At 56.9% G+C, this 60948-nt stretch overlaps 2 protein-coding genes across 9 annotated transcripts; one reads left to right on the forward strand and one right to left on the reverse strand.

The window, feature by feature from the left end:
• The first annotated feature begins 10757 nt into the window (after window positions 1-10757).
• On the forward strand, window positions 10758-31124 carry RGS19 (regulator of G protein signaling 19). 3 transcript variants are annotated; one of them, XM_068912064.1, is made up of 6 exons: window positions 10758-10812; window positions 23519-23661; window positions 23907-24043; window positions 26633-26707; window positions 28194-28428; window positions 29486-31124. In XM_068912064.1, exons 1-6 carry the CDS (start codon window positions 10773-10775, stop codon window positions 29672-29674), a joined length of 819 nt encoding a protein of 272 aa, XP_068768165.1. In that variant the 5' UTR covers window positions 10758-10772; the 3' UTR covers window positions 29675-31124. The 3 variants fall into 3 exon arrangements, with proteins under 3 accessions (XP_068768165.1, XP_068768167.1, XP_068768166.1); XM_068912066.1 differs by lacking the exon at window positions 10758-10812 and adding an exon at window positions 20833-20972; XM_068912065.1 differs by lacking the exon at window positions 10758-10812 and adding an exon at window positions 21093-21213.
• Window positions 31125-33833: 2709 nt separating this feature from the next.
• Window positions 33834-56110, reverse strand: TCEA2 (transcription elongation factor A2). 6 transcript variants are annotated; one of them, XM_068912073.1, is made up of 11 exons: window positions 55878-56110; window positions 49297-49390; window positions 49122-49184; window positions 48356-48461; window positions 46782-46869; window positions 40433-40566; window positions 38849-38905; window positions 37888-38042; window positions 37395-37541; window positions 34774-34845; window positions 33834-34150 (listed from the first exon to the last, which is right to left on the reverse strand). In XM_068912073.1, exons 3-11 carry the CDS (start codon window positions 49173-49175, stop codon window positions 34142-34144), a joined length of 822 nt encoding a protein of 273 aa, XP_068768174.1. In that variant the 5' UTR covers window positions 49176-49184; window positions 49297-49390; window positions 55878-56110; the 3' UTR covers window positions 33834-34141. The 6 variants fall into 6 exon arrangements, with proteins under 6 accessions (XP_068768174.1, XP_068768175.1, XP_068768170.1 ...); XM_068912074.1 differs by having other exon boundaries at window positions 55902-56070; XM_068912069.1 differs by lacking the exon at window positions 49297-49390 and having other exon boundaries at window positions 55902-56094.
• Between the last annotated feature and the right edge of the window lie 4838 nt (window positions 56111-60948).

A 60948-nucleotide genomic window follows, 5' to 3' on the forward strand; every position in this document is an offset into this window, starting at 1 on the left:
CTACCAACCGGCATTTCTGTGTACTCTTTGGGAGAAAACCCCTTCTGGAAAAGTTGCTTATTTTAGAACCTCCAGCCTCAAGGAAGATATTTTGCCCTAATCCCAAACTACATGATATCATACTTGGCTATTGCTGTAACCATGGTACTGAAGTTATTTATGACTCCGAAATTAACGCTATAGTTAGCAACACTGGAACAGGGTTTCTACTATGCTACTGCCCAACTGCCTCCCTCCCCCGGGCCGAGGCTACTCCGCAAAGCAAGACAGAGTGTCTCCAGAGGGTCTTTAATCTGCAGCAAACAATGTCAGCCTTTGCCGATTCCCAAAACCTGGCAACACACAAGTGGATATGCACAAAGACACATCTTCTAAAGAAAACAATGCTCTTGGCTGGGTTTTTATTGATCTTATTTTGTTAGGAGATTTATTTGTTTTTGTTTATTTTGGTTCTTAACACAAATGTTAATTTCCGTGAAAAGACCTGGAACTCCAGTGTGCAGAGCCAGGTTTGGCGGCAGCAGCAGGGAGAGTCTGGCTGAATACGGCTCATCAGCTCTAACCTCGGGGACTCACCACGAGGGCAAAGAGGAGAGGTCAGTTTTTATGCCCGGGACACGCTGCAAAAGTCACCTCATAGACATGAATAGCCTGCGTGTACAGGATATCTGGGAACCAAGCCAACATTATTCCAGCCTGATCCCTCTGGAAGTATTCCAGAGAAGGTGGGAGGAATCCAGTACAGAAGAAACAGAAAACCACACGATGCTGAATCCCTCCTCAAGGAGCAGGCAGCTCCCTGCTCCCACAGCACAGGTCCCCGAGCAGCTCACAGCCACATCTCGATCCAGACACCAGTGTATGGCCCAGGCGCTGCTGGGCTCCTGGAAGGCGCTCACACCAGCGCCAGTAGCTTCTGCATTCCTGACATAGCAGCTCACTTTTTTTAGTCAGGGAACGAAGAGATTCCTGAAACAGGAGTGCAATAAAGAACACTGCAAATAGAAACAAAAGCATGAAACAAAAAAGGGAGGAAAGGCAGAGTTGTGGAGTAGCATGAAGATGGGATGCAAGGGCGCAACCGCAGCCTACCTGCTGATCCATGGTGAAGGGCAGTTTGAGTTTAGAGGTCACACGTAACAAAGGAGGCAAGCCTGTCTCCATCCTCAAAGCTCACTTTTGGATAGCAGTTAGACTGGCTGATACAGCATATCATTTTTCATTACCCATGCCACCCCCATGCTTCCATTCCATGTAATGCTCTAATTTTGTGTCAATTCGGCTGCCTGGATTAACCTTTCAGTGCCTTTTCTTGAAAGCCAGTTGGAACAGCAGTCTAATTCTGTACATCCCAAGAAAAATGAGTCAAATCCCTACTCCATGTTTTAGGGCCTTTCAGATACTCTGGCTTTGGGCCCAATCCTATTTTCAACTGAAACTGGTGGAAGAAATGCAGGGGCTTCACTAAGTAGATAAGGCACTCTGGGAAAATTTAATGAGGGAGAATGCAGCATTTACTTGGGGTTTAAATTTTATTGTACAGCCTAAACTTCTAATTCACAGAGCTACAATTCTCCCATTGCCTTCATGGGATTTGCACAGGATTCGTTTGACCTGTTTTTGCCCTGTCTGGCATGACTGCCTTTTTTGCCATTCTATTTTTTACGTTTTCTTCCTTTTGACCACAGGCAAAGGAAATAAATCATCTGATATCCTGCCAGCAGTCAGTCTTAGGTGGTTTGAGACTGGAGACGTTTCTCACACCCCCGAAGAGCATTAAAAAAAACTAGCTGATAATTTGGACAGGGGTCAGCTATGTTTTGTGGACATACCAGCAGTTAAACTGATTTCTTCCACTATCTTATCTGTCCATTTCTGGCTTTAAAGGGGAGGAAGCTTAGCAGGCAAGTTACTCTTGGAACACGCTCAGTAAGCCACAGGCAGGAGAACTGAAGAGCATAAATAGAAATGACCATAGGTGTAGCAACTGGGAGTCTGACATCTGGCTGCTATTCCTAGCTTCACCCGTGACTCACTTGGTGACCTTGGTAAGCCATTCCACCTTTCCCCACTTCAGTTCTCACAAGCCAAAAAAAAAATCACCCATTCTCCAGGTCAAGGGACTGAGGTCCCCCAACTGGACATCTTTCAGGGAAAACCAGCCTGGTCCTGCTCCCTCTGCCAGCCCTGACACCCCCCCCCCCCCCCGACCATTTCACCATGCAGACCCAGGGCATTGCAGAGGTGGCACCTCTCCGCCTGAGGGAACCCAGCTACTTAATGGGTGAATCTTGAAGCTTTTTAGGATCCTTCAAGGAAAGGAAAAGCACTCTAGCAAAACGTTACTAATTATAGCATGACAGCATACAACGCATTCCTGCTCTGGCCCAAACTCTGCTATCAGCCAACTTCACTATACATTATCTTTGCCCAATTCCCTCCTTATTAATTGCAGCCAAAGCACTGAGCAAAGCCAATTTGCTGCTTGCTCTCCATTTCTCCTCATTCAGGAGCAGTTCCTTGACAGCGACTGCTAGGCTGCTACGCGGGGCTGCGCCTGCTTCCCTGCCTGCGCTCCCCTCCTCCAGCGGTCATAAACACATCTCCACTTCACTCCTGCCTGGAGCAGATTCCTGGGATGCTAATGCCGGATACAGCCACAGCCTTGGGCAGGCAGTCCCACCGCTGGAGCGGGATGGATCTGCGTTACCGCACGCGGAGCCTGCAAACAGTGGAAGAGGCCACTAGAGGAGCAGACATCATTTTCCCAGGCACCAGCGATCCCAAGCAGTGCTTTGCAGCCTTTCCCTGCAGTCAGGGGGGTGGTTTGCAACACGCAGGAGCGCAGGCCTCCCCAACCCTCAGCTCTCTGTGCATTTCAACCCCGAGGCCTTAGCCCTGGTGCACTGCAGTGAGGTTCAAAGCCTTGGCTTTAGCAGCGAGACAGGAAGCCTGCAATGAAAGCCACAGAGCCTACGTACACTGTTAGCCCCTACATGCACATCAGGGACCAGCAGCATGAAAGCATCCTGGATCAATCTAATTTCTGTATAAAAACAGGAAATTGCCCCTCCCTTTGCCAAAACAGAGGAAGAGCCGCGTGGCTTATATCTGTGTCACCAAGAAAAGGGGCAGGGGAAAGAGCAACCAACTCATTTCACCTTATCCAGAAGCATGTCAGAAAAGACACCCCAGTGAATCTGTTCTAGGGATACTTTTAAATCTGTCTGCAGCACAAAGGAAAAGAGAAGGATCTCTGCTCCAACAGGGCACATGGCCTCAAACCTCTCCTGACTTCCACTTCCAGCAGAAGTGAATGGGGGTTTTGCCACAACCAGCAGTGCAAGGGGCCTCACCAAGATGCTCTGTCCTCCAGGCACTTCCTATCAGCCTCTGGTCTGAATTCACCTGGGGCTGGGGCAGCTGGCCCTCAGTGCTATCTGACAGTCAGGCAGCAACCAGGGGAAACGAGTTCTCAGTCTGCCAGCTCTCCTCCCCACAGCAGGGAAAGCCAAGACAAAAAATAGACTCTTCCCCTTCAGAAACAGGGCCCCAGCACTGGGCTGAGCTTTTGCAGGGGGGTCTTGCGTGCAACCTTTTACTTCTGTAATAAAAACCTCTTTAGAGCATGGTATTGTTAAATAATGCCTCCCCTATGCCGCATCATTACAAAGCAAGAGGAAGAAAAAGGGAGGAAAAAACCTCAATATTTCTGCTTTTCTTTATTCCTCTGGCCTGGAGTGAATCTGAGATTTAATTTGGGACACAGCATCTGAACTAGTGTTTCCTCAGGGCACAGCCCCCAGCTCTCCTTTCCTGTCCCCTCACACTGCATTTATTGTACAGAGGAGCTGCATAGAATCACAGAATCGTTTAGGTTGGAAGGGACCTCTGGAGATCATCTAGTCCAACCTCCCTGTTCAAGCAGGGTCACCTAGAGCATATTGCCCAGGATCACATCATAGCATCATTGCATAGGGGCAATACAAGACGACAAAAAGGTGAAATATTCATTAGAAGACCTTGAAACTTTGAGGAGCACTGTAGAATAATGCAAGACAGCAAATGCATTGGCACTGGGGACCAGCAATGACCTGGAGGTGTTTTAACTTCAAGGCTTTTGGTAAATTAAGCACTGTTACCAAATCTATGCAACAGCTTCATGTTCAGGCATTCAGTGCTTTCAGTATGGAAGAGCTAGAGGGCTGGACAGTGCGGGCACACAAGCCAGCCCACGATCCATCTTCTGCTAATATAAATCCTGTGGCTTGGTTGTGTTTGCTCTGGAATTACATGCAGAGAAATCAGATAATGAAAACTTTCCCCATTTGAGTATCACCTGATCAATTAGAAATAGGGACTGTAGAGTGTTAAGTCAAAACTGCATACAAAACTTGTTCTTAGCTTAGCATGAGTGAGAAACCTCAAAACCATGAGCAGTTTCTTTACAATGAGCCCTGGACCTTGCTATGTCAAAACAAACAAAGCGATACTTGTTCATGCAGTCATAGCAATGGTTTTCTTTTTATCTGCTGTCTTTGTGGTCAGGAGGTTATTCACATATGTGTTTAGATGTGTCCACATAGAAATCCAACTTGCAAATAAAAAGCTGCAGCAGATGAGTTGTGGTTTTTTTTTTTTACTGCTCAAGACTGAGATCCCATGAGAAAAACAGTTTTCAGGAGTCTCATTTTCCGGTCAAATGGAGGAAATGAAAAGCAAAGATTCATTACATTTGTTATTCAGCTGTGTAGATTTCTAATGAAATGTTACTATCTCATCTTTAAATTAGTTGGTAGACTTTTTTTCATTCAAGTGAAAAAAAAGTATATCATTCTTGGGCTAGCTTAAGCAACCAAGAATATCTTCACCCTTCCATCTTGGGCCAAATATTTTCTTCTTATTAGGGACACCTGACCTTGACTCCTCAGACCTTCACCTCAAATACACCCTTCCTATCTCTAATCATCTACCTCTGCTTCCTCCTCCAGCCAAAGAGGAGACTTTCCACCAGTCCTCCTCAGTTCTCCCATATATATGCAGGAGCCATGCCACCTGTCTGTGGACTCTTCCTTACAGAGATCAGGCCAAACAACCCTCATTTTTACAGATGGAAGATTTCCAGGGTTTCTTTCAACTCCTTCAGTGCTTGAAAGTCAGAGATGCTTCTGCACTCTTGCAAGAGACATAGGTTGAAGTAAGTGAATTTGGTCCAACTTTTTTCTGTACCCCTTGTAGGCTAGGAAAGGGCATAGATATCTAAGTCTCCTCTGCCTGCTTTAATTTCAACCAGAAAAGTAAATAGAGAAGTCTGGCCACCCCAGTTCTGTCTTTATTGCCACCACTTCCAACTTCTGATGTATTGCATCATCTTATGCAAGGCACGTAACATCTGTGTTTTGTTCAGCCATCTCTCAATTAGCAGAAGACTTGTAAGTCACTGAGAGGCCAAGATGAAGGCCATAACAGCAAGATGGAGCATTATTTGTTAATAATGCAACTAGCAGTAAAATCAACACCTACAAACAAACACTGATCTGCAAGAAGGCTTTTGTCCACTTTAAGACATTCACAGCCCCATGTTTCTTCCACAATTTCATTTTACAAACAGATCTATGGCTTGGTTAAATCCCCTAGTTCTCAGGCCAGTCACAGTATAGAAATACTTCTTGCAGGCTCATGCAGGTGAGGAGTGAGGGCCAGCTGCTCCCTAAGGCAAAGGGAGCCAAGGGGAGATAACATAACCAACATGGCAGGGCCCCATCCCATGGTACCCAAGCAAGGCAAGCCCAGAGAGCAGGACCAGGTTCAACCAAGAGCCACAACTTACCTGAGAACACCAAAAACTTGCGTGGTGATGACATAGATCCAAGGTCAAGCTAGGAAATGAATCCATGGGTCAGATCCTTGGTGACAAAGCTGGGCTGAGATCAGCCCACAGGCCAGAGTCCAGAACAACAGTGCCCAGGCACAAGCATGGCTGCAACTCAGCTAGAAACCTGTGGTCCATGGCTGAGCTTAAATAGGACTCCTGGGCCCATTGTTGTGGGGGGATGGATGGGGTGGAGGCCCAGGTGAGGCTGGTTAAGGCTGTTAAGGCCTATTATTGCACTCAGACCCCGACAGCTCGTGCCACTGGTCAGCAGAGCTGATAATCTTCAGTGCGTCCTTCAAGGACGCCTGTGCGATGCCGAAGGCAGCCTTTGGGGCTGCAGCCCCATATGCTGCTCTTAATTCCAGCCTAAAACAGCAGCGTTAGCCCTTTTGGCGAAGGCTTCTGCTAAGCTCTGGTTTTTGTTTGTTTTTTTTTCTCCCCCCCCCGCCCCCCACCAAGCTTGGCACTAAAAGGCAAACAAACAGCTCTGTGAGCTCCAGAATTTGTGCAGCCTGGTTTTCAACAGGCTCTTGTCTCTTGGGGGACTGACCTGGGTGCCTGAGAGGGCACAAACTCTGTCTGAAGTTTTTCCCACGGTTTAGACATCAATCAAGTGTCAGGTCCATGTGGATTCTCTGATGTCTAATAAGGCATGACAGACTATGTTAGTCTCTCTCACAGTTGCAGCTTTTGCAGGGTCATTCTCCTCCACCCAGCTGTTTGTAATTGTAGGACCTGAATTACATTGGAGAACTCTGTACTTCTGTCAGTTTTGACTAAAACTGGCCAAAGGGTTATGAAGTTTTCAGAGAGTGGAATCTAGAAGAATGTGAGTACGCTGATACACGAGATGATTGCATAAGCCCTGTTATATTAGGAAATCAAAATAACGAACCCTCTTTCCACTAAACATGATAGAATTTATAGTCGCATTGCCCCTGGTGATGCAAAAACCCTTTTTTAAACTTTGCTCTACAACCTATGGAGAGCCGCACTGCAGAACTCCAAGCTATTGCTTTATCTGGGAGTTTGAGCACAGGGGAGATGCTCTTTGCACTTCAGGTCGGCTTATTTACTGCCCCCGTGGGAAGGAGGTGGACTGATCAGATCCCTTCGTCTGTGCCTTTAATGAAAGGAAGTAGAAAGTGGAACTCAGAGCTGCTTTGAAGTGGCTGCAGAGCTCATGGAGCCAATATGTAGTTGGTTCCTGTTATTGGGGAGAAAAAGCCGAGAGGAACGCGCAGAGTGAAAATAAACGTCGACCCTACCTAGAAGGATTCTTCTTTTCAGTCAGTGTGCGAGCAATCACAGGAAGCCGTGGAGTTAGCACATGAGCTAGGGGTCTGCGTGTGAAACGGGGCACTTAGTAACCTCTGTGTGGCTCTGATATCTACTGGGAAGCTCCAGGGCCTTAAAAAAGCAAAACGGTTATAAAGGATGTCCAACTATTTCTCAAAAGGGAATAAATTGGCAGGGATCAAACTGCACAGCCCAAACCAGGTATTCTGCAAAGACACCCAGGGTGGATTTCTGCCCTGGAGAAGGAGCGGTCTCCGGGGCAGCTGTCCTGCCTGCTGCCACCGCACCACCTCGGGCAGCCTGCGTGGCCGCGCAGAAGCCCAACGTGGCCTGCGAGGCGTGCCGCAGGGCGTCCGCGGGCTGCCCTCAGCAGACAGCAGAGAGAGGATGAGCATGACCTCTACGGTCTCGGCTCCGAAAAGCACTTCCTGCAGAGTGGCAGCTCAGCAGCGCTGCTCTTGTAACTCCCGCATTGGCCGTCTTAGCGCAGGTGCTGCTGTACCTCAGAGCTCCAGGCCCAGATTCATTTTTTCGGTCGCTCCAGCCGAATTTCCCTCTGTTTGCTGAGGAGTCTTAGCAGTCCCACGTAACTGGTGAGAGCAAGAGGCCCTTCTGAAGCAATGCGTCCCTGACTAGACGCCAGGTATCCTGTCCCATTACCTGCCAGTCTCCGGGAGAGTGCACGGGCTGGAAACAGACTGGGAGAGCTCAGCCCACTCGGCTGCTCCAGCAGGGCTGATAGTTTCAGAGCGCCTTTGGAGATGGCTATTGAGCAACCGTTGACAGGCTTTCTCTCTCAGGTGGTGGTGTGCAGAGCCATAGGGAGCCACGCTGTATCTCAGTCCTGACACAGGCTGGCTCTCCTCAGATGTCCACTGAAGGATGCTTCCTGCTCCCAAGCATCCTGCCTGGAGTTATTGGAGTCCTTCTTCTTGAGAAGGAAAACAAGCTTTGCAAGTGCTTTCTTTGTGTAACACTTGTTAAAGCACACTGCTACCCATACTCTCCAAGCAGAGAGCACCTCAGCTTACTCAGCACCGTCCTAGGGGGATCTCCATCAGCACCGCTGGGCAGGAGGAGTCCATTGAAGGCACTGCTGTACCCTGTCAGGGCACACACTTTCCCTTCAGAAAGGGCTACAGGGCACCAAAAGGGTGCAACATTAGCAGATCTTAGGATCATGTCCCCACTGTCCAAATACCAGTGCTGGGCTAAGAAGCTACAGCTGCTCTCCAACATCCAGCAAAACTGCAGTCTCGATTGTCTCTCCGAGAGAGTCCGGAAATTTTTCCTTCTCCCCGCCGGGCAGTGGGTTTCGGTGGGCTGATGCCGAGCCATCGCCAACCGAGCGGAAAAGGCGAGCAGGCGGCGGGGGGCAGGGGCCGGGCCGGGCTGCGGGGCGCCCGCCGCGCTCCCGGCGGAGTCGGGCGGCACCTGCGGGCTGGCCCCGCTACTGCACCGGGCGCCGGGAGCCCGGAGCCGGGAGCCGGGAGCCCGGAGCCGGCCCGACCTCCGCGCCGCCCCGCTCCCCCAGCGCCGCGCACCGCCAGCCCCGGCGAGAGCCGCTGCCCCCCGGGGGCGGCATCGCCCGCCCTCTCGGGGAGTTAGAAACACGCTCTTGCCTTTCTGTGGGACGGAGATTGCAGAGCTTGCAGAAGAGGGAGCTGGTTGGGGTGGAAAGGGTTGGGGAAGTTTTTGCCACGTTTGTGCAAAGTCGGTGATAAGTAACAGAGAGGCTACAGGACCCTGCAAGAGCTGATTGCATGCAAGTAATCTCCACCTGAGTCATGAAACATCTCAGCTCCTCTGCCATGAGCAATTACCACTTATGACAGAAACAGCTCAAGTAAGACTGCCCCTTCCTTCCTAGGTTCCCTTTCAAAGTGCTGGGGGGGGGGGGTGGCTGGCTTTCCCAGAAGTTACTGCCAGCCCTTGGAGTGGGGGCCAGCACATCCACGCACCGAAAGTTTTCATCCACTTCTTTAGGGTGGACGGTGGGCCTGGGAGAAAAGCAGCTTTCCAAACTCAAAGCTGAATTAAAGCAGGGTTCCTGCTTATTTAACGGAGCATTTGCAATTTCTAGAAAAGATGCATTTTCTTCTCCAGGTTGTGTGTGTGTGTGTGTGTGTGTGTGTGTGTGTGTGTGTGTGTGTGTGTTTAAAAAGGAGGTATTAAGGACAAGCTGTGACATTGTGAGCGGAAGATTGCAGTCTAGTTTGGCCATTTGTTGATAACACTACTTTGCAGGCAATTTGCGAGCGGCTGCAGATTTTCTCCCCATCCACACTTCCTTTTTTAAAAGGTGACTTTTTTTCAATGAAACATTCATGGTCTTTTTAGTATCTGAAGGGATGGTAACTCAAAAGCCACAGAGAATCACCAACCAAGTGTTCATGGGGATTTATAAAAAACCCAAAACATGGAACATAAAACAGTGCTTGAGGATGTGGGAGCCTTTACAGACATTTGTGAGCTTTCAGCTAAATTACACGCTAAAGCAAAGGTGAGGGCTGGCATCCTGGTTGCGTTGTGGGGGAAGGGGACAGCCTGACATCCGCAGCATTTCACTGAAGTTGCTCTAAGAGTTGGGAAAGCTGATAGTGGAGGGACCTGAGGAAGGCCCCTGCTTCATCCACCGAGATCCTGGCGCAGAACCAGGTCCTATATGACCAAATGTTCTCTAGCTCCTGCTGGAGCGAGCTGAATGGGTAAAAAGAGGAAAATCTAGACTATTGAAAACAGCAGGTTGAAATGCGGGGAGGCGCAGGGTCTGGAACATAATCTAGCCGTGCGTAGGGGCAGAGACCTGGGGTAAGCCAGGAGGTCTGTTACTCACATGGGAGGGGAGGGTGGTCAGGTTTGGGTTTTCAGCTGAGCAGTCACAAGTAAAGGCCTCTTTTAACTGCTTTCCCCACGTCACAGAGCGCATGTCTCAGGGACTGAAGTAGAGGGTGGTTTGATCATTGTCTTTTCCAGGGAAATGGGTTTTAATGAGGTTTTGAATAATAAAGTGGGATAATTTCCCTGGCTGGCAAGATCATGAAATTTTTATGTCTCCTTTCTCTCCCAAAGTTTTATCACCCTTTATTTTTAGAGACACATAATCCCCCTTAAAAAAAAAAAAAAAAAGGCAGAGAAACTACTGATTTAGGGAAAGCCACTCCTCACCAGGGACTCTTGGGTCAGGGAAAGCAATCCTTCAAGCAGCTTCTCTCCCAGTTGTTCCTTGCCACATGTGCTGGGGACAGGCAAGGGCCCGGAGGGGGCAAGGCAGAGGAGCAGGGTCCCTCCAGCCCCTTCCCTTGGCTGAGCCTTTGCCCAGTGCCTGCACACTGGGGGCAGGTGACGTCCCCGCTCCGGCGGGAGTGTGTTGGGGCGGGAATGGTTCCCTCCCAGTGCTGGCGTAGAGGGCAGGAAGCACGGTGCCTGGGGGAGGCTGGGTGCTGGTGCAGGGCGCTGGTGGGGTGGAGGGTGCTGGTGGAGGGTGTTGCGGTAGATGCTGGGTGCAAGGAGCTGGATGCTGGTGCAGGGTGCTGGTGCCGAGTGCTGGCACCGGGTGCTGTGCATGGCGCCAGTACCGGGTGCTGATGCTGGGGGCATGTCCTGGATGCGGGTGCTGCTACTGGGCGCCGGTGCAGGTGCTGGTAGCGGGTGCGTGCACTGGGTGCTGGTGCGGGGCGGTGTGTGTGTGTGTGTTTTGACGTGAGGAAGTGCCAAAGCTGCAATTGCTTTAGGAAGTCAATCGCAGGGGCCGGGGGACGCGTGCGCAGTGCAGCCGCGCCGCTCCGCGCCGCTCCGCGCCCGCTGCCTCTGCCTCTCCCTGCGGTGCCGAGCCCGGCGGCAGCGCAGAGGCGGCGGCCGCGGGGAGCGGGCGGCGGCGGCGGAGGGCGCTGCGCGGCGGCGGCGGCGGATGCCCGGCCCGTGAGTACCCCGCGGCCCGGCCGGCGCTGCCCGCGGGATGCCGCGGCCGGGGGCCGGGCCCGCCGCCCCTCGCTCGCCCTCGCCGCTGCCTCCCCGCGGCGGGCTGCGGGCAGATCCCCGCTTCCCCCCCCCCCCCCGCACCGCATGCTCCCGCTTTGCTTGCGCCCCTCCGCATGCATGCATGCTTGCATGCTCCCCCCGCGGCGCGCAGCGAGCGCCGGGGTTGATGGGCAGCTCGGGCTGTGTGTGTGTCCGTCCGTCCGTCCGTCTGTCTATCCGTGCCCGGCTGCTGCCTGTCACCAGCCCCGTGTGCCAGGGGGGCTGCCGCCGCGCTGGGCGGGGGGGGGGGGGGGGGGGGAACCGCGATGGCTCCGCGGGGACCGGCGGGCAGGGCGAGGGACCCCCCCCCCCCCCCCCGCGGCGCGCTGCATCACCCCGGCGAGAGGGCAGGGCCCCTGCGAGGAGGAGGAGGAGGAAGGAGGAAGAGGGAGGGGGGCACCCTCCAGGCGCAGGGCTGCCTGCAGCGGGGCTTACCCGGCCCCGGGGGAGGGTGGGGGGGGGGAAGCGTGCCAGGAGGGGGTGTCCGCCGAGGCCTCGGCCAGCCCAGGGCTGCCCTGGCCCTCCTGCTCCCACAGGTGTGTGCGAGGGCAGCCCTGGAGCAGCCAGCCCCACGCCGCCTCGGCCAGGCAGGACGCCTGGGCCCCTCTGTGGCTTCCCGTCTCGCCATGTGTAGACGGGTGTCGTCCCCGGCAGCAGAGCGCGGTAGCTGCAGGGAGCCCTGACCTCGCCGGTGGGGTAGCGGCGAGCGCCGGCCCCTCGGGGAGGTTGGCTGAGGTCAGGCGGTGGCGGTGGCGGGGGGGGTCCGGTCTCTTTGTTGGGGGACGCCCAGCAGGTCACCTGGCCTCTAGCAATGGCAAGGCTGGAGGGTTGGGCAGAGGGGACCTCAGTCGGACGTGTCCCGGCCACGGCTCCCCCCGCCACCCGCCGTCCCGCTGGAAGGCAGCGTGACGGCTTCCTGTCACCCGGCACGAGCGCGGCCCGTGGGCGGCATCCCGGGGTGCCGTGCCGCCGCTTGGCGCCGCGTCCCCGCGGCCGAGGGGTGCGGAGGGCCAGGCGCGGGCCGCCGGAGGTGTTGCACGTGCGGCTCGCGCTACGGCTCTGGGCATGGCGAGGTTCCCTCGGGAAGCTCCCTGTCCCCACCGCTTCCATGAGGCTCTTCTGGCACCGGTCCGTGGCCTTATTTAAGAAACTAAACAAAAAGTGTTAAGTGAGTGGGAGGGATTTCCCCGCTGCGAGGGGAGTTCGCTCCCCTCTGGATGCGTCTCCACCATCGCCGTCGGTAGAGACGCTCGTCCCGTGTCACGCTGGACGAGCAGAGCCTGTTGTTTTTGCTGTCCTGGTGGGTGTCGTTTGCTTTGGGAAAACGGGTCGCCCCAGTGGGCACGTATTGCAGAATATCTTTCCCAGGGGACAACGCCACATCAGATTTCCCTACAAGGATTTTAGCTCCTCCGCGTCAGCCCTTCCCCACAAATGACTCAAGCCGCATGCTAATCAAAATACAGTCGTGTTCTTCAGCAATTAAACAAACTCCACCTCATAAGATTATAGTGGAGAAGCAGGGATTTAGTGACTCGAATATGTTTCAATCAGGGTCTGTGTGTCCATTTTGATGTTGTTATTTAAGAAAAAATAGGAACTGAAGGCAGGTAATCAGATAATGCTACTCGAACCCGGAGAGGGTAAGGGAGAAAAATACCTTGGCAAAGTGATTAATGCTGAGTCTGTCCTAGGTGCAGGAGCAGCCCATCTCCACCCTCTCCCTGCGCTAAGTGCATCCTCTCCTATCTGTGCTTATCTGCGGTCGTAGTCTCACTTTTAGACTGGGCTTGGGCTACAGCCTCTTGAGTTTCAACAGGGCTCATGCAAAGGGTCTGGGCAAGCTCCATGCTCCCTGCTCGTCCTCGTGGGTGTCTGTGGCATCGAGTGATCAACAGGTACACATGGCAAAACAGCCTTGGGAGGCAGCGCGTTGTTCCCACTGGGCTCCTCGCGCGTCGTCGCGCGCCCGGCCTGCTTTTGCTTTTGACCCCTCCATCCCAGAGCTGCTTGGTCTCTGCAGAGAGCGGGCTCAGACTGCCATGGCTTTTACTCTTTTTTTCCCCCCAAGCTTTTATCCTCTGGATAAATTTATTTTGGAAAATTTGCTCAAGAGGAGGTAAAATCTTTGCCGCGCTCAGTTCCTTAGCCCCCCTTGGGGGTTTGCCAAGGGAAGCGTACCCTGCGCCCTGCCTTCCCCTTCCGGCTCTCTTTGTACTTTTGGGCCACCTTCTTCCCCCGAATGCCCCGTCCCTGGGCGAGCGCCCGGCGGCGGGGCCGCTCGCGGCGCCCGGCCCGTTGCAGAGCGGGCCGCGACGCTGCGTGAACCGCGGGGGCGGGCGCCGTGTCCGGGCCGCATCGCCGGGCTCTCGGCTGCCGTGACATACGCTTCCGGGTTACCCGGAGCCCGCGGCGCTCACTGACACTTCCTATTACTCAGTTCCTTATTCATCTCTGCATATCTCTGTAGACATTTCCATTGCAAGAGATCTGCTGAGAACTGATCTAAAGGCAGTTGTTTATATACTTTATTTAACAGCTACCTTTTAATTTGAGGGAAGAAAAAATAACTGGAGGTTACCGCAAGTTGTTTTAGTCCCTCAAGTTCAGAGTACCTTGCAGGATGTTGCAACATGGTTTTTACCCATGGGGAGGACAGCATGGGGGAAGAGTTCTTGAGATCTTCTATGGCGTAAGAGGAAGACTCTGAACGCAGCGGCTCACGGGCCGTCTAGCAGCCCCATCGGTTCCTGCCGGCAAGACCTGGAAGCCGGTCTGCGAGACACATCTCCATGCCCTGCTCCAGCAAAGACTCAACAAACAGGCATTTAGCCGCACGAGCATCTCCCTTCTCCAATCAGCCTGCGCTCCCGCCCGTAAGAGCTACGCGAGCCTCCTCCGGCTCGTTTCCATCATCACTGCTCTTGGCCAGTCCATTTATTTCCCCAGCTGCTTTGCCACGTTTTGCCCTCTGTTGTATTCCCTCCAGCTCACTTCCCCCTTCTTCAGTGGGGAACACAATGTTTTTATTCTGCCTCTTTTCATCCATTATCTTTCGTGGCAAGCCAGGCCCAGCTGGCCTTGGGGACGCTTGCGCTTTTTTGCTCTAGAGATGCATCCTATTGAGCCCGTTCCTAACAGCTTTGTGCAGGGCTCAGGACCGGGGCCGCTCTTCCTTCCTTCCCTGCAGGCTGAGCAGGAAGGTTGCATTAGTGCGGTGCTACGGAAAGTCTTGAATGCTAATTCCCGCTGCTGCATGAGGGTAGCAGCGAGCCGCGCAGAGCCACCGCGCTGTTTGCGGCAGATAGCTCACAGGCCTCCAGCAGCCGGCTTCTCCCGCCGGTCCCACGGATGTCAGGACAACCCTAACTTTTTGTGCGGATCGGGCTCCTTAAATCCAGCTCTGCATGCGCTTAAATAACTGCAGGCCTGATGTGGCCGTGCCAGGTCGCGCAGCCCCCCTGCCTGCTCGAGGACGCCGCGGGGCCCAGGGGCGTGGGAACCGGTGGCTTGGAGATGCAACTCTAGGGAAGACAAGAGCCTGGCTCTTACTGGGTGCAAAGCGTTCAACAAGGCGGCCACCCCTGAGTTTCGGTAGACCCAGGCCCTTCTGGGAAAGCGATCTCTGGAAGCACAGAGAATTTCTTTCCCCACACCCATTACTGTTGGCTTGAAACCCACTGAATTTCTTCTTCCTCCATTTCCCTTGTAGAGGGAAATGCTCTTCTTCCCCCCTGTGACTTCTTCCCCCCGCCCAACCCGGGAGCGTTAGGGGAGGTTTCATTAGCGCAGGAGACTGCGGTGACAGCATGACGCGGGACGGTCTGGGGTGGACGTAGCACTGGCGTCTCAGACCGTGACCTTTGCTTAGCCTCGTCACCCTGATTCCCCTGAACTCACCTCCCACATTTCATCCTATCAGACGCTGTAAAAGAAATCATCGCCAGGTTGAGGGCCTGCGTGGCCCAGATGTCTCCTAGCATGATGACCATCTCAGAGGAGCTGGTGCTTTTGGGAGGGAGATCTTTGCAGCCCAGGCGATGAGCTCCTGGCCCGTGAGACCTCCCGCCACCGTCCCAGCCAGTGAAGGGTTTACCCTAAACGGCAGGAGCGCTTTGCTTCTCACCTGTTTTGCAAAATCTTCTGCCTTTGGCCATTTTGTGAAAGCAAAAATTTAACTGGGGAGAGGGTGGAGCAGCAACAACGAAAAAATCAACAAAGTCCTTTAGGGTTCAGCTTTAATATTCATCTTGGAAATGGAAAAAGGGGGTTTCCTGATGGCAGGAAAGAGAATCTTTCCAGTTTTATAACCAGCTGCCCTTGCAGTTCTCTAACCACCCTTGGAACCAGCCTTGGTTGCTCCAATTTGGCCTTTTGAGGGCTCCTGCTCAGATGAGCTCATTTTGGGGACCATGCTTTTCCATGCTCCAGACTTTCTTGTTCGCACTTGCTCACTCCAGAGAGACAAAAGCGCTGGCGGGGCTCCGGAGCAGTAACGCGGCACTAGGAAGGGAGCAGTCCGGGGGCCGGAGGAGCCTCCGAAATCCCTGCGCGCGGTTGTGGCTCTGAGCACAGGCAGGCAGGTTACGGGTGCGTGTGAGCACGATGTGTGTCGGCAGCCCGCGCCGCGGGAGCTGGATTTACTGCTGGCTCGGGATATAGAGGGGACATCAGAGAGCCGGCAAAGGGCTTTGGGGTTTTCCTTTGCTGCCTTTCCTGTCTCGTGCAGACACGAACCTGGTTGGGGCTTAAATAGTTTCCTCCAACAGAAGGCAAATGTCCAAGCAGCATTTCGGTGCGAAGAGCAAACAGGTACCTGTTGGCATTAGTGGGCAGGGACCCTGGAAAAAGAAGGGAAAGCTTCAGGTGAGCATTGGAAAACAAGAAGAAAGAAAGAAAGAAACCACCTGTGATTCAGCTGCGGGTTTCAGAGCAGGGAGAGGGCTTGCAGAGGGGATTTGGCACTGCAGAAGTGTGTTGCCTTGACAGCTGCGGCAAGGCTACAGCCAAGCCCTAAAGCGTCCGTCCGCGTGCCGGCCGTCTTCGTGGCCTGTCGCGTCGCGGGTCTCGCTGAGGTCCCCACCGCGGGCTGCTCCCGCAGCGCGGCCCCCGACACGCGGGCTCGCTCTCCATGGGCCACGGCCCCTTCCCACGGCCCTCTTTGCCGGTAGCGGCTTCCCGGCCGGGTTGGCGTGAGCGGGATGCAGCCGGCCGAGTCTCCGCAGCCCGGATGCGGGGCTGCCGTTGCAGAAAGCTGCCTGCTGCCTTGCCATCGGCGAGGGGTGCCGCGCAGCGCGCCCGGCACTTCCTTCCTCCGCGGGAGGCTGCCAGCTCCTCCCCGGGGCACGGCCAAGCCCAGCCTGGGAGTTTTCCTTCCCCGCTTCGTAGCGTTTGCAATAACCTGCCGTGCCAGTCTCGGACGGACGTGAGCTGCTCGCAGCATCCCCAGGCGCTCGTCGCGCCCAGGGACAGGGCGCGTGCGGCCCCGGTAGCCGAGGGCAGGCGCGGGTCCTCGAAGCCTTCCCTGCCCTGGGTGTTTGCCCGTGGGATGGGGCAGAGCCCCCCTGCTCGCCGGGCAAGGTCACCTCCCCGGAGCAGGGCAGCTGGTGGCATCGCACCGTCGTATGGACGCTAACGTTGGATTGAAAAAGCTCTCTGCCCTCTGCGGCTCAGGAGGTGCCCGTAAGGGTCTTGGCGAGACCCAACGCGGCAGACCCGCGGCGCGGCGGGGCCGAGGCCCGGCTGCGCGGTCGCCCGCTCCGGTTGCAACGCTCCCGCCTTTGCGCCGGGGTGGCTCAGGGCGCTCCCCGGGGCAGCGCTGCTGGTCCTCTGCGGGGACCTGGGGCACCTGGCTGGAGAGGCGATGTTCTTGGCTCTTCGATTGGGGCACAGAGCCTCCCAACGCTGCTCACCCCCCGTTCTGCTTTTGTACAGCTGCCCGGTGGGATTCAGGGGCAGAAACGGCTCCCGTCCGCTGCGAAAGCTTCCTTCCCTCCTCGGGCTGTAGCCTCAAGAGATGCTGCCCTGGGGCAAAGCCGCCTTCAAGAGCCTGCTGCTCCCCACCAGCTCCCAGTGCTGCCAGTAAGAGCCCCAGTAAGGGGGCCGGGGGCCAGGGGCCGGCTCAGGCTCTGCGCTGCGCCCCAGGCAGCAGCCGCGGAGTGGGGCGCATCCCGCGCCGGCATCTCCGCTCGCGGGACGACGGGGCACCTGCAGCCTCGGGGTGTTTTTGGAGAAACCGCAGCGCTCCCCGTCCTTGCTGCCGTCGCTGAATCCAGAGGCCCTGGAGTCCCCGAGGTCCTGCGGGGTGGGTGCTGCCCCAGGCAGCCCCTGGCCCCGCACGGGCTCCTTCCCGCGCCGCGGGGCCGTTCCTGCCCAGCCGGCGCCGCGGGCTGGCGTCGGCGTCAGCATCGGCCCCGCTCGGCTCGTCCCGCGCCGGGCGCCGAGCCCTCCCGCAGCGTCCCGGGCAGCAGCATCCCGCGGGGACCGAGCCTCCCGTGGGGCTCCGCGAGACGAGGCCGCGTCAGGCGCGTCCCGGGGCTCGGGCCCGGCGGTAAGCTCCCCGTGCGATGCAGGCGTTTGCGACGCGCGGGGTTTTCCCTGCCGGTAGCTCGTTTCCCTGGAAGGTGCAATTACCCATCTTGTTAGCCTCAGTCCTCTTGAGATTTTGCAAGCCAGAAATTACTGTTAATGAGCCCCGGGCCTTGGGGACAGCGATGGAAACTGAGGTTGGGGAAAAGCGTCCGCCCTTCCTCGTTGGGGACAGAAGCAGGCAGGACCCAATCTCAGTCCCTGCTGCAGGGTTTTCCTGCGGGTTGTGGGTTCGCCACGGAGCCGGGCGCGCCGGCGCCGGGACGCTGCTGCCTGCCGGGTCGGAGGCACCGGCCTTTCCTGTTTGAGGCGACCGACCTGTTCGGCTGCCTTTTTGGGTGTGAATCCCGGCCTCGGAGCACCCCGAGGAGGAGGAGGAGGAGGAGGAAGGCCCCGCGGTGAGCCTGCCTCCCGCCCGGCTCTCGGGGTCGGCCCCCGCGCTGCTCCTCTATCCCTCTGGTTCGCTCTCGTCTTTCCTGTCCCCCAGCGAGCCGCGGGTTCAGCCTGCTCGCTTTAGCCCCTGCGCGCTGCTGATTGCCGCGGTCCCGCTGCTCCTCGCGTACCGATCGCTAACAAAAGCCCGACAGAAGTCGGCCGTAACGGCGCCGGGACGCCCCGACTAGCAGAAACATCCTCATCAGGGCTCGCCGTATTAAATCCCCGCGCTGAGCGATGTATTAAATCCCCCCCGCCGCGAGCCGACGGACGGACGCCGCCGCGGCTGGGTCCGGCTCGGCGCGTCCCGGGGCCTGGCCGCTCCGGAGAAAGCCCGGCCGGGTCGAGGTGGCGTTCGGCTGGGTGTGTGGATGGGCCAGGAGGAGCCCAACGCGCCGCACGCGGTGCCTCCTATTTCCTAGTGCCGGCGGCTAGGAAAATCACTGCCGGGCAGGAGAGCTGCGCCGGAGGCACGCGCTCGGCCCCCGCCGCGGGCGCAGACACATCTGCATCCGTTATCAGCAGCCGCTCGCTCGGCCGGGGCCGCCGCCGCTCGAGCATCGCCGCCCGCCTCGTCGCGGCGCGGCCGGCCGAGCGCGGAGCCCTTCCCCGGGGCTCGGCCGCCCTCGGGGCCGCTGGCACGGGGCCGGCGCTGTCCCCGCCGCCCGCGCGGTGCCAGCCCCCGGCCGGGCTCAGTCCCCACCTTTCTGGGTTCTTTGCTAATAGATCGCTAATGGGGGGGGGGGGGGAAGTCGGCTCTAAAAATAGCTCCGAAAACTTCCTGTGCCGCTGCCAGGTGGCTGGGGCCGGCTGCGACGGCGGCGGCCGGCCGGCCGGCTGGCGGGGCCCCCGGCTCGCGGCCCGCTCCCCGCGGCCGGCCGGCTGCTGAGCGCCTCCGAGCTTTGAGGACGCAGAGGGAGGAGGTCGAGGCGGCTGCTCGAGGAAAAGCTGCCGGCTGCGTTGAGCTATATGAGACGCTGGAGAACCGCCGAGCTCGAGACCCGGCCCGGGAACGCCGCCTGCTCCGCGGGCGGAAGGATGCGGAGCCGCTCGGCTCTTTTGGGGAAACCTCAGCAGACGGAAACGCAGCTGGGCCGGTTTTACGCTGGGGACTGATCCACATGGGATGCATCCGCCAGCCTCCTGCGCGGGCACCGCTGCCAGCCCGGGGCCGGTTTTGCTCCGGCAGAGCCCTGCAGTTCGCCTGCCCTCCCGGCCTGGCCGCGCTGCCGATGCTTGGCTCCAGATCCCGGTTACGCGCGGGTGGCTGGCAAAAATGCGCCTTTCCCAGGGTGGCCAAGCCGTGCCCGTTTGCTGCTGCAAACCGGCGTTTGCAGCTCTCAGGCTCTGCGAAGCCTTGGGGAGAGGACGTGCATGGAGCTGCTCCCAGCCTCCGGCACGGCGTATCCCTGCCGTTTTGCCAGGGGTTTGAGATCTCAGCTGGGGTCAGGAAGGGTTTGGGGGTCACCCTGGTCGGAGTGAGCCCTTGCTGGGGGTCTGCGATTAGCAGCAAAGCACACGTTTGCTGCCCTGGGTCTCGCCTGGCCTCACGTTGCACCCGTTAAGCAGGGAGGAAAGTTCCCTCCTTTGGCAGAGAGCTGCTAACCACGGCTGGAAGCAGCTAGCGGGTAAAACATCTCTGGTGCCAGTCGGTGCCCCAGCACCGGTGACCGGGGGATGCTCTGGGCTTCCCGCGCAGGGAGCCACATGCATGGGCCGGGCACTGCGGGCGGCCGTGTCCTGGCACCAGCTCCGGCCCCGGGGCGGCCGGGCGCAGGGAGGCCAGGCGGGAGCGCGCCCGGGCGGCTGCATCCCATCGCCGGCTCCATCCCCAGGGCGCCCCGGCAGCCCCAGCCTCCCCGGGGAGGGAGGTCTCAGAGCTGGCCCTGCCAAGTAGCAGAGAAAGGGATCCTGGAAAGCCACATGGAAAAGAAATGCGCTTGAGGTGCAAGGTGCTCTGCAAGCCACGCGATCCAGGACGAGATCCCCGCCGAGCGGCCGCGGCTGCCGCTTCCCAGGCGCGTCCGCCGGTGCGGCGCGGCCCCCGCTCGCTGGGCATTGCATTTTTGGCTCTGTGCGAGTGCGCTGGGAAATGCGGAGGCCTGGCGGGAGTCCCTGGTGCCCCGCCGCCCCACCGGCTGCTTTTCCCGCGCCGTCGGCTGGCGTCTGCGCCGGGTCCCCGCGGGGCGGCCGGCCACCGTCAGCCCTGCAGAAGGAGGAACCCGCCTGGGCCGGCCCCGGAGCGCAGGATGACTGTGCAAAGCCGAGCCGGTGCTTTCCATGCGGACGGCTCCGGGGTCAGCCCCGGGACGGTGGCGGCGCGACCCCCCCCCCCCCCACCGGTCTCGCTCTTTTTGACCCTTTTAAAACTGGGTGAGCGGGCGGGGCGGCGGGGGGGCAGCTATAGGTGAAGTTGCTATAGGAAACTGAGGTTGTGCATCTGATTTTTGGGGTTTTTTTTTTTGTTTGGTTGTTTTTTTTTTTTTCCCTTGAAGCGGGGTGGGGGGAACCCCCAAGGCCGCCGGGGCAGGGTGCTTTGCCGAGGGGCTGGCTTCGCCCGGGCCCCGCCGCCCGCGAGCCTCTGAGTCATCCCGCTCGCGGGCGGCCCCGAGGCGGCGGAGGCGAGCGGCCCGCGGCTGCCGGCCCCGCTGCCGGCCGGCGCTCGGCTCCCGCCGCGCCGCTCCGCCGGGAAGGGGCGAAGCGGCTCCCGCCGCGGCCAGAGCAGCCTGCCCTTGGCGGGGCTTTCCCAAAAAAGGTCTGAACTCTTCGTTTGAGTTTGCCACTTCCCTTACCACTCCCTTTCCTGTGAGAGGATGTGTTCGGTTGCTTTTCTTTTCGGGTTCGTTTCCCCCCCCCCTCCCCTTCTTTTCTTTTCTTCGCTGCTGCCCCTCTGCCCTCAGAGCCGCCCTCGGACGCTCCGCGCCGGCTGCGGCGCTCCTGGCGCCCCCGGCCCGGCGCCCGCCGTGGCCGGGGCCAAGCTCTGGCCCGCGCACCAGGTACGGCCCGAGCCCCCGGACGCCTGGGACCGCGCCGGGCGGCCGCCGCCGCCGGGGCCGGGAGCTTTGCCGCGGCGCCTCTTGCAGCGGGATGGTTCGACCCGGGCCAGCAGGGTGATTTCGGGGGGGGGGGGACCGGGAGGGGGGCTGCTGTGCCCCAGGCTGGCGACCCAGGCGGTGGCTCCGGGTCCGGCCGTGCAGCTGCTGTCCCGGCCAGACACGGCCCCCCCCCCCCCGCCCGGGGAAGGGGAGACTTCCCTGCGCAGGGTGTTTTGGGGTGCCCCCCCCTCCACGCCGCCGTTTGCCCCCCGAGCCGGCTCGGATGGCACGTTGGAGGCCGGGACGCGCAGCGAGCGGCGAGCGAAGCCGGGCGGCCCCGGGGAGGCTCGTCGGAGCCGGGCGACGGTCGCTTTCGGGGCGTCTCTTCTCTCCGCTTAGGAAATGTCTCCCCCGCCCTTTTTATTTTTGGTGCAAGCCTTCCTCTTTTTGCCGTCGCACGCCCGCACCCTCCCCGTCCCTCTCGCTCTCGTCGGCTCATGCGCCCGCCCCGCGGGACCTTCCTAATCCGGCGGCCGCGGCTTGGCCTCCTGGGTTTGGGACAGCGGCTCGGCGAGTCGGGAGCGCGCCGGCATCGCCTCCGCGCGCGCACCGCCGGCCGGGCAGGGATGCTCCTTGCTCCGGCGACGCCGCTGCGGAGGTGCCCGCTGCCCCCAGCGCAGGCGTTTCGCTCGCTGAGCCGCTCTGGCAGCGGGATGCCAAGGGGATGGTCGCGCTCCGGCGACGGGAGGGCAGTTCCTGCCGTCGCCCCCCCCCCCCCCCAACCAGCGCAATGCCGCGGCGGCGTCCCCGCGTCCCGGTCCCTTGGGCAGGCCCGCGTCCACCCGGAGGGCGCGACGCAGGCAGCAGCACGGAAGGGAGAAGGAGGGTTTGTCGAACGCGCCGGACGGCGGCCGCGGTTGCAGCCGAGCAGGGCGACGCGGCCGCGGCTCCCGCTCCGCCGGTAGGGACAGCCGGGGAGCGCAGCCCCGACGCTGCCCGTTGCAGCCCCTGCGCGAGCGACGGCAGCCGGCGGGAGGCTCGCGCGGGAGCCGGCTCCCCGGCTGTGGCTGCAAGCGGCGAGGCTCTGCCGCAGACCTGGGGCGTTTCGAGAGGCGGCTGCGCGGGAGGTACCCGGCGGGTAACCGGCCGGCGGGTCCGGGGCGATGCCGGGGCGCCGGGCGGCCCTTCCCGGCGCCGCTCCTCGCTCTTTGCCCGCTGCGTTTTCCCTCGCTCGCAGGGGAGGTCGCCAGGTTGTCGGTGAACGGGATAAAAGCCCCGTTTCTGGCTGCTTCGGCCGCGGAGACGATCCCGCTCGCGGCTCAGGGTTCCCTCCCTGCCCGTCGCCCCCCGCTCGCCCCTTCCCAGGCTCGCTCCCCTGGGGTCGCCCCCCGGCAGCCCTCCCTGCTGCCCCGGAGCAGCCCGCTGCGGGAGCATCCCGCGGCCGGGGGCTCCCGCGCCTTTCTCCCGTCCCTTCCCTCCGGCAGAGGAAAGACTGTGATTTTTTTTGTTTTTGTTTTTGCCCTCCGCCGTCTGCAGGGCGCGCGAAGCGGAGCGCCTCCGCGCCGGCCGCAGCGGGGGACGAGCTCCGTCGGCCATTCGGGGCCCCTTTTGCAGCAGCGACGCGGAGCGCTAGACTCGGCCTCGCGCGAGTTTTGGTTTTAGCGCCGGCGGCTGAGAAAAACTTCCCTCCCTTGTTTCCTTCCACTCATATGACACCGGGGCGCTGCTCCGACTTCCCCATCCCTGGCCTGTAAACAGCCCGGGGCTGACTCAGGCCCTGCTTCTCCGTCGTGCGGCCGCTGGCGCGGCACGGCCGGCGCGGAGCCCCGTGCCCGGGGCTCGCATGGCTGCGCCGCGCCGGGTCTGTCGCTGCGGTCGGGGCGCTGCCGAGGGTTTGGGTCCTCGTCCAGGATGAGCAGCGGTCCAGGCGAAACCCGCCGAGGTCGCTGCGGGGCCGTGGCAGCCTGAATTTCAGCCGTGACGGGGGAGCCCGGGGCAAAGCGTTCGCCCGCCGGGCTGCCGGAGCTGCTGTTTCCCCTTCCTCCTTTCCCTTGCGCTTCCTTGCCTCGCATCTTTTCCTTTTCTGCCTGCTGCCCCAGCTCTCTGCGGTACTTCGATGCCGGCGAGGGGTTTTTCCGCGCGGGAGGCGTGCCTCTGCGGGCTGCTCCGAGGGCGCCGGGCCGCCTGCCCGCCCGGGGACGCCGGCCCCGGCGGGGCCTGTCCTCGCTGCGGCGGTCACGCCGTGCCGCTCCTCTCCCTCTCCTAGGCTCCGCGCAGGAGGCTGCAGGGACGCTAGCCGGGGCGCGTCGACGGCACGGCTCGCCCGCAGCCGGGGAGGAGCGGAGAGCAGCAGAAGGGCCCCCGAAGCACGAGCCACCCGCGTCCGCCGTGTATGAGGCTGGGAAGCAGGTGAGGGCGAGAGCGGGCGCTCGGGGCGGGCGGGCAGCAGGGACGACGGCGGTTGGAGGGGGAGGACCGAAAAGAAATCCCAGCAAGTCACTGTGCCGGGGTCCCTCCGTTGTCCCCCAGGGCCTGACGCCCTTGCAGCCCGTCTCGTGCTCCTCTCGAGGGCACCACGGACCGAAAGGGGAGGCGGAGCGGGGCGTCCGCCCGGGCGGGCAGGCTCACCCACTCCGCGCCCTCCTGCCTTGCAGTACGCAGGACCGGCGTCCGCAGAGACACCCCTTCCGATGTCCCGGCATGAGACTTCTCCGACAACGGTGCAACCCGCCAGCAACCACCGCCCCAACGCCTGCTGCTTCTGCTGGTGCTGCTGCTGCAGTTGCTCATGGTACGTCCCGCCGCCTGCTCCGGCCCGGCTCCGGATGCCCCCAGCTCCGTATTCGGGGGCGTCTTTCTTCCTGCAAGCGTGGGAGGTGCAAGGGGGGGGGCCCGTGCACTTGCAAGTCCGCTGCTGCGAGAAGCAGTCCACTGGTTTGCAAACCACCAAATGCTCGGACGCTTGCAGGGGCTAGAGGGAGACCAGCTGCAGCGGCCAGCACCCTGCCCGCGGGTGCTCGGCTGCAGCCCCCAGACCCTGCACCCAGCCTCAGGGTGCTGCAGCGGGAGCACGCCTGGGAACGGCCTGGCCCCGCTTGCCGGGACACTTGTGCACTTGCGTTTGGTTTACGGTCAGAGGCCAAACTGGTGCCGTGTTTAGAAAGGGGCTGCAAGCAGCGCCTGGAGCAGACGGGCCGCGTTAGCGCTGCGTGCTGTCGGGAGCCCCCGGGGAGCGCGGGCTGCCTGCGTTGCGCTCCTCCGCACCGAGGGCGGCAGCTTGCTCCTCCGAGTCCGGCCTCGGCGACAAGCAGCTCGTTCCCTCCAGCTAAACCATTTACAATATGTAGAGCAGCATCTGGCTGGGAAATCCTCATCGCGCGCTGCGTTCATCGCTCTTCGGAGGGCTGCGGGCTCCCCGGACGAGCTGCGCGCGGCAGGCCAAGCCGCGACCTGCCCCAGGCGGACTCAGGCTCTGCCGTGGGGCGCCGCATCCGGCCCCCGGCCCTGCCCGAGCCTGGCTGTCGCTAGCTGGCTGCGCCTCCCAGCCTCTCTGAGGAGTCCCAGGTCCCTCTTCTCTCTGGATAAGCCAGATTTCGGAGAGCTGGTCTGCTCTTCTCCATCCTCGGCATCGACCTGCTCTGAGACGGCTGGTGGCTTTGGGCTTTGCAGCGGCTTTGGGCTTTGCAGCCGCTGGCGGCGCCAAGCTGGGAGGAATAACGAAGCCCTGGGAGCTGAGCCAACCTAGTGCACCCCAGCCTTGACGTGCTGGCCCCGTGCAAGCCTGCATCACGTCCGCAGCACTGACATGTTGGCCCTGTGCAAACCCACAGCACATCCCCAGTGCCGATGTGTCAGCCCCACACAAACCCGCAGCGCAGCCCCTGTGCCAATGTTTTGGCCCCATGCAAGCCTGCAGCGCATCCCCTGTGCCGATGTTTCAGCCTCGTGCAAATCTGCAGCACATCCCCCGTGCCAACATTTCAGCCTCGTGCAAATCTGCACTCATCCCCAGTGCCGATATTTCGGCCCCACGCAAACCCGCAGCGCATCCCCCGTGCCGACGTTTCGGCCTCGTGCAAATCTGCAGCGCATCCCCCGTGCCGACGTTTCGGCCTCGTGCAAATCTGCAGCGCGTCCCCCATGCCGATGTTTCAGCCTCGTGCAAACCCGCAGCGCGTCCGCAGTGCCGATGTGTCGGCCCCACGCAAACCCGCAGCGCGTCCGCAGTGCCGATGTGTCGGCCCCACGCAAACCCGCAGCGGCCCCCGGGCCGACGCTTCGGCCCCGTGCGAAGCCGCCGTGCGCCCTTGGAGCTCCATCTCACCGAATTCCAGCTCACGTCCTCAAATTTCCAACGCGACAGAGGACGAGGAGGGCTCCCCGCACAACCTGGCCCCGACGGCTCCCCGCAGCGCCCCCGGGGCTTTGGCAGACGCTCCCCCGGGCACGGCGGCATGCATCCGCGGATTGGGGGGGGGGGGTCACATCCCTATTTTCCTCCTCGCCGTCTCTGCCAAGGCTCGGGGGCGCCGGCGCGATACCGAGCCCCCCGCAGCCCTGTTTGTGGAGCACGCGATGAGCGCTGCACCCGACACGGCTCGCGGCAGAGCCGCGAGCGCCGGCGGGGAGCTCCGTGGGGCGACGGCCCCCGAGGGCGGCCGCGTCCCCCCCTGCCCGGCTGCAGCGCGCCGCGCCGGGGGGAGAAGTTTGCACATTTAATCTTGCGAGCCCGGCCAGGGGCAGTGTCGCAAGCAGGAAACGCTGCGGTCGGCGCCGGCTCCGAAACACGAGCGCCCGAGGGAAGTTGGCTGGAGGCCGTTTTCCTCTTGCGCCGCCGGCACCGGCGGACGGCAGGGCGCGGGGGGCACCGCGGGATGCCGGCGGCCCCCCACCCCGGAGCAGCCCGGGTCCAGCCGGGCGCCTTCCAAAATCTCTCCTCGCCAGCAGCTTCCTGAGCGAGCCGGGCGCGGGCGATAACGCGGCGCTAGCGTTGCCCACCCGGCTGCGCGGCCCCCCTCGCGGCTGCGGGGCTTTATGTATTCCTCCGCTGAGCCGCGGCGGGGCTTTGCGGGCTGAGCCGGCACTGACCTCTGCCGGCTGCTCCCACGCCGGGCGCAGCGGGCGGCCGCCGTTGCGCGTTGGGGTCCCACCTGCCCCCGGGAGAGGAGCTGGCGCCGCGGCCGGCGAGGGGGGCGCCGGGAGCTGCCGGGCTCCGCCGGGGCCTGGGGAGGAGCCGCGGGGCCGGCGGGTGCTGGGGGCTCGTGGAGGCGATTCGGCAGCCGGGCCGGGGGCTCGAGGTGAAAGGGCCGGGGCCGGGCGCGGGGAGGACCGGCAGCCCCGTCCCCAAATGCCCGTCACTACCTTTCCGTCTCCCCGTTAGGAACGAGGACCGGGAGCGAGCATGGAGGGCGTCTCGGGATACCAAACTGGAGACCATCCCAAACTGTGAAGCCTGGTGAGCAGAGGGGGGCAGCACCGCGGGGCGCCGGGGACTGACAGGGGCTCGTGCTGGGGGGGAGGCAGCGTGGCACAGCACAGCTCGGTGCAGCACGGCACGGTGCAGCACGGCACAGCTCAGTGCAGCACGGCATGGTGCAGCACAGTGTGGCACGGTGCAGCACGGCATGGTGCAGCACGGCATGGTGCACACAGCACAGCTCGGTGCAGCACGGCACGGTGCAGCACGGCACAGCTTGGTGCAGCATGGCACGGTGCAGCACGGCATGGTGCAGCACGGCATGGTGCACACAGCACAGTTTGGTGCAGCACGGCACGGTGCAGCACGGCACAGCTTGGTGCAGCATGGCACGGTGCAGCACGGCATGGTGCAGCACAGCACGGTGCAGCACGGCACGGTGCAGCACGGCACGGTGCAGCACGGCACAGCTCGGTGCAGCACAGCTCGGTGCAGCACGGCACAGTGCTGCATGGCATGGCTCAGCACAGCATAGCTCGGTGCAGCACAGCGTGGCATGGTGCAGAACAGCACGATGCAGCACGGCAGGGCACGGTGCAGCATGGCCCGGTCCCCACCGCTCCTCTCCCTCGCACCCTGCGCCGCACGCGGGAACACACTCAATACAGCGCAGCGCTGGGGTGCCAGGACTCCTGGGTCCCCTGCACCACTTTTCCCGCAGCCGCTCTGCATCGTGCCTCCCATTCCCGGCCAGGAGATGAGTGTGGCAGAGCCCGCCGGCGTCACGGGCGGCGGGGGGGGGGGGGGGGGGGGGTGCCTGGGGCTGCTCCACTCACGTCCGGTCCCCTGGCGAGGAGAAACTGAGGCAGGCACGGCGGCTCCGCGGCCTCTCGGGCCCCGTCCCAAGGGCAGCCCCCGGCTGTGCCGCGTGCCGGAGACATCCCGCACCGTACACCCGCGCCGGCGAGCGCGCCGCCCTTGCAGCGGGGGGGTAGGGGGGGGCCGCAGGGCGTCAGACGAGCCCCCGCGGCGCCAGCGGCCAGCGCCGGGCGCCTCCCGGGAGGCTCAGCACCGCGCGGCGGAGGCGCCCGGCCGGCCCCGCGTTTCCCACACCGGCACCCACGGCTCGCTGGAGCCAGCCGCGGGCTAAATATACCGCGGGGCGCCGGGTCAGGGAGCAGCAGCAGCCGCCGCCGCGGGCGGCCCCTGCTCCGCGCCGAGCCGAGGCCATATAAGGATCCGGCGATTCGTGCGGGGCCGGAGCCGAGGCTCCCTCGGGAGCCGCCGCCGCCGCCGGCCCGGGGTGCTCAGCTCCCCACCCAGCAGGCTGCGAAGCACCCGGGCCGAGCGGTGATGGGGGGGACCGGGGCTAATTAGCCTGGGCTAATTAGCCAGAGATAATTATTGCTCCTGGCTCCTCCTTTTTATCCCCCCGCCAACCCCGATATATTCGGTGGGGAGCAGCCCCCCCCCCCCCCGGCAGCCCCCCGCTCGCCCCTAACGCTCTCCCCTGGCCCCCCGGCAGCGCCAAACCCACGGCCGAGGAGGTGCGGGGCTGGGCACAGTCCTTCGACAAGCTGATGAAGAGCCCGGCGGGCCGCAACGTCTTTCGGGAGTTCTTGCGGACTGAGTACAGCGAGGAGAACATGCTCTTTTGGTTGGCGTGCGAGGAGCTCAAAGGCGAGTGCAACAAGCACACCATCGACGAGAAGGCCCGCACCATCTACGAGGACTACATCTCCATCCTGTCGCCCAAGGAGGTACGGGGCGGCGGGGGCAAGGCCAGCGCCCGGCGGCCATCAGCGGCTCCCGGTAGCCGTCAGCGGATCTCGGCGCCGCGGCGGGTTGGGACTCGGCGGGCTGGATGCGGCCGAACGGGGCGGGTTTCGGCAGGAGAGCAGGGCTGAGCCTGCCAGAGGAAGCGGCGGCCGCCGCGGTCCCCGTCTCCCGCCGGCCGCCCGCCCGGCCCCCCACCCCGCGGCAGGGTGACGCTTTGCCCTGCGGGGTGCAATTGGCTGCTTCAGCGAGCTGCCCCCCCCCCGGCTCTGCCCCCCGGCTCTGCCCCCCGGATCTGCCCCGCGGCGGTGGCGGTGGCCCTCGCGCACACGGGGCAGCGGCCGGGCTGGGGCCAAAACCTCACGAGGGCCCCGCTGGGCTGAAAAGCTGCTGCAGCCCTGGGCTGGGAGCACCCCGAGGTGGGAGCACCCCAGGCTGGGAGCACCCCAAGGTGGGAGCACTCCAAGGTGGCTGCAGCCTGGGCTGGGAGCACCTTGGGCTGGGAGCACCCCAAGGTGGGAGCACCCCGAGGTGGGAGCACCCCAAGGTGGGAGCACTCCAAGGTGGCTGCAGCCTGGGCTGGGAGCACCCTGAGGTGGGAGCACCCCAAAGGTGGCAGCACCCTGGACTGGGAGCACCCCCAAGGTGGCTGCACCCTGGCCTGGGAGCACCCCAAGGTGGGAGCACTCCAAGGTGGCAGCACCCCAAGGTGGCTGCACCCTGGGCTAGGAGCATCCCAAAGGTGGCAGGACCCTGGACTGGGAACACCCTGGGCTGGCAGCACCCCAAGATGGGAGCACCCCAGACTGGGAGCACCCCAAAGGTGGCAGCACCCTGGGCTGGCAGCATCCCAAAGTGGCAGCACCCTGAGGTGGCAGCACCCCAGGCTGGGAGCACCCCGAGGTGGGTGCATCCCCACCTGCCTGGTAGTGCAGCACCCCGTCCGTACCCCATTTCCCCGCTCAGGGTTGGGGGGGGGGGGATGCCGGGACCCGGCGTCGGGGTGCCTCCGCTCACGGCCGCTTCTCCCCCGCCGCCCAGGTGAGCCTGGACTCGCGGGTGCGGGAGGTCATCAACCGGAAGATGCAGGAGCCGTCCTCGCACACCTTCGACGACGCGCAGCTGCAGATCTACACGCTCATGCACAGGGACTCGTACCCCCGCTTCCTGAACTCTGCCATTTACAAAGCGCTGCTGCAGAGCGTCTCCCGCTCCTCCTCGGAGTCCTAAGGGCGCCGCCGGCCGCGGGAACGCCGCCCCCCCCCTCCCACCCCCCCCCACCCCTCCAGTTTTTAGCTTTTTACCTACGAGCCGTCACCCCGGTTTCTGGGCTCATACTACTGAAGCGCTGCCGCCCGGGCAGGAGAGCTGTGCCGGGGGGGGGGGAGGCGGTCGCCGGCGCCGGCCCCCCCCCCCCCAACCTCGGCCCGCTCCGAGAGGTCACTTTAGCCCCTCTCCGCCACCCCTGGGGACGCGGCGAGTGCCCGTGTCCCACCTGAGCCCCGGTTGGGGATGGTTTCGGGGGGGTGGGTGGGAGGGGATGGGATGGTTTGTTGTCGTTTTGAATTATTTTCTTTTTTTTTTTTTACTTTTTATTTTAAATGCTTTTTTCTGTTGCCTTTATCGGGGGACTCGAGGGGTGGGAGGGGGGGGGGGGGTTGACAGGCGTCTGTGTACATATAAAAACTCGTCAGGTTTACAGCGCTCCCGTCTGTTTGCAATGGGCCCAGGCGGCGAGCGGCGTTTCAGCCCTTTCGCCCTCCCGGCGGGCTCGGAGCCCAAGCCCGAGCCGTTTCCTCCCACCGGAGCCTCTTTGCACTGATACCGCCGGGCGCAGCGACGGGAGAGGACGAGGTCCGCGGCCGGCTTGGGGAGAGCCCCGGAGCTGCCCCCCTTCCCGGGCCGATGCCCAGCTCTCCCGCCCCGCTCCTGCATCATCCCCCCCCGAATCCAGCTGCCCTGGGCCAGCAACTCGGAGCAGGGGTGGGGGGAAAAAAAAAACCCCATCCACACGGTTATTCACCCCCCTGGCAGAAATTGCAGACACCCAGGACGCCCCAAAGCGGTGGCTCCCCGCCCGGCCCGTCGGCAGGAACAGGGGTTCGCCCTCTTCCCGCGCGGGAGCTCGGCACCGAGCACCTAACCGCGGCCAGGCCGGGCTCCGCGCGGGACGGGAAACGTCACGAGGAAGATATATAGTATCTGTGTATTTTTGTACGGCATGAGGAGTTGTTTACTGGAGCCCCGGCTCGCGGAATGAGCGTTTCTGCCAGCAGCCCCTGCTCTGAGACGAAGCCAACGGCACGGCGCAGGCGGCCGGGCAGGCCACGGCCGGCACCCGCGCGCCGCTCTAGCCCGGTGGACGACCGCCATGAGAGCCTTTACCGTCTCCGTTTGAGCAAAAACACCCCGTGGTTTCATATTTATCTCCCCTTTTCCTTTTCTGCCCCTCTTCTCTCTCCATCCCTTTCAAAGAGGAAAGAAAAAAAAAAAAAAAAAAAAGGGAGCACTGGTTCTTTTTACTGAAGATTTTTTTAAACAAACAAACAAATTCTCCTCTTGGTTTTGTTTTTTGTTTCCTTCCTTCCTAGCGGTGTGACTGTGTGGATATTCATGTCAGTAAATTTAGTTTTGTTCTCCAAGCGGAAATACAATTCAAAAAAAATGTATTTTTGAGAGAGACCAGAGATAGTTCATTTATTTAGGAACGTCGGTATTTTTATTATTTGGTTGTTACCAAAATGCAAGTTGATCTCAGCCTGCCTGACTCCCTTTGGACAAGCTCCTATAGCAAGCAGCCCAAGTCCAGCACTGAGAAGCTGTTTAAAAACCAGGGTAGCGTTTCTTGTTAAGCAGATAGCAAAGCAGCAAAGAAACTGCTTTACTGCCCAGGGCTTTCCCACCGCTTAAGAGTGATGTGGCTGTGACAGCCACTAACGGGACACAGCCAAACTAGCCCCGATGGGTGCGAAGTGCAAGGCAGAGCTGTGACCCTGCAGCGGGGAGGCAGCTTTCCCCCAGCGAGCGCTAACAGCGTAAGCCCAGCAGTGTCTGGATCCTGTGCTGGGAAGGTTTTCCATCCTGAGTTTTGGTTTTTTCTGCGAGTAAAGGAAGTATGTCAAGACCATTTTAAAAATCTGGCTCCAGCTCTGGGCGTGGAGGTGTTAGTGGTTAAGCAGCGTGGCAGGCTGGTGAGACCTTCTCCCCAGGCCACAGAGGTCTCGGCCCAGCTGGGGCCCCACTACCACCAGATAATCCAGCTTTCACAATCCTTGCACTTCTAAATATCTTATAATTAAATCTTTATTTCTGAGACACCTTTTTATCCAATACATTTCCCCTGACTGACTCCCATAAGCGTGTAGTTGGTATTATCCCAGAAGACAGAAGCACGACAGAGTGCCAGGAGGCAAGATACTTTTCCCTAGCCTTTGAGAAGCTCCTTCTCCATTTATGAATCTCTGCTCCATAGGCAATTCAGGATTGTCAGCTAATTGCACCCAAGCTCAATTCCCCCCTTACAGTAATACAAGAAGGAAGGCAACAGCAGCTCGTTAATTAGCTGGCTCCTGTTCATAGCACACAAGCCAGAGTGCCTTGGCCAGCTTTGGGTTTAGATCCTCAAGCTTTTTTTAAAGCGTTACTGTGAGGGCACTATTCCCTCCACAGGCTGGCTTGAATAATCCTGCCAGATTCATGAGACTTAGCACATTGTCAGCATCTTTCAATCTTTCCCTTCTTGAGAGTTGGCCGCACCTCTTTAAAGCGAGAGCCCTGAGCAAAGGATCCCGTTGGGATCACTGCCTCAAGAGGAACACAGCCCTCAAAGGGGCTGTGAACATGCTTGCCGTTGCTTTAATGTGGCTGCTTACTCCTCTCTAAACTTCACAAAGATCTCTGATGAATGTCTGCTGTATGGCATGCTGAAAAGCCAGTGGAAATACTTGTTTTTCACCCTGGAGCAGCGGAGCAATGCAACAGAAGATGCAACTGCAAATACTCCTGTATTATGTGTGAGCAAGAGCTGAAACGCAGAGGACTGCTCCAGACCTGCCTCAAACTCACAGGCTTTACTGGGGTCCCTTGAATACCGTGCATCACACCCAGTTAAAAGCTTGGGATCTCAGAAGAGATCTTTAAAGTATCAGATCGAAAGCTGCTGTGAGGAAAGTTTCCTGGCAAGTTCTAGTTACCCCCACACTGATCCTGCAGTCTGATCCTGCAGAAACCCCACAAGGTCACATTTTGAGACTTGGCACCTGAGGATTGCTTCGTTGCTAGCTCCCTTCTTCCTCATCTCTCCCCTTCCAGATACTAGTTACGAGCTCACTTCAAACCTCATCCAATTTGCAGAGCTAAGTGCCAGCAGCTCCTACTGATCTCTGCAATTCCTGTCTCTTCCAGCTCAGGAGCCCTAGAAAGTTTTCTGTACTTACAGCATTTCCCCACCTCTCTCTAAGCTTCTTCAACGAGTCCCATAGGAAAAACTCAGCCTGCCCCTCAGCAGCCTGGCTAGGAGCAGAGCAAACAGCAACAGGAAACTGTCTGGGACTTCCTTTTAACACCCTCACTGGCCAATGAATTCTCTCCACCTGCTTTATGGATGGTTTCTCGCTAAATCAAGATTAATCGTTCCCCGGTTCCCTGGCTGATGGCAATCAGGAGCAGCCTTTGGCAAGGTGAGCAGCTCAGCCAGCAGGGACAGCAAGAGGCTGCTGGGCCCTCCCTGTGAGGGCACAGCCCTGACTTTCCCTGCCCCTAACAAGGTGCTAAGGGAGCCCTCAGCTCTAGGGGACTCCTTCCACAAGAGGGAGGGAGCTCTAGGAAATGCTCACCTCACCTGGGTCTGTGCCTAGCACTCTCTTTCCTGCTCCACAGTAACAACCATTTTGATTTTTGGTGGCTGGTGTCACCCTGCTTCTTGTCTGTTACATCCTGCATAGCATGTCCTTGATCTCATCTTTGCAGCAGCGTGTGCTGTTGGCATTTAAAGGCATGAGATCACAAGGTATGTATCACACACAAGGGATCCAGCCCCAAATGACTAAATTATACTGGTGCAAAGTCAACTGAATGCTACCGATATCCACCTGAGTTTGAGAGCATCATCTAATCTGTGCCCCAAAAGCTGTGTTCCACCAACAGCTCTCCTCCAGCCAGCTAAGCAAAGCTAGTACTGCCCACCCAGCCACTCCAGGATTTGGCCCAGTGTTTTCAAGTTCACGAGTGATTAAAAGCAAGCCTTCCTGCACCGAAGGTGTACCTACAAGCAGCTTCTTGCTTTCCGGTGGTCCAAGCACCATCCAGTCCTCATCCGTCTGGACAATGACTGTCCCCCAAGCTCCCATGCAGTTCTGCGTCGCAAATGCAAAGTGCTGTACGCACACAGTTCAAATAAAAGTCAGAAACTGACAAAAATGTTTAATATTAGTTTTGAAGAAAAAATTACCATACTCGCTTAGATGAGAAAATAACGACTAAGTGTGTCTAGTGAGCTCTCCTGCTAAACTGTCAACCCACAACTGTGGTTCTCCACTTAGGCCCAAGCAGGGAGGCAGGCCTCCCTGCAGCTGCTCTCTCAGTGCATGACACAATGCAAACTCACTTGGGGTACAATACACAATTGCCGTGGGAGCTGGAGTATGGAGGTTGCGTTCTGATCTGCGTTTGGCTGCCGCTCTTGGGCCATGGCACATATCAGCAGAACTGCAAGAGAAGGGAGTTTAAACCCTGATTAGAAAATCTCACTGCCAAGGGGAGTTGCAGGTCATGTGCTTGTTGCCTAGATGAAGATAGGGATCCAGGTGATGATCTTGTTTCTCAAGCTGGCAAGGGCTTGGGGATTTTGCAGAGGCAGGGCTCAGCCCCTGGAGCAGGGGCCAAGCAGAGCTTCCCTTTGAATCTCTCAGCTGTGGCACTGGCTCTTTTTAGTGGTGCCATTTCCGCTCACCATTAACAGGTAGGGAGATTTCTGCTCACATCCGAGTGCACAGCATAAAAGAGCAGTTTTTAAATCCTACATGCTGGCATCACCACCATCTCTGGGGGGCGGGCACAGGGAGCATGAAAAGCACTGTGAAGTTGGTCGTGACAGAACGGGGGATGTGAGGAGGGAGACAGGGAATGAGAAAGCGAGATATGACCCCAGCTGGTTTGCAGAGATGGGATGAACCCAGGAGCTCTTGCCTCTCTGCTGGGAGGAAAGACCACTTGCTTGAGCCAGTCAGTGTTTGGCAAGCACCTCTGAGGACAGCAGGTAAGCATCTGCAGTATCGTGGGTGCAGCTACCCTAACACCCCTCAGTGCCAGTAATATCCTTGGTGTGCTACCTTCCAGCGATTCCCACACTCGTTGCACACGACGAAGGTGGTCATGGGCTCATCAGAGCTGCGGGTCTGCACCTGGGGGAGGACACAAGGGAAATGAGAGCTAAGCATCGCACATGGCTTCATGGGGGGAGCTCCTTGTGCATTTAGCCACCAGGGATCCACGCTGGCCTTCTGATCACGGTCAGAAATCATTGAAGAACTAAGGGCTGGGAGAGCAAAAGGAACCGACATGTAGAATGAATCTGATTATTGTTTTACATACAAATATACACCCATGTACATATGGTCTCACGCTCCTAGGAGACTTTCCAATCCTGCAGCTAAGCCAGGCTTCACATTCTATTGAAAATGTTTCTTTAGATCATTTAAGCATGAACAATGTATTAGATAAGTGCCATCCATAGCTGCCTGCCAGCACGCCCAGTGACCAGTGAGTACAGACTAGAGCAGCCCAGCTTTCCAGTACTGAAAGGGCAGGAACCAGAGGGCTATCCAACCAGACACAAAAATAAACACGTGAGGGGCACCTGCATATCCACCTACAGTAAAGAAATTGCTCCCCATGCCAGGGAGACCCCAAGGAAATTACACTGCTGCAAGAGATCCCCTTGTCTACTCTAGAGCCTTATGCAAGCACAAGACGCCCTGGCTCACACAGGGCTTGTCTCCTCAGATGACCACCTGTCCTTTCCAGCTGTGACAATGGCAGCAGCAAGCAGATGATGCCACCAGTGTTCAGTGGCTGCTATTCAAGCACACTCCATCTAATGACCCCTCTCTGACACCCCCGAGGGAAGGGCGCTGGGGCAGCAGAGATGTCCCTCCTCACTCCCTTTGCTGCCCATTCTTTGTGGGTAGCTCTGGAGGTGCACATACCCACAGCTGGTCCCTCTCCACACTATCCCCAGGGTCTGGACACAGTCAGCTCTGAGACTACTAAACTCTCAACCCATCAAGCACATGTTCCAACAGCAACCTGTAAAAAAGCACTCAAGCCATTCCCTTTTACATACCAGTCCTACATCCCAGCCTCACAGGAACACAGTCTGGGTTACCAGGTTCTGCACATTTCTAGTCTGTTTTGCATTTGAGCCATTAAGAAACTCTAATATTTAACCCAGATGTGACTGCTGCCTCTGAACGGCTCTTGCCAGACACACATACTTTGCTAAAAATCAGATTTTCATGGCATTTAAGTGCCACAAGGCACTGGGCTTACACTACAAATACTGGCACTCCCTGCACACATCAGGCAGCAGAAATATGCCGAAGAGTAATTATGGTGATCTATGTATGTAATTACCCAATGTGCAGAGTCACAGCATTTCCAGGATGCAAATTAAGCATGTTTTGCAAGCATTCTCTAGTAGCTGGATTCTGCAGTTCTCACCCAATGTTACTGCTTAACTCTGAATGTTTTCATAAACACCGGTTCATCTACTTGAAATTTAGGACATCTCAGTCACCAGACAACATGTGGTGATTGTCTTTTCACTGGAAAATTAATAAAAATACAGAAAACCTTTTGATAATTACATTTAGAAGATCCTGTCCTGACCTGCTCCAATACTAGGCAGTCAGACTCCAGTCCACTTCAAGTGAAGCTAGAGTCCCACACGCTGCTGAAGCAACCGAGACAGACAGTTCAGTCGGTACTTCTAGCTGGCTCAGTGGGACGTGCTCTCAGAGCGAGCGAGGCCTTTTGCCTGAGCCAGCCTTTGGGATGCAAGAGTGCTGTTCAGCCAAAGGAAAATCCCTGGTCAGCTGCCTGGCTCACATCTGTGCTTGCACATCACAACCAAGCACGTTAAGGGATTTCACTCAGTACTTGCATGCACAGTTTGTGTGTACCCACTCAGCAAATGCAGCAGAGCAAACGCGTGGTTGCTGGTGCATTTCTGGGTATCTGCACATTCTAAAAATCTGACTCACAGCAAACGCACATTTATCTCCAGATGCCTGCAGTGGACATGGGAATCAAAAAGCACTGGCAATGCATGAGGTTTCTAGCCACTGTCCATCAAGGAGAACAAGTCCCCTCTGCCTGCTCACACTGTGGCTTTGTTTATTCTTTATTATAGTGTTATAATGTGTATATAATATGTTGTTTGATTTTAAATAAGTCAGGATTTGTCCAGCTGCAGCTTGCCTATATTCTTAATTTGCACTTTTAATACCATCAACGTGCCTGCCTTGGTCCCTGCAGTCTCTCTTCTCTGTACTACCCACTCCTCTCTCTTTCCTGAATCTCCACACTTCTCTATGATCTTCCCAGCACCTGCTTTCAGTGTGAAGCTCTCTCAAGCTGCTCAGCAAACAGCACCACCATATATCAATTCCCGAAAGCTTCCTCGCTGACTGATGCTGCATAACCCCTGCTCTTCCAGATGCAAGTCAGCATTTGCACAAACAGGCAAAACAGTTTATGTAAGCTTCAAGGGAGAGATGTGTGCTTTCTACGCTTTAGAAAGCCCGAGTGTGCAAAAAGCTTCTCTCCATCAGTGGCAAAATTTGTCCCATGCTGCAGGGCCTGACACAGAGTAGCGCAGCTCAGGACCATGACAGATCATGTCCTGTGCAGAGGTCAGTGGTGTGGGGGCAGTAGGAGCCAGAAGACAAACCTGGGTGTAGGTGCAGTTCTTCTTCTTGCATTTCCCACAGGTGAAGAGGTCAGTCTGCGTCCCTCCCGTCTTGGCCATCTGATGCTCCCGGATTGCTTCTTTCGTCATGGCTTTCCTGATTTCTTTCAGCTCATTACTGGCCATCTCCTTTCAAAAAAGCAATAAAATCACATCTGTCCAGCTTTACCACCACACCCACCGCAGGGGAAAGAAACAACAGGGCAGGATGGCTTAACGGATAGGCATTAACCCAGAAAGCCTTTCGTTTCTGGTACTGCTTGATATCTAGCCCCCTTTCATGATCTAAAGTCCCAAAAGACTACTCTCCACATTGAAAATCCCATTGCTAGCTCCCTCCCCGTGCACTCCAGCAGCAGCCGCTGAGCTGCACCTCAAGAGATGTGCAGCCCTGTCAGCATATCTACTTCTTGCTTCAAGCTAATCCATATGACACAGCCCCTGTAAGAAATGAACCCTGCTCTGGCCTCCTCACCTCTGAGGTCATCACTGCGATCTGCTCAGGGGTAATTGCCCCACACAGCACGTTCTTTTTCAGCTCAGGGTTTTTAGAGTCCTTCAGATTCGAGATGCGGCTCCTCACTCGGTTTTTGTACTTCATGTCAGTGTTCTTGATATCTTGGTATATGCGTACATGGCAGTCAAGGAGCCTGCAATCAACCCAGAGAACTCCAAGCACTTTCGACACCATTCACAAACAGCAGGGAACGTTACTGCTGCCAGCACACGGAGGAAGGTACCAGGATCCAAAGACATTGTCTGTTCTGGGAGGTTAACACTGAATTTGAGAATAGGTCTACGCAATCCCAGAGTCCAGGGGCTTTCAATCCTTCTGGCCTTTTCCCTGTGCTGGAAACAATCTTTACTCTCAGTTCTGCTCGGGTTCTTCTACACGGTCTTTTTCTCAGCAAGGAAGCCACATAACCCTCCACTAACAGAATCCAGCTGCCCCTCCTACCCCATAGCCCCCATACCAAGCAATCTCGGAGCTTATCTCAAATCTACGTGCAACTTGATCCTCACTGCTCCATCTTCCCCATCGCTTTTGCCCCATGTCAGCACGCTCTCCTCAGTAGGGAGGCACAGGGAAGTTGCATGTATCTGGAAGCAGAGCTGGGAGCCGGAAATAGCATTTTGGCAGGATGGAGAAATTGGGGCCTGAAAGTCCATTATGGTGCGAACAGGAAGGAAATAACTGTGTCAATCACACCAGCAGGGGGTCGGCTCTGAGCTCCCATTACCACACTGGTGTTTCCTTAGTGATTCAGTATTCAGCCAAGCAGCGCTGGAACCCGACTCAGAGCCCTGACAAGCAGAGTTGCACCACAACATTCATACAAAGCAGATTGTCCCGTTTTTCCTTTGAGCTCATTAATTTCATGGCCTGGGGGCTCCACTCACGCAGGCCCCTGAGAAAGCCCTATACATAAGGATATATTCTTCGATCTGAGCTGCTATGTGCTCACAGTCAGCGCCAATGGCAACATAGTCATCTGTAAGACAAGAGGAACATGACGTCAATTACTTCCAACCAGGCAACCATATTTCTGAGATACAAATCTCGAGAGTTTGTTATTGTGATTTACCTGCACCTCTCAAAAAATGTCATCTTCGTCTTTGCTCTAGGTATCCTTTGACTCCTTTGCAGTGATCAAAATAGGCAAATCCAGCCAATTTATGCCCTCTGCCTCTCTACTAGGTAGACTGCACTGAACCAAAACCAACAAGAACCTGGCCCCCAATAAATACAGTTTTCCAATATCCAGTGTAGTCCTGGTATAGTTGAAGTCAAGCATACACAGCCAGGAATTGATTCGCAGTGGACACTGGTGTCCATGAGAAGTAGGTTCACTCAGATCAACAGACTCATAGGGCCTAAAAATACGAAGCCCTGGCGTCGAGCCTTCATTTCTCTTCTCAGCTCAGTGCCTCCATCTGGCCTTACCTCTTCTTTCACACACCTCTTCTTGTCAATTAAGCGGCATGATACAGAGTGCAGTAACTGTAGGAGTTGGGACACTGGTTATGTTAACCCATATCATAAAGCAGGGGAAGGTAGAGCAGAGCAGAGCAGGGCTGAGCTAAGCAGAGCAACAGAGCTGAGGAGACTACTTCGCAGGCTCTATATAGCAAGGGTTCTGCTAAGAGTTACACAAAGTATCTAACACAACATAAATCTACACAAACACAGGTAGGCTAGAAGTGATGACTTTGTGAACCTCTCCATCTGCCGTCTACATTCCTTGTCTCCAAATTAATACAGCTCTGCAGTGCTTAGGCAGGCCCCAATTTTCCAAAGGGACCTGCAGTTTGGATACAAGCATGTGCGGTATTTTGAGATACTTAAGATCTGACTTGCAGAGATGCTGAGCACCTGCGGTTGCCTGTGATGTCAGATGGCACACCCTGAGTGAAGAGAGACGAATCCCAGCCCCAGCCACAGGGGACCACAGTCTTTGAGGGCCTCCGGTCTGCATGGACAGAGGAGTCCTAAGTGCAGAACGTGACTGGCATAAAGCCTATTACTGACAAATCCCATATATGGAGTTACTGCTTCATGCTGTGCCCCAAGGGGAAGTAGAGATGTCAGCTTCACTATACAGCAATCAGACAAGACTGAGACCTAGAAGGGAAGGAAATACCTGCACACCTGGAGATCAAACTTCTGATTTATGACCCCTGCTTCGTACTGAAAAGGCAACTCCACCTAATCTCTTGGCTTAGCTAACAGAGCAGAGCACTGCTGTTTGCACATACAGCTCCTAACAGCCGTAGCCTGACAAATTGCCTGGACCTAGCTCAAGTCAGGTTCATACGCAAGTGTCTGTAAACGCTGCAATGACAACAAATCTAACAAAGAGGTGACCAGTAGCTGGACTGAGCTGGATGGCAATAATCCTTTGATGAGGCTGCTCCAGAGGAACCTAATTTGGCACTGACTTACATGCAGAGATCTCTGTTAGGATGCACCAGGAGCTGTGAAGCACATTAGATGACACAAGGTTTCCTCCATTACTTACCATCGGCCTGTAGAGCAGTTGTCAACATTTCTCTGCATTTGTTGCGGACAGCATCGCAGGTGACGGGTGCTGGAGGGAAGGTGGTGATTTTGGGGGTGGTCGGAGTCTTCGGAGGCTCCTGCCTTTTGTTGGAGCTAAAAGAGAAACTTCACCTGTCAGAATGTCTCAGTTCAGGTTACTGAGAGCAGTGAAGGGATCAGCAGGTATGTGGCCAAGCACCCTGTTAATTATAATACAAAACCAGTCAGAGGAAAACAGTGCAAAGATACATGCCCCAAATCAGCATATAGCTCAATACAGCACTTAGCATCATCAATCCAGATACAAGATCTCCTGTGGACTCTGATGTTTTAACCCATTAAGCAGGCCTGCTAAACACAGTACAACTACTAGACCACTGGACATCGACCAAAAATATTATCAAGCCACTGGACATTGTCAGTAACTCAGACAGGCTCAGGACTTCCTGTGATCACCAACACTCACTTGGTCTGGTATCATAGCACGCAGATGCATGGTTCTTCATTTCTCTCCTGCTTCGCAGGACACTGAGTCCCGCAAGACACGATAAATACATTCTCTGTCCTTAACTGCTCTCAGAAGAGAGGGAGCAGAAGCCACCACTAAGGTTAATCTCAGCAGGTGTTGAGCTGGTTCCTCGTCTCATGTCCTTTACTAATGAGGTGTCAGCAGCGGGGAAGGAGAACAGTTAAACAAAAAAGCACTCCAGCTTTCTATAGCTGACAAGGAGGGCAGCAAGCTGCCTGCTGGGGCAGAAATCAGAATGCTGCGTGAACCCCTTCAGAATAAGGAGCTGTAAAGAGCTAGCCCTGCAGCTTCTGTGCTAAGAAAAGGAAAGAAAATGTCTCTTCCAGCTCTGGTATTTTAAATAAACACAGCATAACACATCAGAGGTTCTTCAATTTTTCCTACAGCTCTGGTCAAGACTTTTGATTACTCATCTCACAGAAGAGCACCCCTGCATGACCACACTCAGTTCACACAGGTGCCAGGCTGACAGAGGACAAATGAATAGTGCTTCACTTGCAAAAAGAACTTCATTTTCCACCTGCAAGCAATTGTGACAGAGGCAAGGGAACACAAACATCTGCCTGTTGTGACTGTGCGTCAGTCAGGTCATTTGCCAGGGGAAGCCAGCCTGAGACAAAAGGCACATAATCGCAGCCCAGACCTGCATGCACAATTACTGCACGATGCAGGCAAGCTGAAGCACTGCACGGGCTCAGCTCGCTTGCACCACTGTGAGATTTGCATGCCAGAGGAGTAACTTCACAGAGCAGTTCAGCTCGGGGTACACCTACAGCGCTGAGACATTTTGCCCATAAAGCCTAACATCTGCGCAGAGAGTCAGTTAGCCTCACAAACACTGCAGATGAAAAATTTGGCCTATTATGATTCCCAGATGATTTTATAGAGCTCTTAACTCTAGGCAGCAAAACAGCAAACTTTTCAGGAGAGGTTGCTCTGTCTTTGGTGTTTGGGCCATAAAACGCACAGCATTTATTGCCAGGGTCTAAATAACGTTAATGCAATAATAGATAAAGAAGAGAAAAACAGAGAAACCCATGATTTCACCCACGCCATACTGGAAACGTCTTTTTGAAGATCCAAGTGACTTGACAATTACCATCAAGCTAGGACGCTACTGCCAGTTTTTATTGCCATGGAAAATAAAACTCTCATGACTAGGAACTACCACTATACTGTCCGGGAGGAGACTAGTTAGCCCACAGAAGACCAACGTTACCCTGGAAGCCTAGTGAAGCTGCTGCTGTATGAACTGAGCCAGACAACCTCGGGGACTGATCCTGGGACACCTTGCTACTGTAAAGTTCATATTCAGTCTGGCTCTGGAGTCCTTCCAAGATCTTAAACCATCTTAGATAGATTTTGGTTGGGAATAGGTTTCAAATTGTAAAGGAGCGTTATGAATTGGAAGAGATCGGCAAGGGCAGCTACAGAAATGTCTTACCCTGAGGTGTTTAGGGTTGTTAAAGAGCAGCTTAGAGAAAGACCCGTCAGGAACAGCTTGGACAGAGTCCATGATGTCCTAGGAAAGGGATGGCAGATGATGCCTTCAGAGAGCTCTTCTAACTTCCTAACTCCTTTGTCGCGTTTTGCTAGCAGCAGTAACACAAAGGCCTCTCAGAGCAAGACACTACATGTAAACTCCCATCAGTGACCTTCACATCTTATTTGTGACAGTTAATGTAAAAAAAAACACTAAGTTGACGAGCACCTTAACGTGCAGGAAATAAAGCCAGGATATCAAGCATCCATACTTAAAGCCAGGCTTTTAAACTAATATTTACACAGGTAATATTTGATTTTCACAAAGGTTCTATCCGCAAGTGCAATTGACTCGGATATTTGGATATTTATGCCCTGGAAGCAGGAAAAAACACCTAGATAAGAGAGGTAGATATCCCATTTCTATTGGGTGATGAGTAAAGAAATATTCACCTGCACACACGGGGCCTCAGATCAGCATCGTTAAATAGCCTGAAGAAAACTGAGGAACTTCTGCTTGGAGAGGCTTGGTGAGGCAAAAGTTCAAAGCCCTTCTCCCAGCAGCACAGATGCAAGTTTAGAAGTGAGTGAGCAAGATTCACCCCAGAAGAGGCAGCAGCCCGGCAGCTCAAACACTCCCACAGAATGGAAGAAATTAAAGCTACAGATCTGAATAAGGTACAGTAGGGATTTGAACTCAGAAGTCCCTGTCCCACCTGAGCGTCCTCATCATCACTAAGCCAGTGGCCGTTTCAGAATAACTAAAAATACTCTGACGTGCCTGGCTTCGTCCAGCCACAAGACAGGAAACGCTTTGAAATCTCAAATTTTCACTGGACAGGAAAGCTCTTTCTTGCCTACTTCTAAAGAGAAGTCCCCGGAGCCTACTCCAGGAATCTAACTGCTCAAGGTAGCCCCCAAACAGTGTAAAACAGCTGCCTGACTGGTGAGTCAAAGCAGAATAAAAGAGGACTGGAGCATTAAACTGCAGGCGAGTTAAATCAGCTCCTCACACCTCCCGTTTGAGCCCTATCAGACACTGAGGTGACAACTGATCACTCATGAATTAAATGAAACAGACTTCAGCCACTCCAAAGACCACATAGAAAGTTATTTATTAGGCTTTAGAAGCTTATAATTAGAATAGTTGGAAAATAGACCTCAAACACACCTAGAGGACTTATTTCAGGAAATCCTTGTGGTTTACGCTGTTCCTGCTAAACAGGAGAAGGAGCTTGTAAATCTATCCGGACAACAAAAGCTTATACATTAAAAAAATAAAAAACAAAAAGCGAAAACAAAATGGTGGCAAAGCAACAGCCAGGGACCACAAGCAGAACTCAGGGCTGCACTGGAAGAGAAACTGGCCAAAGAGCTGAATTCAGGCCACAAATCCAAAAATTCTTAATAAAGGCTTAAGAGACTCCTGGAAAAGAGAGAGCTCACACTGCCAGAGAGAGAGAGAGAGAGAAAGAAAGAAACATTAGACACAGCCCATTAAGATGTACTGTGCTAATGGTCTAAAACACTACAGCACAACAGAATATGCTTTGGATTACAGTACACAGTACGTAACTTTACAGGTGCCAGCCCTACACTGGCTGGCGAGAGGCGTTCAGGTCTAGCAGCGCTAGCTCCCTAGTCACTACGCAAGGATTTCTCCATCTGGGCTCCAGAGAGCAAGACAAGTTTCAGGCCAAGAGCTGTTCAAATATTTCTCCCTGACAGAAGAGGAAGCCCCAGCCAAAATCTATCAGACTAAGAGGCTGAAATATCTGAATACAAACTGATCTCTTTTGGGTCTTGATAGCAGCCTCAGCTGAACCAGCAATCAGGCACCAAGCAATGAACCAGACTCCCTTCATCACAGCCTGCGCTTTAGAGAGCAAAGCCAAAGACTCTTTGCTGCTAAGAAATTATTTTTTTGTCAAGACAGATTAGTAGCTTATTTTGCACCACTAGGGAACAAGCAGTCTTGTCTTTGTACAGGGAGCCTGGTTCAACAGACTGACACCAGGAGCTAGCCTCCTCCTCTGGATCTGTGCTAAACTAATCCCTTTTGCTTCTGTTTCTCCTAGAAAACCAAGGGGACGTTTGGCCATTTAGAAGATGATGGAGGCTGAATACATGTAGAAAGCATCAAGGTGAGGGGGAAACAGTAACTGCAGTGCATCCTCAAGGCACAGAGGAGGTTAGCTGCACAGGCCAGAAAGCTCCACTACGCATACCCCACGATAACTGTCTGCTACAGCAGGGAAATAGGTGTAGAGGCAACCTCCCACTATGGCCGGCGTGCTATTTTGAGTGAAATTACTACAAGCCTTAGCTATCAAACCAGGTGTCCAAGCAAAAACAGCTAGTTTTGCTCATGACTGTCTACCACCACTGCACACAGGGATATGTATCACACTTCCTTCCCTCTAGGCTTAGCATTCCCTGAGGTACATCTTCCCAAGGCTAAATCAGAGGCTTCCCCTTTTCCTTGAACTGCAATACTACTTCCTGGCTGGAGCAGTATCAGCCACATTCGTAATACTTACCCCTTCCTTTACAACCACGCATGAATCATTGGCACGGACGTACAAACTGCTTTAAGGTAAACTCAGCATGAACTCGGGGGCATTTATTTACTACCGGTGAGAGCGGTCAGTAAGTGCAAGGCAACATATTCCTCTTTTCGTGTGAGCTTCAGAAGGAAATTGCCTTCTCCTTTTCCCATCAGGAACAGCAGACAAATGCTTCCGCTCAGGTTTCTGCCCTTACCCTGCAGGGAAAGCTGCCTCCCCTTTACCAGTAAGGGCATGCACAAAGGCTCGTACCCCCATCACTGGCTCAGTTCTACCCTCATCAGTCCTACAGCAGCTCCTTCCTGTGTTCACACCCTCAGGAAGGCAGCACTAGCCTGCGTTTTAGACTGTAAGGATCAGATACCAGTCATACAGAGAAGGTATTAGCACCACAAGCCAGGTGATAGCACTCAAGTCATTCTCTCAGCTCATAAGCAAACCCTTCTCAGCTATCATTGACTGCTCTTCAGCCTCAGATCCTTGTCTCTTCAACAAGACAAAAGGAAACAGCAGCCAGGAGACTCCATCCTACTGCTCTAACCCCAGTACGACTGTCACACACCAGACTGCCACTGTGTGTCACATACACTCACCAAACTGGACTGCCCTAGCTCCAGGGTTGTGCTGCATTACTACAAAGCTGAATTCTTCTGGCTGTGAGGTCTTAACACATTCATTGCAATGCTTAGTTGCAATTGTATTTTTTACATTCTACGCAAGATGAGCTAGACAAAGATGCAAGCAACAAACTGAAGTTCTCTAGCTCAGCAAAAGCAGCTTTCTCCATCACCAGCCCTCTGCAGAGCTGCAAGGGGTTAGAAGACTCACACCAAAGCGTCAAGGCTTGAGACAGGCCCAAGCAAACACAAGAAAATGGGGAGCATGACAAAAGAGGTGACTAACAGGGACAGAGAGTCTACAAACCAGAGGGAATATAGTATTCAGATTCCAAATCTTCTGGCAAATTTCAGAAACTGTCAAACCTATGAAATACAGTCTCCTAGGACTGGAGGCTGAGAGAACAGGCTCACCTCTGGAAAGGGTCTAGGACAAAGCTTTTTAAACTTGCATTTGCCCCCTCCCCTTATAAAAAACAAAAAAAAAACAAAAAAAACCAACACTGCGTCCACTCCACGGCTTAGCAAGTGTAGCTGCAGAAAGTGGAAACAGGATGCAACATTCAATGCATGACAAGGGGCAAGCATGCGGCAGACCTGCTAGATTGATGGACATCAGTCCAGAGTGAAAAGAGGACTTCTGCTGGGACTTGCTGAGAAGAGGACAAAGAAATGGAAGTTTTACTACAGTGATGCATGAATATCACTCCCATCCACCAGGTGAGACTGCAAAAGCCAAAAATAATCTTCATTCTAAAGGAGTTCAAAGTCAGAAATAAGCAAAAATATAAAAATGCAACACAAAATATCCAGAGGAATGTTTTATTAATAAAAAAACAACACCACAAAATCAAGAATGGAAAAACATGAAACAAGTCATGAATAAAAGCAAAAAACTCACTAAAGCCACTGTGTTTTGTAGATGTTTATTTCTGCATTACAGTTCAGTTTTTCTTTATTAAAAACACCACACAGATGGTCACTGAAGAAATCTAGACTCTTGGTGTATCTGACCAGGCATTTGAGTATGCCAAATTCCCAGCTCAGACACTTAAAATTAAAAATTATCACAAGGTGCCATGAGAAAATTCAAATTATGTAACAGTATCATCTTTGGCTAAAGGGAAGCATTACCTTTGGTCTCTTGAGTTAGTCTCCTTTGAGGAAGATGTTGGCAAGGACAGGTTTTTCTTTTTCTCCTCACTTTTCTCCTCAGAAGCATCTATATTCAAAAGGAAAGAGAAAAAGCAAACTTGGATGCTAAAGGGTTCAGAACTGGACTTTACAAAACCTTGTACATACTAAACAGCGTCTTCAAGCGACTGAACAGAGTTGGCCTAAGGCAAGTTGTTATTCTCAGAAAAGAATCAGGAGAAAGAAGGCATTTCGGGCCTTCCACACTTTCAGACCTTTCACTTGCCTCTGAGTAGAAAGGAGTTCAAACAAGTTTCACCCACCCTAGCCAGAAAGCAGAGAGCAATCACCTTTCCTCCGTAAGAGATAAGCTTCCTCACAAGACATGCCTCATCACAAAGGTTTATTTGTGAGAGACCCTAGCTGCAGAGTACAGATTAGATCAAGTTCTCCAAAGCACCACTTTAAAAGCAGTATTTCATGCCAATGACATTTTAGGGGCCAGTAAGGGCTAGCCCTTCTGGGAATACAATTTCTCATGTTTCCCAAGTGCTGCTGAAAGCCAGTAGCACAATCCTGGAGAGAAGTTTCATTTTACTACAGAAAAAAGATCAACCCAAGAGGTAAACTGTCCCGGCCTAGCCAATACGCATCAACTGCAACATGGAAATGCCAGCCCCAGGCAGGACAGGAAAACAGCACTTCTAGCACTCATTTAGCCTGTCAAGAAATGGGGCATCCCGAGGTGCAGATTAGAGCCAGCTGCTCACTTCACTTGAATTCACTTCTTATTCTTTCGTTTACACAGAGCAACCCGAGCTATCAGTTTAAAAATAAAGAATGCTTGAACGTCATGTTGGGGTACTTTGCCAGCAGCATAGACCGAGAGACACGCTATTTGCCCTGTTAGCAGGACACAGGTAGAGCTGCCCTTCCAATCTCAGCACTGCCAATGATTCATTTTTTTAACCACACAAATGTAACCACTGAACACCATATTTGTAAGCTCTATCCGTAATTTTGAGGTTAGTTAGTGCGTGTCATATCAGCATTAAGATTTTTCAAACAGAATTACAAGCTTCTGCTTATCAGTGTCCATCACCATAAAAGCCTACCCAGCAGGAAAAAGTCAGCGTAATTTTGCCTACAAAGGTGTTAAAATAAGGTCATCATCTAAAATGCATTCCAGCATTTCTTTCCAAGCTGTTACACCAGACTGACAGCGCACGCTGTTTTAATGCAGTACAGCACACACAACCAGGGTGGAGGGCTCAGATATTATTTCTGCAGCTAACATTGCTAATTATATGATCAGGTACATGTTCAGAACAGTCCTGAAGCTTTCAGTCCACTTCCCAGGAAAAAGCTGGATGTTAGTTTGACAACAGGAACTAAATCCAGAAGAATGCAAGGCAGGACATGGAACTCTGAAGACAGAGGGTGCAATCTGAAAAGCTGAGCTGCTAAAATATTCTACCTAGATCAATAGATAAGTTTTCTTGAGAAACCCAGCCTCTAGCTGAAGTCAGCTACTTTGCAAGTTGACTCTGACAGGAACATGCTTACTTTCTTACCTAGAAGTTTCTTCCAAGACTTGATGAGTGATTTGGCAAGTGATATCACTTCTTCATCTGTGCTCTGCTTTCTCAGTGCATTTACTGACATCCCAATGCGGGTGGACTGCAAATGAACGTTCGAGTGAATCATTCAGAAGCAAACTAGTTATTTGTTACTAACCAAAACCAGAAATAAGCACAAAGCCAAAGCAATGACCAAGATGTACACTATCCAGGGACTTGCAGAACGACTATCTCTTTCCAACTTTGGAAGGACTAGACGACAGTCTTCGGCTTACTCAAACTGATCATACGAGTTTGACTTCCAATCACCCACAAATACCTCTCCTACACGCCTCGCCTCTCAGTGACAACTAAAGCTTATCTTGGAAAAAAATCCAAGATGCATATCATAATCTCTTGAGTTGTTATGCTATTCACACCTCCCCATAGAGGGCACCCTGAATATCACCACTACAAAGACTTAAACAACCACACCCATGATGGCTCTTTATGCTTGCTACTTCAATTTGCTCTTCCCTCTTTTTTAAATCCAGGAAAGGATTTGAGTAGTTACTCAGGCTTGCCACACCAGGAGCGCACAAAGTTACCAAGGCACCAAAGCCAATTAATTGCGAGTTCAAAGCCACAGTTCAGTACTATTTTTTAGATGCAATGTTTATTTTGATGCTCTGAGTGAGGCAAGAAGTCAGAGGGAACCCATTAAGTTCATTTAAGCAACATTTTTGGTTCATCCAGATGCAGTTTTCAGCGTGCAACTCACCTGCAGCAAGTCCAGAGTCATAGGCATACTTTTTAGTTCTTTCAGTAAATCCATTGCACCATCCTGCAGAGAAGAAAATTTGACAGTGAAAGTGCCTCTGCTTTTAGTAAAGAAATATAACAGGCTGGGCACAAATTTAGAAAGCTGAATTCGAAGGACAAAGAACTCAACAAACCTTCCCTAAAACATCAGCAAGGAAATCAACAACTCCTGGGATTGCAGTTTCAGACTGAAAGAATACATCCTTTAATCCTGGAGGCACCCAAGATCTTGGAATAAGTGAAAGAGAAAAACATGGGAGTGCTACAGATCTGTGCTGGCAGATGGCACAACTGTTGCACTAGCTCATTATTCTTATCTCAAAAGCTTAATGTTTGTAACACCTGAAAGATACATCTTGACTTACAACTGTCCCTTCAGCACACTTGCCTTGTAGGAATAATCCTACTACCAGACTCAGTATTTTGGGGGCCCAGATTAATGATTCGCAAAAAACAGTTTAGCAGAGGCGCAAGAACTGCACAATCACTCACCTAAAGTTCAAAACCATTGCCCAGAGCCAGAGCTACAGGCATCTTCTTTCTGCAGCGTGAAACTTAAAGTACCTGTTTCCTAGTTTACTGCTTTTGATGCACCACTCCGCTCAGGACAAGAACCGATACCAGCAGCAAAGCCATCAAGCAATGAAGCTAAGGAGCTGGTCACCTGAAACTCACTCATGAAGTTTCCATGCACCAGATCTGCATCCAAGAACCCAGACCCAAACAATGTCTGACTAGGCAACCTGGACATATTTAAAAGACGTTAGTGTCAGAAACAAGCAGCAGGGATAAAAGCACTAGCAAAGCCTGCCTTCAGTAGCACCCTCAGCAGATCACAACCTAGAGCACGTCAGTCTCCACTCAGTCTGCAGTTTGCTCCCATCCCCCTTCTATCAAACAAGGCCTTCTAGTGTTCACGTTTAACAGCTCATTTAAAATACTACCCACTCCAGGCCCATTTGCAGTACAAGACCTACAGAGCCTATAATTGCAGAGATGGGAAGCAGCCTGCGCTGACAGACTCTGTCCTCAGATCCCTTCTTCCCTATGCAGGGAGGCTGATCCCAACTCATTACAAGAAGCAATCCAGCTGCCAGTGCCACCCTGCAGGACAGAAGCTGAGAAAGCCAGATCAAAGCAAAGTCAAAGGTTTCAACGTGCACAAGCGATTCACTCCAGCACAAACCATGCATTACCGTACCCAGAATGAGAGACTTCCCATCCAGGCAAGTTTCACACCTTTCAGTTTCTCCAATAGTCATAGACTGAGTCCATTAAATCCAAAGATACAAACAACAAATCTTAACATACAAAATGGCCCGATTCCTGTCTCCGTTGTAAGAAATGGAGCCACTTGGGGCAATGGCAATGAACGGGGATCCACGCAAGTTAGAGCAACAAGCAGGTACTCCAGAAAATCATCCTGTAGGAAGAGTTAGCAAATTAGCTGATACACAATAAACACATGCATGTGGTTCAGTACCATATAAAACGCCAGCTAACAGGAAGCATTAGAGACAGCTCATTTAAGAGGCTGCCTCTTCCTCTATGAAGCTTGGAAGTAAATTCAGCAAAGCTACTTCTTTCTCATTTAAACATTAGCATCAAAAACCTGCTGTCAATGGGAACAGGTTGTGGTGTAGCCTGAACACAGAGCACTGCTTGAAGGGAAGGCTATGGGACAGCAAGGCGGGCTCTCTGCAGGCACGACAAGATGCTTTTTGAGGTCAATGGTAAGGAAAACAGAAGCAGGTTGTACAAAGGGTCTCTGTTCCCATATCTGGATATTTTCCCCTACACTCACAGTTTGGTAAAATATCAGTCACCAAGATGAGTGCTACTGGGATGTTTTGTTTGGAGTATATATTTCTTTCTCCAGAACGACTGCCACTCTACAAGTGAGGTGGTTGGTAAAAACCTAGCAACTAGAACACCCAAAAATGCAGCGCCCAAACACTTTTCTGTATTGTTACAACTACTACTAAAGAGCCAGCACTCACCCTCATCCACACGGCCCACGGAGCCAGCCCAGGATCCAAAAGATCACGTGAAGCTAGACAACCACACCCAGCATCCCACAGTCCAAATACCACATTCCCCTAATCTCTTCCCATTCTCACTCACATCCTCCTACAGCCCTCCCCACCCCCACAAGCCCCTTGCCTCGGCCCAAACCCAGGTGCAGAGCCTACCTCCATCACGATCTCTTGCCACCCAGCTTGCTGCCTTGGCATTTGTACAAGCACAACCAGGATCACCCAAGCACCAACTGGCACATCCCATTAGGCAGAGAGATACTCGCTACTCTGGCCCTGCACACCCCCCCCGCGGATACAGTCACACCGGTTATGATACACCCTGCGAGACCCACAGTGGGCAGACAGCAGCAAGGCCAATCCTTGACGCTCCAGGGGCCACCCGACAGCGAACAAAAGTGGTGCTTGCATGAGACAGGGCTGCTGCAGGAGATAAATACAGAAGCACTGGATTTCCTTGAGGGCACAACACGGAGAGCCACAGGTCAGCGCTGGGGGGATGCACAAAGATCCCCATCCCAAGGGCTCCCAACAGGACAGACCAGGAGGACTGAGGATACCCTCCAGGAGGGGAAACGGCCCAGCAGGCAAGCGCAGGCCAGGGAGCAGGCAGCCCACACTGTGAGCCCTGGGGTGCTGAGCTGGGGGGCTGGCGGAGGTCCTACAAAGGTGGGGGAGAAGGGGAGGGTCCCACCATAACGGGGGGAACGTGGAGGGGGTCCCCACAACAGTGGTGGTGCAAGGAAACAGGGTGGATCCCACATGACCACAAGAGGGATGGAGGGCTCCAGAGAGGACCCCCCCCAACTATCGGATCAGAAATAGGGAAGGGGGAGACTCCCCACATCACAGTAAGGATGGGGTGGCCCCCCACCCCAAACGGGGGGGCACTTAGGGGGACCTTACCCAAAAGGAGAGTTTTGGGGCAGTAGGACCCCAAAAAGGGGAGGGCATAGGGGGGTGGGGACCCACACACCGAAGGAGGGGGGTGTTGAGGGGTCGCTGGGGGAGGGGAGCCCCTCCCCAAACAGGGGGGGCCGTTGAGGGGGGAGCCCCATCCCAAAGGGGAGATGGCATTGAGGGGGGGCAGGGGGAGGGGAGCCTCTCCCCAAATGGAGAGGGCGTTGAGGGGGGGAGCCCCATCCCAAAGGGGAGAGGGCACTGAGGGGGGGCAGGGGGAGGGGAGCCTCTCCCCAAACAGGGGGGGCATTGAGGGGGGAGCCCCATCCCAACAAGGAGAGGGCGCTGAGGGGGGGGGCAGGGGGAGGGGATCCCCTCCCCAAACGGGGGGGGGGCGTTGAGGGGGGAGCCCCATCCCAAAGGGGAGAGGGCACTGAGGGGGGGCAGGGGGAGGGGAGCCCCTCCCCAAACGGGGGGGGGGGTTGAGGGGGGAGCCCCATCCCAAAGGGGAGAGGGCGCTGAGGGGGGGGGCAGGGGGAGGGGATCCCCTCCCCAAACGGGGGGGGGGCGTTGAGGGGGGAGCCCCATCCCAAAGGGGAGAGGGCACTGAGGGGGGGCAGGGGGAGGGGATCCCCTCCCCAAACGGGGGGGGGGGTTGAGGGGGGAGCCCCATCCCAAAGGGGAGAGGGCGCTGAGGGGGGGGGCAGGGGGAGGGGATCCCCTCCCCAAACGGGGGGGGGGCGTTGAGGGGGGAGCCCCATCCCAAAGGGGAGAGGGCACTGAGGGGGGGCAGGGGGAGGGGAGCCTCTCCCCAAACAGGGGGGGCGTTGAGGGGGGAGCCCCATCCCAAAGGGGAGATGGCATTGAGGGGGGGCAGGGGGAGGGGAGCCTCTCCCCAAATGGAGAGGGCGTTGAGGGGGGGAGCCCCATCCCAAAGGGGAGAGGGCACTGAGGGGGGGCAGGGGGAGGGGAGCCTCTCCCCAAACAGGGGGGGCATTGAGGGGGGAGCCCCATCCCAACAAGGAGAGGGCGCTGAGAGTGGGGGGCAGGGGGAGGGGATCCCCTGCCCAAACGGGGGGGGAGCGTTGAGGGGGGAGCCCCATCCCAAAGGGGAGAGGGCACTGAGGGGGGGTTGGCAGAGGGGAGCCCCATCCCAAACGGGGGGGGCGTTGAGGGGGGAGCCCCATCCCAACGAGGAGAGGGCGCTGAGGAGGGGTTGGCAGAGGGGAGCCCCTCCCCAAACGGGGGGGGGCGTTGAGGGGGGAGCCCCATCCCAAAGGGGAGAGGGCACTGAGGGGGGGCAGGGGGAGGGGAGCCCCTCCCCAAACGGGGGGGGGCGTTGAGGGGGGAGCCCCATCCCAAAGGGGAGAGGGCACTGAGGGGGGGGGCAGGGGGAGGGGATCCCCTCCCCAAACGGGGGGGGGGCGTTGAGGGGGGAGCCCCATCCCAACGAGGAGAGGGCGCTGAGGGGGGGGGTTGGCGGAGGAGACCCCCACCCCAAACGGGGGCCCCGGCCACTGCCCCCGCCCCGGGACTCACCGCGCTCTTCTTGGCCACCATCTTGTCCAGCCGCTTGGCGATGCGCACGATCTCGTCCTCCCCGCCCATCGCTCCGCTCCCCGCGGCGGCTGGGTCCCCCGGGGATGAGGGGGAGCGGGGGGCGGCGGCGGCGGCAGGGGCTGGCGGCGGCGGCGACTCCCCGGTGCCCACAGCCCCCGGTACCGCAGTCCGGGCGGGCGGGCGGCGCGCGGGGCACGACGGGACTCGTAGTCCCCCGAGCGCCCGCCCGCCTCTTCCCGGCGCCCCGCCGAACGGCAGGACTGCAGCTCCCAGCGGGCCGCGCGGCCCCGCCCTTCCTCTGCGCGGGGCATTGTGGGAATTGTAGTCGGGCGGCGGGAGGAGCGGCGTTAGTCCTGTCACAGCGCCCATCTTCCTCCCCCCTCTACTTCAGGGCTCCCCGAGCCAGCGGGAGCCGAGCAGCCATCCCGCCTCTCGCTCAGCCCCGTTCCTCAGCTTGCCCCAGCTCCGAGCTGGCTTGGCGGGGGCCGCAAAGGGAAACCGTGCTCACCCCACGGCGGTCCCCTCACAGAGACCAGGGTCCGGCCCGGGCGGGATCCCCGCTCGGACCCCGCCGCAGCTGGGCCTCGCTCCAGGCCCCCCCCCCACCGCCCCCGAGCCGGGGGTCCCGCTGGGCCCGAGGGCAGCAAGGCCGCGCGGAGCGGCGGCCCTCGGGGCCGGGAAGGCCGCTCCAGCTACGAGCACCGCCGAAGTTAGTCCCGCAGCCACCATCCGGCAGCCGGCCGCCCTCAGTACCGCCGTGAAGCCGTGTGCTTGGTTAAACCGAGCTCTGGGGCAGCGCGGCGCAGCGCGGCCCAGCTTGAGAGGCTTGGGACGAGTTAGCAGAAACATCCCTGGCGGGATGGACACGGGATGCGCAAGGGAAGCGTGGCAGCTCTGGCATCCTTCCTGCTAGGCGAGCGGTTCGGTCGTGCTCGGGCCAGTCCGAAGGCCGGGACGCGGAGCCACCCTGTAGGTGGCACTCGTACACTGTGCGAGGACGGCGTGTCCCCAGGGAGGGCCGGGGCACTGTGCCGTGTCCGCTCCCGGGACTGGCTGTAGAAAGTCGTTGCTCTCTCCAGCTGATTCCTGGCGGCGGGAGAGTTTCAGTGCCTCCTGCACAGCCGGCTTCGCGGCCCTCGCCGAGCAGTCAGAATGGGACACCCGCTTGGCACGGGTATTTAGGAGAGGGTGTAAGGCAAAAGGAAAAAGGAGAAGAAATGCAAGCAGGCTGCGGCCCCAGCGAGTGCCAGATACCGTCTCCTGTCCACCACCGCTTGTAGGGCCCTTACTGTGCAGGTAAATAGCTGCCATGTCCTGCCCCAAAGGGACAGGGAAAGACAAGGAAACTTGCTGCATGGGTCGTGGGCTGCAGGGGCGAGTGCTGAATCAGGTATTGGGAGCGACGGCTCCCTGAGCTCAGCTGCAACCCCACGCCCTCCTGCAGCAATGGAGTCACTGAGGCCAGATTTGGGTCGGCATGCAAAGGTGGGGAGTATTAAGCAGCAGAGGTGCTAAATCTCTTCTGGGTAACTGTCCCCTGAAACTGCTCTTTTAGGTACCCAAAGCTTCTGGTTTGCAATTCTGCATGGCAGCTCGTGCTGAGGCAGATGGCAGTGTGGGATCCTCTAAGCAAGAACTGCTCCCCAGATGCACTGGGCAGACTCTTTGATTCATCTGCAAACCAGCAGAGATGGCCCTGAACCAGACCTTAGCTCCAGATTCTCTCCCTCGCATCACGCTTGGAGCTACCTTGAAACTTCTTGGCTTGGCCCCATCTTTGCAACTGCAAATTCCCTCCAGCCCCCAGTCTGGAGTCTCTACAGCATCCGGAAAGCCTGCATCCTTTGGCAGGGTCTGGCCATGAAGCAAAGGACTGCCATTTTGGAGGAACTCACCTCTGCTAGGGAGGAGGAGGCAAGTCCAAGCAAGGGGACACTCTGGAGGACCCCGGAAGCAGGCAGCCGCCTGTCCCGTGTGGGGTCGGGTCACGCCAGTCCTTGGCGTCAGAGGAGCACTCGAGAGGCACTGCTGCCACTGTAAATGTGGTTTGTATCACTGCAACGCGAACATGGTTCCTAACCACAAATATGGCCCGGGACGTGTCCCAGATTCCAGAGCGCTCAGTCACGCTGAGCACCATCACCCCGTTGCTCCCTGCCTTGGAGCGAGAAAGCCATCACCCCGCTGGCACCCACTGCCTTCAAACACCAGCTTCCTACCGTGGTGGCCTAGAGCATCCTCACCCGATCCTCACAACTGCATGAGGGCAGCAGGTCCTGGAGCAATGCAACTGCACAAAATCCGCTTAACTTGCAGCACCTTCAGCTGGACGGGAAAGGAAAATGGCCCCGGCCTCTGCACACGCATGGGGCATGGGCCAGACCTGCAGCCAGACCCTGACCCTTCCACCCTGCCGTTCTGCTCTCCCCAAGGGTTAACAGGACAGGCGTTTACAGAGCGGGGAGGGTTTCTGGCTGACCTTGGCTGGGAAGCCGTGTGGCGTCGCTCAGCCCAGCCCCCCAAGCGTGGAGCTGGTGGCCTGAGCGCTCCCCAAGCCTGGGTGGAGGTAGATCCAGAGGAAACTCCACCTCCGCAGGAGCCAACCTGCTATTGCAGGAATTCCCAGAGAAATTCCCGCTTGGGCTGATCTGTCAACGGATCCATGAACTTTCCTTTACCTCTTGCGAAAGCAGCTACTTGAATGCGCTAAAAACAGAGCAGGGGTGAGGGTGAGTCTGTCGCTGGAGCTGGACTCAGGGGGAAGGTTGGGAAGGGGCTTTAGCTAAGCCCTGCGAGAGACTCCCTTAAAGTCTTTGTAAACCCGATCCCTTGTTTGCGAGCACTCCTGTTCACGGGGGGGGGTGAAGCTAGAAAACGGGTTCATTGCAAAATACAAAAACCACAAAATCCCACCTGGTTTTGCCACGGGCCCACAGCTTTTCCCAAGTGACTCTCAGCTGATTTAGGACCTGGTAGATGGGCCACATGAAGTCAGTTAATCTCTCTTCACTTCTCCTCTCCTCATGTGGAGATCTGTACCACTCATCTGTGCCGCCAAAACCCACCTTTTCTCTTGCTCCCAGCTGCCACGGTCCTCTCTGATCGGAGCCCGTGGAGGCTGAAGCTGACCTGGTTTTGGAGAAGGAAGCTGCCTGTGTGGGGCTGCCTGCCGGCTCCACAAGGCCCCAGCAGCCCAGCTTTGCCCTCTGAGCCATGCACAGCTCATGAACAGTAAAGCGTGTCCCATGCCCAACAGTGGGCCATGCTGGCATGGGGGTTGCTGGTTTGGCCCAAACCCCAGGCAGAGAAGAGAGGCTCTTCTAGGCCCAGCCTTGCCCATGCTCCCACCATGAAGACCCCAAGGGAAGCTCTGTCCAGTCTAAGACACCCCCCTCCTCCAGGTGTGACAGGGTCTCTGGACTCTCAGCCATGGGTTCATGGTTTGTGGGGCAGGAAGGTTGGCTGTCCCTGGGTCACACGGTGGGCTCAGCACCCCATCCAGGGAGAGATGAGCACAAGGTAGTTGTTAGACACCCCAAGCCCTTCCCCAGCACTGTGAACTCTTGAAAACAGCTGCCGTATGCTTTGCCAGAACAGCGCTGACTCTGAGGGATTTTGATGCGTCTCCCCTCCTTTTCACCCTCAGGAACTTGTCTTGGCAGCGGCTGAGTGCTCCTGGCTCTCCGCAGGCCCTGCTGGGTGGTTCGCTTTTGGCTCTTGGCCGTCTCCACCTGGCACAGCAGTCTCTGCAGCAGGGCTCCTGCTGCCTGCGTGCATTGCCCGCAGCCGGCCGTCCCCCCAGCACTGCTGGTCAAGCCATTCCCAGCACTGACCTCCCTGGGGACAGTTAATCTGTTCCTCCTTCTTGAACAGCTCGTATTTGGGAGAGGAGGAAGAGGAGAGAGTCGGGGGAACCAACCCTGCAGACATGAGCCTTTCAGCTTGTACCAGCCCCAGAACAAAGGCAGGGAGACTTTGTTTCATTTCCGTCCTTGCTGCAAATGTCCAATATCCTCAGGCTCCCCACCTTGGAATTAGCGACAGACCTAATTGACCTCAGAGGCCAAAATCCTCCATCCAAAAACTTAAGAAACTTGGAGAATTTGGCCCAAACACTGACTTGCATTTCTGTCTTGCAGAACATCCTGATTTCTCCTCTGAGGAGCCAAAGGACCCCTCCATGCCTCTTCTCATGGCACAGGCCCTCCTGAACATAACAAACCTGCAGGACTCCAAGGAAATATTGCAGGCTCCATCGGTGCCTCTCCAGCAGAGGAGCCTGGCACATGCCAGAGTCTCCATGTTCTCCGCTTCCCCCACACCTCCCACCTGCATCTGTCTTGGGGCTGCCTGGCCACATCGTGAACAGTCTGTGCCCAGGGTCCCTGCCAGCTGCCACCATGCCCGGCCGCTGAGGGATCTGAGCATTCACAGCTTCCTTGCTTCCCTGCGATGTCTGAGCATTGCTTGCAGGCTCCCACCTGGAAAGCAAGCGAGACTGGCCAGCGGGTGCCTGTGAGCATGCAGAGGTGCCTTGGGCGCCCAGAAACCACTCTGAGGTTAACAGAGGAGGGATGTATTCCCTGAATCCCACATTCCTGCAGCTCCCCAGAAAGGCAGTGCCATCTGGACTTCCTGGGACAAGTCCTGCACGTGGAGGAGCTGCAGGATTTGGCTGCAGCAGGGCAGCAGCCAAGGAGGAGAAGCGTGGTCAGGACCACCCCGCCTGGTAGCCAAGCCTCTGCTGCCCTGCAAAATGGGGAGTGTGGAAAAGAGGTCACGGAGGCACTGATGGTTCCCCTGCACGCTGCTCATCACTGGTGCCCGGGTAGAGTGCGGGTGTCCAACTTTGCAGATGCTCTTCCAAGACACTTTGGACCTTCCCTAAATCTCCTCCTTCTAATGATTTTCATTATACTGGCTGCTGTTCAAAATAATAATGACAGGGGGAAAAATAAGCGCTAAGCGAGTTGTTCTTGGGGTCGCTGGGCCAGACAAGCAGCTGGCGCAGAGCAGCACCAGCCAGGTGGGTGCAGACTGCTGCCTTACAGCAGCCACGGACAGGCTCCCGGGCCTGGGCCTGCCGTGTGTGCGTGAGAGCGTGCGCCAGTGCTCAGCTCTCAGTCCTCTCCCCCTCTCTCTGTCTCCTTTTATGCGCCTCCATAAAACATAGGAAGTTCAAGTCATTCATTTTGCTATTTGTGTCTCCCTCCCCACGCCCCGGCTCCCTCCCCTGCCCCCTGCAGCCTTTCAGCTCGCTGCTCGCCCAGCATCCTTGACCCTGCGGAGTCTGGTGTGTATGCACTTCCCTTTTGGCCCATGGAAAGCGCCACTCTGAAATGGTGCCTTGATAAGTCTGCTGTGGGAAGGCAGGGGCTCCTGGGCTCTCACACAGGGCTTTCCCAAGTCGCATTTCCTATGCTGTCCCTGCTCACCGGCGCGATCTCCAGAGCCAGGGCGCCAGGGAAGCGCTCCAGAGCGGCGGTGCCCCTCGGCGGCAGCAGGTCTGTCCCCCTCGGGCTCTGGTGACTTGCTCTGTGACAAGAGCCATGGTGCGTGGAGGGAGGTGTCCTCCCGAGGAGGAGGAGGAGGAGGAGGAGGAGGATGGTTAGCTTCTCAGCGGAGAAGTTGGCCGAGCTCCCGGAGTACGGCCAGCACCCCTCTGCTCAACCACAGCAGAGGACTGTGACCCGCCAGCCCTTTCCTCGCAGCAACTTGGCAAACAGGGCTCTGGTGCTGTTTCCCACACGGCGTTTGGGATCAACGGGTCTATCCAAGAGCAAGCACGTAACAGGGCAGTCAGGGCTGGCACCGAGACCATTTTGGCCAGGGGGTTGGAGGAAAGGGCTGGGGGACCACAGCGGTCCCTCCATCACCACTGCCACAGAGATGCAGGGACGGTGTCTGCAGAGCAGCACATGGACACACACGTCCCCTGCCCACCGGGCAGCGAGCGGGCGGGCGGCGTTGGCCTCGTCCCTCCACGGCTGGAGCGAAAGCAGCGTTGGCGCGGCTGCACCGAGCCGTGCACGGCAGGTTCCCCAAGGTGAGGGCAAGTGTGACCTAAAAGCTATGGGAGATCTGGGCTCCTGGGCCTGGGCCAGGGCTGGAAGTGTGTCTGAGCTGAGGGGGCTGCTGGGCAAAGTGGGGGGACTGGGAGGCAGAGCCCCCGTGGCACAAGCCAGCAGGGCTGGGGGCTGCCCGGCGGCGTGCCGGGACAGCAGCGCCCGGGGGTGACGGGCGCCTGTGCCCTGCCTCGCTGGCTCTTTTTCTCCCTCAAACCACGCGGATCCTCGTCCTGCCCCGCGGGCGCGGGCCGAGCGGAGCCAGGTCAGCAGCGCTTCTGCAGCGCGTCCTCCGCTCACCGCCTCTGCCGCGGCGATGTGACCACAGATAACGGCCCCCCCCCCACTCCGCTTATCGCCCCACCGGCCGCGGCGCAGCCGGCTCCGCTGCCCCACCGCCGAGCGCCGAGCCCTGATCTCATCAGCGCGCCGCACACTTGTGACTCAAACAATAACCTCCTTCCCTGCCCGACACAATTCCCAGAAATGCACGGCCTCCTGCTAAAGCCTCCCTAGGGGAAAACATGCCAGCCGGCCTGTCGGCACCGGCACGGACGTCGCTGCCAGCCGCTGGCAAACGGAGCCGGCTGCGTCCCGGAGCGGGGCTGGCGCGGGGGGGGGGGGGACCTCATGCTGCCAAAACAAGGGTGGGCTGGGTGGGGTGCAGGGAGCGGGGTGGGGGGAACGGCCGCGCCGCGGCCCTCCGCGCCTGGCTTTACCCAGCCGGGGCTCAGGAAGCCCCCGTCCCTGCGGGCGCTGGCGTCGAGGCGCCGTGCCCCGTCCCCGCCAGCCCGCAGAGGCGCCCGCCGAGGCGGGGAGCCGCCGCCGGCGGAGCAGCTGGCCCGGGGGGGCAGAGACGGCGCTCGCCCGGCCCCTCGAGCCCCAAAGCCCGCTGGGGACCGGCTCCCCCTCGGCCGAGCAGCCTCCCCGCCTTGCGGGGGGACATTGTTCACTAAAACACATGGGGACGGCCGAGGAGGACAGACTCGCTGGCTGCCTCGGGCTTCCTGCCTCGCCGGCCGCGGCCGCCCGCGTGACATCATTGTTCCCGGTGGGAACGCGGGCCCCGGCCCCGATGGCCCCCGATAAGGTCCTGACCTCCTGCCTGGCTTCCCATCCCCTTCCCACCCGCTGGGGTCGGCTTCGGTGGCTGCTTGAGGTCCCCCGCCACCCGCAGCCGCCTCGGCACAGCCGTGCGCTCTCCCCCAGGGTGCTTCGCCGAGCC

This window comes from Struthio camelus, chromosome 18, assembly GCF_040807025.1.
Source record: "Struthio camelus isolate bStrCam1 chromosome 18, bStrCam1.hap1, whole genome shotgun sequence".
NCBI classification, from domain to species: domain Eukaryota; kingdom Metazoa; phylum Chordata; class Aves; order Struthioniformes; family Struthionidae; genus Struthio; species Struthio camelus.

What these genes read in the sequence shown, in the direction of transcription:
- RGS19 (XM_068912064.1), top strand. Translation starts at nt 10,773, where the DNA reads ATGTCCTGGATGCGGGTGCTGCTACTGGGCGCCGGTGCAG. An exon ending in TGTATGAGGCTGGGAAGCAG is followed by an intron (nt 23,662 to 23,906) that starts GTGAGGGCGAGA and finishes CCTGCCTTGCAG; the next exon opens with TACGCAGGACCGGCGTCCGC. An exon ending in TGCTGCTGCAGTTGCTCATG is followed by an intron (nt 24,044 to 26,632) that starts GTACGTCCCGCC and finishes TCTCCCCGTTAG; the next exon opens with GAACGAGGACCGGGAGCGAG.
- TCEA2 (XM_068912067.1), bottom strand. Translation starts at nt 53,706, where the DNA reads ATGGGCGGGGAGGACGAGATCGTGCGCATCGCCAAGCGGCTGGACAAG. An exon ending in TCGCAGTGATGACCTCAGAG is followed by an intron (nt 37,542 to 37,887) that starts GTGAGGAGGCCA and finishes CTTTTTTGAAAG; the next exon opens with GAGATGGCCAGTAATGAGCT. An exon ending in AGAACTGCACCTACACCCAG is followed by an intron (nt 34,846 to 37,394) that starts GTTTGTCTTCTG and finishes GTCCTCCCCCAG; the next exon opens with GTGCAGACCCGCAGCTCTGA.